At 34.5% G+C, this 60948-nt stretch overlaps 5 protein-coding genes across 6 annotated transcripts in view; 1 reads left to right on the forward strand and 4 right to left on the reverse strand.

Annotated features, from left to right (window-relative positions):
• Nucleotides 1–10232, forward strand: part of LOC129003857 (purine nucleoside phosphorylase-like) — a 14309-nt gene extending 4077 nt beyond the window's left edge. Inside the window, exons 3-7 of one of the 2 annotated variants that reach the window (XM_054432183.1) lie at nt 2835–2935; nt 4524–4720; nt 5715–5890; nt 8376–8566; nt 9102–10232. In XM_054432183.1, the coding sequence (XP_054288158.1) occupies nt 2835–2935; nt 4524–4720; nt 5715–5890; nt 8376–8566; nt 9102–9343 (907 nt within the window). In that variant the 3' untranslated portion in view covers nt 9344–10232. The remainder of the gene's footprint in view (nt 1–2834; nt 2936–4523; nt 4721–5714; nt 5891–8375; nt 8567–9101) is intronic. The other variant, XM_054432184.1, reaches the window with a different exon arrangement.
• LOC129003858 (uncharacterized) lies at nt 1268–13238 on the reverse strand. Its single transcript, XM_054432185.1, has 2 exons — nt 12800–13238; nt 1268–2208 (listed from the first exon to the last, which is right to left on the reverse strand). The coding sequence occupies exons 1-2, from the start codon at nt 12991–12993 to the stop codon at nt 1524–1526; spliced, it is 879 nt and encodes a 292-aa protein (XP_054288160.1). The 5' UTR covers nt 12994–13238; the 3' UTR covers nt 1268–1523.
• A 2799-nt stretch (nt 13239–16037) lies between these two features.
• Nucleotides 16038–27347, reverse strand: LOC129002915 (D-aspartate oxidase-like). Its single transcript, XM_054431035.1, has 4 exons — nt 26996–27347; nt 25336–25492; nt 23804–24073; nt 16038–21290 (listed from the first exon to the last, which is right to left on the reverse strand). Exons 1-4 carry the CDS (start codon nt 27007–27009, stop codon nt 21180–21182), a joined length of 552 nt encoding a protein of 183 aa, XP_054287010.1. The 5' UTR covers nt 27010–27347; the 3' UTR covers nt 16038–21179.
• A 2812-nt stretch (nt 27348–30159) lies between these two features.
• LOC129002061 (D-aspartate oxidase-like) lies at nt 30160–58208 on the reverse strand. Its single transcript, XM_054429571.1, has 7 exons — nt 58094–58208; nt 51046–51247; nt 50465–50576; nt 45312–45457; nt 39458–39614; nt 37926–38195; nt 30160–35412 (listed from the first exon to the last, which is right to left on the reverse strand). Exons 2-7 carry the CDS (start codon nt 51240–51242, stop codon nt 35302–35304), a joined length of 993 nt encoding a protein of 330 aa, XP_054285546.1. The 5' UTR covers nt 51243–51247; nt 58094–58208; the 3' UTR covers nt 30160–35301.
• Nucleotides 58209–58682: 474 nt separating this feature from the next.
• On the reverse strand, nt 58683–60639 carry LOC129002060 (SRSF protein kinase 3-like). The gene has a single exon (XM_054429570.1). It carries the CDS (start codon nt 60555–60557, stop codon nt 58683–58685), a length of 1875 nt encoding a protein of 624 aa, XP_054285545.1. The 5' UTR covers nt 60558–60639.
• Nucleotides 60640–60948: the final 309 nt, after the last annotated feature.

A 60948-nucleotide genomic window follows, 5' to 3' on the forward strand; every position in this document is an offset into this window, starting at 1 on the left:
TTCAAAACTGAAACTCCGATATATATATTACCCAATTGAATATAATTGGCTACACGTATAATTGACTACTCACATTATAAAGTGAGGAAATAGCTGCGTTTTGCCCTTTGACCTATTGTTCGTCCTGTCAATGGTCAATAGCAATTGCCTGCTCTCGGACGCTCATAGACTCAAGGTCACTTGGCTATCATCAGCCTCAACTATGTCGAATACAGCCGCGTACCTGATGACGGCATTAGATAACAGACGCCGAAAAGTTGTCAAACTACTGTAGTTTCCTTAGATCTGCCATGGTAAAACTCGCAATGGCAATGAGTTTGATGAACTATTTGTTTATATCCTGTTAAAAATACAAACTCTTGAGAATGGTCTACATGAACGACCTACCTTTTGTAAACGCCAATGAAGAGTAATTATTGCTTTGGGTTTGAAAATTTAGATCGATACGTCTTGACATTTACCTTGATAAAAGCGATGTTGCTCAAATATTACCAGTAATGTGCAAACTATTAAAAACCACGCGAATGTCTGTATTTCAATTATTCAAACATTTGCAGTCATTATGCAGACAAATTATAATACTAAAAATCCTATCGCATCTGTCAAATACTAATTATATTGCATATTAATAATGGCTGGCTTGCCATAAAATGGGCATTGCAGTTTTCGTAGCCTCTCTACTACCGTTAGTTGACAGGAATAACTTACATCAAACTTATAGTCTAGAAACAAACTGGGCTAACTTATGTGTGTGTTAACATCACTGTTTATGGTAACTCGTCTGACCCATATTAACTGAAGTACTTGTGAGCAATTAGCATAAATTGAGATAGTAAATTACTCAGGCACAATCGAGGCTAACTGCTGTATACCAATGAACCTAGGAAGAAATATATACCAACGTGAAAGTTGAAGAGTAGGCAGTACATTTTGCATCTAAGGAAAGGGGCATGGCCTAAGAAATAGGACAATATTTACAATATTAATAGCAGAACCGATAGCTAAGACTTTTTCTGCTAATTGTTTTGCCATTTAACTTAGGCCTAGATTTTTTTTATTTGCCTAACTTACTTTGATTTGTTGTTTTAATAAAACTTTTTGTAGGCTTAGTTAATGTAAAAAAATGTAAACTAATTCTAGATTTTGAGTTTTTTTTACATCAGGCCTGATTAGGAACCATAACCACAGAGGCTCATCCAATCGGGTATTTAAAAAATAGTAGGACTACAAAACTGGTACTTCAGAAATATTTATATTTTACGGAATTCTAAATTTACTACAAAAGGTTCAGCTTTTAAAACGACTAACAAAGCCTTTAAAAGATTGTAAAAAACATTGTCTAGATAGGCTAATATCACTTAGCTAGTTTATTGATACCTACATTTTATTCTCGATTTATGAAACTGCAGCCGAAGTTGAACCTAAAAAAACTAAGCTTAGGATGGCCTATGTTTTATAAAACGTCGCGTCATAGCGAAAGAGCTTCCTGCAGCTATTATGAAACGAACTTCAATAACTTAGGCCTATTCTTTCTTTATTGTCTTAGTTTTCTTTTGCTTTCTAAGTACCGATTGGTGGTTTGCTTCTTCGACCTCGAAATATGGACACAATCCTAAATTTACCATTCGTTTAGTCATCGATTTCTTCTTCTGCAACAATTTCTTAGTTACACTTACTTCCACAGACATTTTCAAATGACGATTCTTCACTTTTCGGTTATGCTTGACGGCGAGTTCTGTTCTTTTTGCGAGTGTTTGTTGGTTATCATGAGCTTCTTTAGCCCTTTGGAACAGTCGAGGTCTCTGCTCATTGTGTGGGATACACTTGGCTTTCAGTAACCGATTCATCATCAAATAGTTATTCATTGTGTCAGCTGCAATGCGAGCAATCTCTGGATGATAGTACTCAATAAATGCATATCCCTTGGCTCTCCCAGTTTTGCTTCTAGGGACATTTACACCAGTCACTTTCCCAAACTGGCTGAAGTAGGCTTTGATTTGTTCTTCGTAGAATCCATGTGGAACGTGGCAGATATATACAACACCTTTCGGGTATGTTTTGGGTTTCTTAGATCCTCTCTTTCCTCTATGTTTCACCTTTGGTTGCTTTTTCACTTCATCTTTGACGTTTCCGTTATTGTCAAGTGAACAACTTAGCTGATTTGATTTTGTTGACGAACGTTGTATCTTTAACATTGTAAATTGTAACCTGTAAAAGTAAGGATCGTTCAAATGAATTGACACATAAGACAATAACAAACAATTTAACAAAATGTAAACAATCGTGCCAAAACAATAATAAATAACGGTCAGGTCGACTTCCAGCTGATTAGTTTAAATACAGACAAATAGAAATAATTAGGCATCGAGTAAGATTGTACTTACTTGTTGAATATATAATGTACTAGGTGTGCAAATAAGTTGTCTGCTTGTAATATTGAGAACAAGCATATCAATCCAATACTTTTGAGAATTAACAACGGGCTTTTGCTTTCGATTGTCCCCCATGGGCTTTTGGGTTCACATAAATAGGTAGGATTTCTACTTGCGGAATACAAATTCAATGCTAAATCTGTTCGCGTAGGGAGATGGTACTTAATTATAGGAGGGTTAACATTAATGTTAGGTACAAGCAACATTAATGCTAATTTAACATTAATTAATATTAATGCACTGAGGAAGTACTTACACGACTTTGGGTAAAGCGTTTAAAATTCATAGGCTACTTTTGTTGTGGATGTGCCAGGAATCGAACCTGAGGGCTGATGATCATTTTGCACCAAAATCTGAGACCACTAGCAACACACACCTATAATATACGTTTGAATGTTCCAGATACACATATGAGCTGGTGGAGAGCATAGCAAAGTATTTGCTAGACAGAGTTCCTGAGTCAGTCAGGCCTACCATTGGAATCATTTGTGGCTCTGGAATGGGTAAGAGGATTTTTTTTCATGTGGGTATAACTGAATATCATTTGATTCATTTTCAGGCGAAGTTGTGAGCAGTGTTGCCACTTTTAGGGTAATTACCATTTTTTAGGGTAATTTACTGGTCTTAGGGTAAAGTTTAGGGTAATGGTAGATTTAGGGTAATTTTAGGGTAAAACTAAAAGTTAGCATAACAATGGAAATTTTACTAAAAAAATGAAAAAAACTTCAAAATTTGGCAAAAAACGTTCATAAAATACTATGGCCAAACCATCATATTCGATTCAAATCGGTTTAAATCGATTGCTATGATGATTTTTTTATAATAAGTTATCCTAATTTAGGTTATCCTAATTATAAAAAATTGAAATTCATTCTATTCGATTCTATAACACGTTATAGGCCTAATAAAACATGAAATATTATTCATTACTGGGTTTGATATTTAATTATGTGGCTGAATTGAATTAAACTGGATTATTTTACAAATTGTGTCAAGAAATTACTACAGTAAAGCTTTGGTGGTACCGTACTGTATTTTAAAGATATGATTGTCCAAAAACAGTAGTTATGGGTCGATACAGTAAAAAATACGATAGTTCTTGATTCGATATTTTTCGTTATACGATAGTCGATAGAGCTGATCAATATCAACATTTTTTTGTTCTTCTTTCGGGGCCCGATTTCATAATAAAGTACAAACTAATATTATTAGTAAATCAGCTGATCGCCCAATGCAAATCTAATGGAAATTACAAGTTACAAGTTGTAACTTGTAGTTTATTATGAAATGGGCCCCGGGTGGTTTTTTAGAATTGAGTATAATTTTACGTAAATTGATTGATATTGGAACTTCATTTAGTATAATTAACCACCTTATGTAGGATTTATATGATTTTAACAATGTTTTATAGCATTAAACGCAAATATTAACATTTAGGGTAATTTTTAGGGTAACTCAAAGTAGATTTAGGGTAATTTAGGGTAATTTTAGCCCGCCTTTAGGGTAAAATCGCAGCAACGCGGTGGCAACACTGGTTGTGAGTGATTCTCAAAATCGATGGTGAAATATCCCAAACACTCTTGTTGATCAGATGTGGCTCCAACCTGACTTATAAAAACTAGCCTTTAAAAAAAGTTTTTCCTTTAAAATATAATTGTCAGATAATTTTTTGTACCTTTTACAATCATAAAAATATACTTTGTGATAATAAACCATTCATTTATCTAGAATGTCATGCTGTCATTTTTATTTTGTTCTTGCAACTTCTAATTCTCCACTCTTGCAAGTAAAAAATATTCCTGCACCATTTAGTTGGTAGACTGGTATTTCATTCTGTTGGTGGCTTAATATCCTACTAGAACTGGTAACAGCTTTAACAAGTGAATAGGACACACTGTCTACTTATCTAGTTATTTCCAAGCTCCAAGTAATACTTTGGTTGATTTAACTATGTCCAATTTTAACTATGAAATAAAGGGGCTACAGCTTTAACATGGGATATTCATTTCTTTCCTATAATAGTCAAAGATATCACTTTGCGTAAGGCCAATCCTACCATCATCAAGGAAGGACACCAAATATTGTTAGTAGATCTCCTCGGTGTTTCAGGACCTCTGGCGGACATGTTGAGTGACAAAGTGGCGTTCCCGTATGAGACCATCCCGCATTTCCCTCAGAGCACCGTGCCGGGGCATGCTGGGAGGCTAGTGTTCGGCAAACTCAATGGTATACCCATCATGTGCATGCAGGGCCGCTTCCACTACTATGAGGGTTACCCTCTGTCCAAGGTAAATGATTACATTATATTTTGAAATCCATTCAGGTAGATTGTAAGATTTGCTAATTAAATCTTGTACTGTGTTGTTAGGAAGTTTCATTGGTGGTAGCATTGTCTGATAATAGTTGTACTGCACAGAATTATATGGAATCAGTAGCAGTGTGCGATTTAAGTGCACCAGATAGATAACTGCAGCTGATACATCCACAAGGATGATGAGTGTTAAGTTATTGTTCTTGTAAAGGGTAAAGTTGACTGGGTAGCCGAATAATTATTATAGTGTTCACCCTCAAATCCAAGGTTGATTTTGAGCAGGATCAATTCCTATGACCACATGGTCCATAATGGGCTCTACCAATTTGTAATATTTTCCATCAGAACAACAAAGTTTGATTTTAGATAGTAAACAAGAACGGGGGCTGGAACATCTAAAACCTTTCCTTTAAAAAAGGTAAAAAATGCATTTGGTGCACATTCCAGTCCCGTGTTTAAAAGGCTGTCCAGTTTTGAAAACAATTTTTTTTGTTGAATCAGCCAAGGTGCTGATGTAAATTACTGATTTATATCGATCATGCCAACTTTTTAACCAAGTAAAAAAGATAGGCGAAGTTATCATTTTTAAGCTATAGTATCTTTTAGATTGTTACTATTAGCATAGACAAACTATATGCTATTAGTATTTTGGTTTACAATCTGTATAATGAATATCGAGGTAGTTTTAACTTAATTCAGCCACATTCAAAATGAACAATCAGTTTAACAAGTCCCCTACCACGTGACTCACTCATACAAGGCTCAAGCCATGTCACAAAAAGAACAACGAATGATGGATGTGCAGCAAAAACCTCTTCTTGCTCCATATTTTTTTATGGAATTGAAACAGCCGTCTACTCTAGTGGCATCAAGTTGTAATTTAAAACATTTCATTTCTACCATTTAGTAATTATTAAAATGGTGAGATTTTGCCCTGCTTGCTCTAAGCTAAACAATTGTGTAATGTGTAGTGCTCGATGCCAGTTCGAGTGATGAAGCTTGTGGGCGTAACTCACCTGGTGGTGACCAACGCGGCCGGAGGTCTCAACCCAGAGTACGAAGCTGGGGACATCATGATCATGAAGGATCACGTCAACTTCATGGGGTTTGCCGGCAACAATCCTCTGCAGGGCATCAATGATGAGAGGTAGGAAAAGCTAACATAGACATACAAATTCTAAAATAGACTTGATAATTAAAATAACTAGAAAATACTTTTTTTATTTGTGTGATTTGGGGGATTCTTTTTTTTTGGAGATCAAAAACTTAAAGGAGTCAATTGAAAATGATACTGGTTAGAGAGATGTCTTTATCAATAAACAGAACTAGACATTTCACTCCCATATAATTGTTAAAAAGATCCTGCTAAAGATTAATTCTGGAGTTTATGCTCTATCAAAAATGTCTTTTTATTGCCATATAAACACTTTAAAGAATATATATTTTGCTCATGTACATTCCCATATCCAATTTGGCATAGCATTATACGGTTCAACAAAACAAAGAAATATGGACTCTATTTTAAAACAGCAAAAAAAGCTATCAGGATAATGCTCAAGCTAAAGGGGGATGATTCAGCCAAACAACACTTTACACATCTAAAAATTTTTACGGTTTATGGACAATATATATATGAAGTTATTCTTATTGCTAGAAAACAAGATTTGAGTGAAAAACCGATGACAAGTCACAACTATTAATCTTAGGGAAAAAAGTGGGGTTGTTGAACCTCATAGGCTCAAGTTTTATGAAAAAAGCCGTCCAATGCAGGCCAAAGATTTTTAAAATTTATCCCAAAAAATATAAAAAAGAAACAGATTTTAATAAGTTTACAAAATTACTCAAAGATTATATATTAAATTTAGCTATTTATTCTATGGAAGAGTTCTCCACCTCCCTGGCATAGGTAGCATTAAGTTATTTTAATTTTGTATTTCATTCTTAACTAACTAATGACTTATTATTTTACTTGTTAATATTTACTAATATCATTGTAATTGTGTTTCTTGTTATTGACGCTATTCATTGTACCACCTTTGTACAACAAATATGAATAAAGAATACATATATTAAATATATGAATACATATATATAATAAATGAATACATATATTAAAGTTGTAGCGAGTTTAAGAATCAAAATAAATATAGTTAAATTGTGAAGCAAATTTCCTTTCGGCGAAACTCGGATAGTAACTTAGGAAATTACGCCACCTTACGAAGTCCCAGGAATCGTACGAGTCGGGTTGGGGGGATTTTCCCAGGAGTTGATAGTGATTAGGATGGCCTCAAATTTGATAGCCTCGGCAACAAAAAATCGCCTCGGCGGTACAACTATGCAACTCTAAGTGGGCAATTTATTATAACATAGCGATTTTTATATCATATATCAACTATCACTGATATACAAATTAACGGAGTAAATAGAATTTTTAATTGTAGTGCGAGTGCCTCATTCAACTATGCCCTTTTTGAATACAAAAATTGGTTATATTGTCCATATGGATGAAGAGTCTAATGTACTTACTACTTATATGTATATTCAAAGTCAAAAAATGCATCTAGCTCTCGTGGAGCAACCAGTGGCTTTTTATTAACATTTCATTAAGCCAACCATACAAGGTAGAGATACATTAATTTTAATACTCTGTATTCAAATATACTTTAAAATGGCAGGATACAATCTTTCAATGATAATTTTTAATAGTAGGCATAATTTCACTAAGACTGTGATTTTCAAATTGACCCCCTCAGAGACACTGCACAGATTAGTTCCTACACTGTGCCATGTTTAGTTCAGTGTAGTTATAAATCATTTAGTCTTATAGATGATCGTTTAACAAAATACAACATTTACTTGTAATTTCTTCTAATAACCTGCTCACTTGATTGATAAAATAAGGAGAACTAGAAACATTTTAAACTGAAAAACTATAGCATTGAAAAGATGTAAGGTTCTGTCCTTTTTATAATTTTAGTACAGTTAAACCTCGTTAGTACAAACCTCGGTAAAACGAATTCAATGACAAATTTGTTAAAATCTTCTTGAAACTTTCATAAAGGTCAATGCTAAAAACACCTCTATACAACTTAGTTATTAGGTTGAAAACCTCCATATAAGACGAATTTGTTTGTGACATGGGCTACGACTGATTAACCTCTATACTTAACGAATATTCTTAGCACAAAACCTCTATGACAAATGAGAAACTCTATAAAACAAATTTCTCATGGTCTTAACCTCCATAGTACGTAGGTAGTTTTAAAAACAAACAGAAGCTTGTCTCAACATGAAACCCCTACCCTCTCCTTCCTCAGTCATTATCTCAGAGCCATAAGAAATTTCTATAAGACGAATAATGGCAGAATTAAACCTCGATAAACGAACCTCCTTTATTAAAAAATACCTCGATAGTAGATATCTTTCCCCTACCCCTTGAAATTCGTCTTATAGAGGTTCGACTGTAGCCATTTTTTGACACCTGAACCAACAGCCAATAAGCCTACTTAATAATTGAATCAAAGATTAAATCAAAATATCTTGTTTGTGGGGGAATTAGCTAATCAACACTGATTTTGATTTGGAACAATCACTTTAAAGGGGAGATTTTTATTTGATGACCACTTTTTCAGGTTTGGGCCTCGTTTTCCAGCCATGAACCGAGCGTATAATGCCAAGTTGTTATCTGTGGCTAAGGAGGTGGCTAAAGAGCTTAACATGGAGAAGATAACAAAGGAAGGAGTTTACGCTCAACTAGGAGGTCCTAACTTTGAGACAATCGCAGAGCTGCGTATGTTACGTACGTGTGGTGTGGATGCCGTTGGTGAGTATTTAAAAAAAACATTTATTGTCATTATATTAGCTATTTGTAAATTAAAGGGACACAGTAGAACCTTGATTAACTTTCACCCTTTTAACCGGCACTCTATTATCCGTCAGCGCTTCAGTAATGAGATTATTTATAAATGTGATTTTATTTCACTGTACCAATATTGAACAAGTATAACACAAACAATATAATAGTTATGTATTACTCTTGTATGTACACCGTAAGTGATTTTGTCACTGGGCTCAAAAGGTTGACGTTTGATAGTAACAAGACCAGGGTTTGGACAATTTTTTTATAAAAAATTTAAAAGTGCCAAAGACTTGAATACACATAGTAAAAAATATACCTACACCAGAAACAGAAGTGACAGCAAAAAACATTTTTGGTGCTCAATACATTCGTTTATTACAATACTGGTCACAACAGTCAAAAGTTTAGTAACCAATCAATGATAGAATGTACGCAGTACTCCGTTGAACGATATAATGTCTTACAATCCCACATTACTGGATAACTAATTGTTTAACAGGTATGAGCACGGTGGCTGAGGTGTTGACTGCTCATCACTGTGGCATGTACATCTTCGCCTTCAGTCTCATCACCAACATGTGTATCATGGACTACGACAGTCTGGAGGAGGCCAACCACACGGAGGTCATACAGATCGGAAAACTACGAGAACCTCTGCTCAAGAAGTTTGTAGCTCGGATGGTATCCAGGCTTCCAGAAATCCAGAAAACTCAGCAAATCGCGAATGCTCAGGAGGCGTGATTCTCACACATAACGCCACAAGCCTGAAAAGTATAAGGTTCCAATCTATCTTAAGGATTGTGTCCACAAGTGTATAGGCAATTACTTTGCTGATCAAGTTTGTGTTGCGGAACACTTGAACAAATTTTCCACCACATTTTCCATCTAGTATTGTAGTTTTAAGAACATCATTCTCAGAGTGCTCAAGCTGATATCTACTCAGTAGCAAGAGAACAGATATCCATTTTTATATGTTCCTGAGCGCCTTTTCCATAGCTCAGTTGCAGAATTACCGCTTGACTGTTATAGTTATGTAAATAGAGTGTTTCTAATCTGCTTTATTGTGATGAATCCTGAAAGTTATAGGGATAGTGATTAGGTTGAGACGATCAAAGACTCAAGATATAAGATCTGGTTTCAACTTATGTATTAAACTACTAAAATTGTGTTTTATAACTATCTCCAATCATATATGAGCATTTTAAGTGTAATTAAAAAATGTTTACACTTTCATAAAGTAACCACTTTTTAACAAATCCAACAAAAACTGGTAAATTTCTATATTAGAAATGCAACTAGTTAAGAACACTATTATGTAGCCTAAAGATAAGATTAGCGTATATGATTGTTAATGAGTGTAGTCTAGTGATTTTAGATTATTATAGCTGTGCTATTTATACATAATTTACCTTTGTATTAATCAATTTACTAAGAGATATTAAGTATAGTGACAGTATAATATTTTTACTCTGTCTGTTTTACACACTTTTATATATTTTGTAGAATGTTTCCGTAAGTAAATCTTAGTTTAATTGTTGAAAAAATCAACTTTTTGTTCATGTACATTTAAAAGCTTTATAAATGTAAGTATTTCTAATTTCTTGAATAAAATAAAGTTTTGTTTTGTAAATTGTGTAATATAATATTGCAATCCTAAAATTATTCATTCATAAGTATAGGCTAAAATTGTACAGTTTGATCTATGGTAACTGGTTTGGTTTAGGTTTTATTTCTGATATAAATAGATGCTGCATTGCTTCGCTCCAGGGTTAATTACTTCTGTACGTCTTACCTTAATTAATATTAATGTAGAATCCCAATTATTAATAGACCTATCGAACTGTGGCATGGTCGGGTAAGCTTAAAGATCGTATAACTTAAGACATTTTTTTATTAGAAAAAGAAACCATTGTAAACATGTGGATATGGTCATTAAATTTATGTAGTTTCTCCAATCACAAAAATTTCAAAGCATTAAGTGTGTATATTATTGAAACTGCTACATTTAAGCGAATTCCCCACAAACTAAATAGTGACCTAGGGTATTAGCATAGACAAAAAAGAATTAAATATAGGCCGTCAGCTGTGCTGCGGTTGCCATAGGTACTGGCGCACACCGCTTGGAGCGCCATGTAGTTACGGCGTACGCGCTACGTAAACTACAGCGGTGTGCGCCGGAACCTATGGTAACCGCAGCACGGCTGACAGTCTATATTTAATTCTTTTTTTCAATGGTATTAGCCAATTTTCCATATAAGTAATTAGCTATTTCTTAGATTTAAAATATATAAAAAGCAATGTTTGTAGGTCTTATGGCAAGACCTAGGCCCGTGACCAATTTAATTTTTTGTTTTATGTCTCCAGAGTTAAAACACCATACGGTCAAATTCATACATACATACATACATACATACATACAAGTATATATATTTCCAGCCAATCTATTTAACATATTTTTATGATTGAGGTGTAATTTTAAAGTTCATAACTTAACGGAGAAACATATGGTAACCAAAAAGAAAAAATGTAATTTCTTTAGGGGCTTCATCTCCCTTGCATCTGATTTATTTCTAGAGTTCGCTTTCAAAGATTCGGTGATGCTGACCAACTTCCTTTATAAAGGTTTAATTAAATGGAAATTTTAATTTAACAGGTGATCATTCTGTGTTGATTTCAATCATGTTTCAATTATCCAAAAAAAATATTTTTCCTACAGTTACCTAACAATAATGTACATGTTTCCTCTCACTGATTTGAGAAAGCAAAGTGGCCAATTCGCTCATCAGTGAGACAATGTTAACATTGTCTCACTCTAATTACTTTGTCTCACTCACTCCAGATTTGCAACGTGAAGGCACGAAATAGTGAGCGCGTAACATGCAGACAAGGTCGTATGCGCGCAAAATATGTTGGCAGCACTGGCTGTAAATCAGCTGATCAGCTGTTGTACTGTTGTATCATTAAATGTCATATTACAAGTTCACTCCTGTGTAAAAATATGTCACGTTTTTTTACCAATTTATTTGTTTTATGGTAACTGTAGGAAAAATATAATGTGCAACTCGAGTGCAAAGTACAATTGCCTCACTCGAGAAACCATTCCTCACTCACCTACGGCTCGCGAGTAAGTATTTCTCTCGAGTGAGTCAATTATTGCTCCCTTTGCTGACTAGTTGCACAAATAACTCATTTTGACTCTTACTTACATTCTGACATTGGTTAAACATTCAACTGAAGGATCAGCTGTTAAATTACAATTCACATTTTAAAGAAAGTTGGTCAGCATCACTGGATCTACAAAATAATTCGTCACTTCGCTGAATAATAAGCTTAAAAATGACACATCAGTCGTAAAACTCGGTAGTATGATGGCTGAAAAAGGGATGCTACAGATAAAACCCTTTGTATTGATCAGTATATGAGTGATAATGGGAATGTGGTTAAAACGCAGGTTTGCTGTGGAGGTTTTTTTTTTTTTTTTTTTTTTTTTTTTTTAAGCCATAATCATAAATAACATACAATCCCTATACAAAATACCCAACAAAGTAAATACAACACTGATATAACAGTAAAATTAAAGCTGAAGCAATACACAATCTCAGCCACAATATCTATTCGTACTGCATCTAAAACGTCAGGGGTAGCAGAGTGGTACAGGTAGAAGTTTACAAACTGTGTAGTATCATAGACAAACAGAATAAATATAGACCGTCAGCTGTGTTGCGGTTAGCATAAGTTCTGGCGTCCACCGCTAGGTTTGCCGTGTAGTTACGGCGCACACCGCTGCAGCGTCTGCTGGTCAAATACGGCTCCTGCACTCCTGCAGCGGTGTGCGCCGTAACTACACGGTACTCCTAGCGGTGGGCGCCGGAACCTTCCTTTGACAGTCTATATTTGTTCTATTTGTCTATGGTAGTATACAGCTTAAGTTTATTGTTGATATTCCTATTTTGAATTACACTCTTAAGCAAAGTTTCAAACTCATTGACATGCATAGAACTTAGGAAGACAAACTTGGTCATTCTAATAAATAAGGCTTTAATTTAAAAAGGATAAACAAGAACTAGAAAGTTTAAAATTCAGGAATCTATTGTTTAACCTACACTTGTTAATAGGAATGTTTTTTTTATTACTTAATGTTGATAAAGCCAAAGTTATTAAGTAATTATAAAATATTAAAGATGTCAATTTACTTACATCACCACAGTATGTTTTGAAACAGTTTGACTCAATATTAAAACTAAAAGTGAACTTATTTTCTTTCTACTCACTGGGTCCACTCCATACATAATCATGTAATTATTTAGTGTCACGTTATCACGATTTGCAATTTTAAAATGCCAACTTGAAACTAAAAGGTGATAAAGAATTCTTCTTACACATCTCGACATTACAACTTGTAAAAACAGGAGCCATTGGGGGTTGAATTTGGGTCACAAAACACATCTTGAAGTTTTTGACTTTTTAAACAGTACAGTGACACACTCCATAAAGTGACCACCAACAAAGCTGCACTTTCAAAAAAGTTCAACACCAGCAAGTTATACACTTCAGATAACATGCTCATTTTAGAAGTTATTTTATATGTTGGATGGGTACTGGTTACCTAGATTGCATGAAATACGTTTAGCTACACTTTGACTTCACACACTTGGTTGGTTTTAATTGAACCCAATTAAAAAACAGAACTGATGATGGTGATTAAGTTGTGTCAATTTGATTTTTAATGATTTTGGTTTTCACATTGCTGGGATGGTTTAGTAAAAGATTCAATAAAAACGTAAACGTATCATATCATATTAGGTACATGCTAGAATTTTCGTCTATTTCTTGGAATATTATTTATTTTATGGATTGAAATTGACTCCAACAATAATTTGGAGTTCAATTTTATATGTCACTCGTGACTGTTATGGTAATGGTTTGAACATTTTTATTGGTCTCCCAAATAGTTTTAGAATTACTGAAGAGGAAAACAACTAAGACGGTCGAGGTTGGAGCTCTGCTGAAAACTAACTATTTATTATAGTTATAGTTATAGTTAACTAAGTATTTAGAAAAACACAGAGTACATTAACATTTTCTTTGCTTTACTCTGCGTATTGCTATGAAAATAAAAAACAAATAAATGCACTTTTAGCTCATTTACAAAAATCTTTCAAACATTCTAATAATGTAAAAAATGTGTTTCTTGAGTTTCAAAAATCATCTCTTTAAAAGTTTATACACACGTTAAATCTTTATACAATTTTATTGCAACATAGACATATACATCATCATTTATTTGTACGTTTTAAGAATGTTTACCTAACCCAAAAAGTGTAAGTCACTAATTAGGTAAATTACCTTTTTTAAAAACCAGTAAAAAAAATAAAACTGGTATTTAAGGTAAATTTTTTAGTCATTGTAATATTCATAATGCTAGATCATATTGTTACGGAATTGAGTTATATCAAGCAACAATGAATCTGAATGTTATAGATGTGGTGAAGAAAGCTATGCGTGAAACAGAAAATTCACTTCAACGGTTTAGAAAAAGCACAGGAGTATAAATACCCGTGGATAGCATTTTTTGTATGTACCCATTATTATATTTAAATGAGTAAGCAATCCCATTGGAATGGTAAAACAAAATAAAACCAAATCTGAACCATCCAACCAAGAAATAAGAAAAGTAGCACCACTAACAATTTTATTTAATCATCCGACAGTACATCATAAGCAGCTGCTATCTAAACATCTGTTCAAACACAATATGAGAGCATTAGTTTATGGAGCCACAGACACATGATCAGTCACTATATACATCTCTTCAAAATGTTTTTATTGTGTGTACTAGTATTATTTTTAGGTAACGCCGAAAGTATCTGTGATGATGAACAGATTTTACAAGTCAGAACACTTTGGGGATCCGGTGAGCCTACAGGGTTGTTGGACCAACTGGTAGGTACAATGACGTACCTTTACATACCTCCAATGTTAGGCACTACACCAGGGTTGAAGTGCATAAAGACAGTGTTGGATGAAAGCAAGGTAGCGGAAGACTACCACATGTACGAAGAGGACGCCAGAATCATCGGGAAATATCGGATGAAGGAGACCGAGTATAATATAACAAGGTCGTTTGTTATTGATGGTGACAGTGACTCGTCTGACGATTTCGTTCTTCCGGTTTATTTTAACAACGGTGTGTTTGGTTTCTGGCAGTGCCGTCACGATTATGATCCATTTATCAACATCGGAGTTCTGCATTACACAATGAGGAAGGAAGAGGAAGAGGTAAAGAGAGCTATTCAAGAAGCAGAAAGTTGGCTTGAGCAGTTGAGAATGGACTTTCCACCGAGAATAAGCGGAGAGTGTTAGCAGCAAGGTTCAACTCATTGACAGGTGTTTTGGCAGGTTTGGCAAGTCCCATTATCATTCATCTGAGAATCTGACTTGAATAGCAAAATAAATGTTATTATCTTGAGTTACTGACAATAGTACAAGTGAACTAACTTGTAACACATAGGAATTGTAATTTAAAATACAGATGCTTGTTTTCTATCAATAAACAAAACAAAAAATGTAATTTAAATTTGTTAAGGAAATTCAAAAATATGTGACCCTGTCTTCTTCAATAACCTCTTTTATTATTCTTAAAAGTTTTACATAATCTTTTGTGAGGAAGGGATTAAAACCCCTGACAGTTGAAATAAACTGGAAATTATTCTTCTAATTTTGAGCTTAAGAAAGTGTTTGTTGCTAAGATTAGAGGTTAGCGTCTCAAACTTATATGCCAGAGATTTTTAGGTTTGCATCGCTTGTGGATGTGTGATTCACATATGTGAAAATAAAATAACACACCTTTTATGATAACCATTTCACATATTTTTCTGCGATCCATACACAGGATGAAGCTCGTTGGTCCTGCAGTAATGAGATAAATATTTCTCCCACTAAACCAACCCCAAAGAATAACTTTAATACCCCTGCCACAGCAAACCTAATACCTGTCTAAGCATGTTTGTCTGATTGGATTTTTACTAAAATCTAACCATAAAGAAGTCATATTTATTCCCTTTATAACAAAATTATTTTTAACCTCCCATGTTATTCTTATGGAGAAAAAGAAAACTCTTGTAGTTTGATTTTTATGGATAGGTTTTGATTGAATTTTGCAAATTTCTTTATTTCATACTAAGCTACAAACATTTCAATTAAAAAACATACCTTATTAATAAATTATTATTAAGTACTCATGCAAATTAATGTTATTTATATAGGAAACAAATGGGACAATTTTAAAGAAATATTTCAGTGGAAATCCAACCAGACAAATGGAAATTCGCGTAGTCTGCAGGTTTGCTGCGGCGGGGGTATTTTAAGAACTGCTCCATCACCAGATACAGCCATCACAGTAATCAAATCATAGGTAAGCCAAATTGAGAGCCAATAACTTTCAAACTGTTTATTATTTAATCAGCCTAACAATATACAAATCAGTGGGTGGCCAGGTGACAGTATTGCTGTGGAAGAACCAAATGTACGATAAACTAGTCGACTATTTACAGTGGTCCCTCTACTCTACGCTGGTAGGGCATACACAAACATTTGGTGTTACTAACAATATCAAGCTACAAGGTGCTTAAGTAAACGAGCTACAGTCATGGGCACACTGGGGTCAACTACACTTTTTTAAGTATATAAACAAAAACTGGACAGATAAACCCTAACATAACTAACTGTAAAAAGCAAGTTCCCCATGTAGCAAAACAAAGTTTATGAAAAAAATTAATAACTCTGGTATACTTATAGTAGGATACGACACATTGGAAAATACATACTAATACATTTATTTACATACTTCAAGTTTTTCAAACTATTAAAAACCGTGTTTTGTTGAAATATTTTTAAAAATTTCATAAAAAAAGAGTAAAACAAAAATTAAAATGAATACACAAACTAATTTAGGTAAAAGAAAATATGACAAAACAGTAAAATATCAACAAATTGTATAGAAGTTCAGATTTTGTTTACAATTTTGTACAGCTGAGTTTACAGACATTTACGGTATAATTAAGGCAGTATCGCCTGATTCAAGTTTTCAGCATAGATCACAATATTTAGGGGGTTTGAGGGGAACTCCCACACTACTTTTTAGCGAATTTTCCATATAGGGAATAAGCTATTACTTTAGTATTCATGGTAAGACCTGGACCCGGGACCGATTTACTTTTTCGTTTTGAAGTCCCTAGAGGCCAAAAACACTGTTCAAATTCATGTATGTATATATATGTGTGTGTCCGTTAGCACGATAACTCAAGCAAAAATGATCTGATTTTGATTAAATTTGGTATAAACGAGTTCGCGAATCAGCATGATCGGATATTATGGCAACGGGGGTTTATGGGACAAAAATTGGGTTTTCCCCTTTTTGACCCTAAAAACATAAGATTTCGCAATTTATTTCCAAACTATTTTGTAGAGCTTAAAAAACCAAACAATTCAATTTGCTGAAGCGTTATTATGTGCCTAATAGTTACAGAAAAATTTGTAAATTAAAAATTCCCATGTTATTCTTATGGAGAATAAGTAAACGGTTGTAATTTGCTTATTTATGAATATATTTTGATCAATTTTAGAAAATGTATTTATTGCATACTAAACTATTAACATTTTACACAAAAAATCACTTTTTTACCCTCCCTGTTGCAGCAAACCTAAGTACACGTTAAAACCATGCTATCTAAATAGGGAATAAATTTGATTTTTTTAAGGAGATATTTTTGAGTAAATCCGATCAGTCAAATGTAAATTAGCTTAGTCTGCAGGTTTGCTGCGGCGGGGGTATTTTGTATTTAATGTATATTGCTTAGTTACATATAAATCAGTAATCAGCCATTGAGCTATTATTTTAAAGGTAAGGGTCAAGTGGAGGGGATAGATTTCTTACCCTAAAACCGTCTAAACATTGTGAACGATGTATAACAGACTGCGCATCCAAGTAACTTAATGGATTATGTAGATTCGCCTGTTCAAACAATTAATGTCCGACTATATGGTTAGCATGTTTAATTTGTATTAATAATAGTGTTTAAGATGTTACTCTTAATACTGTACTAGGCCTGGTGGAATAAATCCACCGGGATCAGTTTATCTCATTGATGAATTTTACGAGAAGTTGTTTTCACTGAGAATGCCCAAATAACTTGAGTAACTAAAACCTAACTTTTCCACTGATTAACTAACCTAACCAATCTTCTTGGTACAAATACTATTATCCACCATATTTGCAATGTATGAAAACAACAGCCTAAATATTAAGGGTGCTCAACCTCATTTTTTATCTGGGTTAATTAAATTTTTGGATGAACTTTAGACAAGTGAAAAGAATGGAAAATTGTGGTTTAAATAATTTATTATTCATATCTCAATATATTGAAATGCATGCAGAATAAAAATTATTACAAAACATTATTCGATTTATACTGGTCTAATGAATTTCTAAATTAGTTTTGAAAATTGTTTAAAAAAAGATAACATAGTTACATAAATTCTTTCGCTGAATACCTTTAACAAGGGGAAATGTCTTGTTAGCTCTTATGGGAGTGTAGGTGCTCCTCCAAGACTTATTGATACACGAATAATTTGAGAAAATATATGTTTAGCAGTTTTCTTGCATCTTTTAGGAATACTTGATATCATTTTCCATGTTTTCATTGCTTAAATAATGGGTAATTTATTACAAATGTTAGCCCATTGGAAAAGGTCATTAACACTAGCAGTATTCGCTGGCTTATGTTCTCACCTATGTATGCTTGAAAAGAGATACATTGATTACTAGCAAGACTTCTATTCTTGACAACTGGGAAGGAAAGTTAACTTAGTTTAATTTAACATAGACTAATACCAATGAATGCAAAACTTATAAGAAGCTCAATGCCTTTGTAAAAAGTTCAGTCTGGGAATATTTTAATTTTGGATAGTTCCCGCGGCGGCCGCTAGGTAGACTTTCGCGAGCGCGCGGCCAAGTCTATTGCTGAGCGAGACTGAGCGAGTAGCATCCGTGCAAAGCTCATTCTGGCAAAATTCCAGTCTGACTATTCTCCGTAAGCATTTTGCTTCTTAAAGGGTTTGTATTCATTGCTAATACATACATTTTTTCTTAACACCACAGAACAATTAACTGTACAACAAAAAATATTCAGCTATCAACATCACAACTATTTGTCTAAAAAAAAAATGGTGTTCAACCAAATCAAAATTTATAAATAACAACTGTAAAACTCTATCTACAGATTTCACTGATGATTTATTTGCATCTATTGATGAGGAACTGTATTACTTTGTTAAAAAACCAAGTAGAAAAAATAGGTGACAAAAAAGATTGTCTGAGCTTCTAAATAAATTACCAACTCACACAACATATTCAACAAAAACATGTTCTCAGCAACTATTTTAAATATTACTATACAGATAAGAAAACTTCAAAAGAATATCAAGTCATTAAAAATATACAAGAAGTACTCCAAAGTCCCGGGTATAGAATTATAATCTACAACAAGGCTTTCTTTAAAATACAACATAATGCAATACAACATAATGAGCAATAGATTTCAAACTTAAAAAATATTTTGGTTAAAGCATTGCCTTAGTGTACAGCAGGGGTCTCCAAACTACGGCCATAGTTTGGAGGCTTTTGTATGCATTGGCATAGTGATATGATCGTAGCCGTAGCTGAACCAAGATGACACCCATTCTCCCTGTGCCAGGTGGCCAATATAAACTGTCTCTATCTTTAACAATATTTTATTGCTTATTGTTTGAAAAATTAAAATGCTTGATGCTAGTTGTTGTGGTAGCAATTTCATTTGGTAAAATCAATTATTTTTTTGTAGTGGTTGTTTTGCACATTTTATATTAGTGATGACGGATATCTCACTACAGATAATAACTTTTAAGAATAATCTGTTATATATTTTTAGAATTATTTTACTAAGCTTTCAGATTTGTTTATAAACCAATAGGAAAATAACAAGTCAAAATTAAACCAACCCGAAAAGGAAGTTTTGCACTTAAACCCCCTTTTCAGATTGCAAGAGATTAAACTTTTTCTTTGTCAAAGTGCTCAAAATGTTGATTTTGCAAGTATAATTTTGCAAACTTTGGAGCACACTTCTTGTATATTTTTAATGACTTGATATTCTTTTGGAGATTTTGATCTGTTTGGTAAAATATGAAAATAGTTGCTGAGAACATGTTGTGTAAGAGGGCCCAACTTCCCCCTTGGGGGTTAAGGAAACCCCACAGTCATCGTGGCCCGGCTGGCCTCCAAGATATTAAAATCTGGCCCTTATGTGAACAAGTTTGGAGACCTCTAGTGTACTGAATCAATGGTTGAAACTAACAATAAATTGAACGGTGAGTTTAATTAGTATCTAATTAATTTTATAGGCCTATATAAACAAAATCTCACACAATTAATTAATCTTTGTGTAAACTGAAGTTACATTCTGGTTGACGGAAGCTAAGAAAACACTCCCACTATTTTATTCCAAATGGGATACATTGTTTACATCAATCTGTAAATTTGTTGTAACAAGAAAAGGACTGAAACAGACCTGTGGGCATCAACAAAGGGAAAGACAGACAGAATTTGAGGTAAAGATAGTTTTTGATTCCAAGGCGGCAAAAGTATATTTTTTATTATAAAGAGGAGTTAATATGACATAAAATCAAGATGCACAACCATCGCATGCAGATGTTATAATAACAGTTAAATAATCACACAACTTACTTCCATGTGTAACTGTAGACTAAGCAAAAAGGGCAAAAAAATGTTAATGAATTTAAAACAGTGCTTAAAGAAAAAAAAACAACAATTAAACAACACCATTCTGTTTTACAAACTAGACTATATTAAAAATAAAATTAAAAAATCCAAGTTTATTTGACCAATTATTGTAAAATAAAACAGCAATATAGAATGATGTTTACAGACCTGAAATTGACCAAACTTATGAACAAAACTGTTTTTATTAAGCTTGCAACAAAGTAAAAGAATAAAATTGTAACTAAATATAAATTATAAGACATTTCATCATAGTTGTACACCAAAAAACTCATGGTAGTTGCATAGATTAGTGTATTCTTGCCCACTTTATTTTTTATCGCAACATTAAACAATTAATTTTTTAAGAATGATATTTTTTAATTGGAGGTATCAAAATAGTTAATCCTGTTACGACCCACTGTAATGCCAGCAATGTTAGTGTAACGTTTGTTGGTTATACCAGAGTATAATCGAACAACCAAAACACGGTATGTTAGTTACATCCAACCCAAATAAATGTTTATAAATATAATAATATACTCAAAAGCTTCCATCTCACTACCGTGGGTTGAACAGGTAGTAGCAAAATTGTAACCTACAAGAAACCTTTCTTTACTGTTTTCACCAGAATTTAAAAAAATCAAAATTTCAAATTGACAAAACAGCTAGGTTAGTGTTGAACCATGAACATTATGAAAAGGCAAGTTCTGACTAACATACAACTACCCGACCGATTGGTACACTGGCAGCTGACACAGGGATTCAGAGTTTGCAGTTTCCCATGAGAGTGTGTTGCAGCAAGTGCACAGCATACTTGGCAGTACCAGGCGCTGCTGTGACACCATAGCCTCCGTGACCGTAGTTGTGGATCACCTGAACAGTAAGTTGGTGTAGAGTGTGTCCTTTCTATAAGTATACTCTGGTAAGAGTTAGTATGACACATTCATATACAGTAGTACTTAGTTCACCCGACCGCCAGTTCTTAACAACCATATTTCTACAGTCTCTGCTCGGCAGGTGTGTAAAAGTCAATGTTTTTAGAAAAAACCAATATTGAGAAAACATTTATCAGGTTTAGTTTGGACTTAATAGTGTACTATTTAAATACATTTTTAATGAATAAACGTCCATCGATAAAAAAATCATATTGTGATAATTTAAAGCCAAGGAATAATCTATCCAAAAGAGAATAGACTAACCATATTATGTCAGTTTTAAGGAAAGGCTCAAGCGAGGATTGTGTTTTTAGAATGAAGGGATTGCAGCTGGCTAAATTAGAGGCTAGGCCATACTACACCAAGAAAACACAGGCCCGCTTTTATAAACGGGCAGAATGGGCACACGCCCAGGGGCGCCGGTGGTTGAGGGGCGCCTGGTGGGTGCCATACAACTACTGCCCGCCCGCTCTAAGAAAAAAGGGGGCCGCTGATTTTGAGTTTGCCCAGGGCTCCACTGACCCTTAACGCGGCCCAGAGAAAACAAGCCATATTTCGTCTAATGGGGACTGTGCCAAGTGTGGAAACAACTGTTTGCTGCCTTGGCTGTTACCACCGATGAAGTGTTGCCACCTTTCACTAGTTTATTTACAAGATAAACCAAACACATAAAGCTAATAAAGATCACAAGCTATAGACAGAAACAATAAGCCGCATACGTATCACGGTCTTCATAATAATAATAATAATAAACTAAGTTCGCACAAGGTTGTTAGTGAGTGATGTTTAAGTCGCTCCTCTGTTCCTTGGATTAGTGAGGAGATCATTGGTTTAATGGCTCGGCGGGACTCAGTCCACCATAGAGCCAAAAGAACTAGGGATCAGGGGCTCATGGCCCACAATCGCCAGCTTAGAAATAAAGTAAAACAACATTTACGTAATGCTCGATTCCTTATTTTTATAGATTGTTTTCTGAAGGATCCTCTGCTGTTTGCTGGCATAATCTAAAACGTTTTGGATTTGGAAAGTAGGTTAACATTGTTTCCATCTCAATTCTGTTGAACAATTTGAATAATTATTTTTTCATCAGTTTCATCACAGGCAAACGGTACAATAGTTCAGAACCATTTAACTGTTAAAATAACGTCACTTGCAAAATTCCATCACTCAATTCATCTTCAAGCCAATATTGCAAATAGATGTTTTGAAAGCTATAAGGCTGTTAACGTCTGACGCCACTGGTTCTGACAGAATCCCAATTTCTTTAGTTAAACGTATCTTTTTTGCTTTAATCCCAACATTAACTTTCATAATTAATACTTCACTGAGATCAGCTATTTTCCAAGAGAAGTGGACGTCTGCGCTTGTTCCTCGAATAAAATTAAAATCTCATCCCACAAGGGATTAAGCATCTTCCACAAGACAGACCAATTAACATTCTTCCCGCTCTTTCTAAAGCATTAGAAAAAGTAAATCACTCCCATGTTTCTCACTTCTTTGCACAAAATATCATATCCAGCTTTCAATCAGGTGTTCGTCAATCTTATAGCAGTGAAGCAGAAATACTTCATGTAACTGATGACATATGATTTGCTATGCATCGTAGCCAATGTACTATCATAACATTATTTGACTTCAGTATAGCCTTCGATACTTAGCTATAGCCTTATTGCAATTATTATATAATAACTTAGAAAGGCTATACAATTCCTGTGAATGTTCATTTCATCAGACTACGAAATTAGAATGAGAATAGAATCAGAAGAAAAAAAGTTTCAGTGATTATAAAACCATTAGTAATATTTTAAAAATCAAAATTATTTAGCCAATATCATGTGTTTTGTTAGAAAAAATATTAAAAATCAACAGTACCTAATTAAAGCTGAGGATGATTTTAGAATAGGTTGGTTTTTAATGGATTAGAAATTAGTACCCTGGAAAGTTTAGAATTGTAATGTCAAACTCTTATGCACAAAACCATTTATTCTATGAATAAGCAGGAGCAAAGTTGGTTTCTTAATTCTCTTTGTCAAGAGTAGACTCGGTATTCAGTTGTCTTTCAATATTCTGACATAATAAGTAGTTTGATGCACCGCAGGCGGAAACTAAACTAGTCTGCAGTGACATTAATCCCTTCCCTCTGTCTGGGGCTTAAGTTACTACTTCCTAGGTAATTTTTGTTAACTTCATTGTGTTTTGTACCATTCCAAATGCTTGGTAATAGAGAATAAATTCGAAAATAATAGCCTTATTTTATCTTGATCAAATGTATTAGAAAAAACCTAACATTTTCAGTATACCCAACTCCCTTCAGGCCCCATACCTGTCGAGTCAACGATAGAATACTGTATACTGGAATGCCAGTTCCATCTTATAACATGCATGAAAGGGTTACAAATTATTGTTATTGTCATTTTGTTAATCCAAGTAAGTTTCTGTACTCGTACGTACCGTCAAGTTGCCCACCCTCTCTGCCTGGACCCGCACTGTGTCCCGGTGCGGTCGCAGGCCAGTCCAGGTGCCAAGGGTGGTCGCGGTGGCCAGACTGGGCACCAAGGCCAGGCAGCGCTCCCGTATGGCTGCCGCGTCGTGGCCACACGCCTCAGTGTGGTGACTGTCGTAGTGACGGGATCCTCCCAATGTTACTACACCTCCACTCCCCGGGATGATGTACGTGTCATAGTCAGCGTAGTAGAAGTGTTTGACCCATGGAGCGCGAACCTGTAAAAATGAGAAAAGTGTTACAGGTTGTTTACTAACTTTGTTAATTACCTGTTTTGTATGTTAGGTAATAAACAATTTTAAAGGTTTAAAACCTATTTTTGTCTAAATGATTTCACAATATGCAATTTTATTGTATAAAAAGTATATGTTATGTCTCTTAAGAGGAACAATGCCAAAGAAATTAAATATATGCATGACTAATAAATATATTCACTGTGTGTTGTGGTGTCACAAAAACTTGCGTGATCGGGCTATATTACTGAAGAGGGTGGTTAACAGGTACGGTGAATCAATACGCTATATGTTTGTTTATGTTGCAAAAATTCCTCATCCCAGAAGTATGGAGAAAACGCATAATCCTAAGAAGGATGAGATTCAACAGGATAGCGCAACTGTTTGCACCGCCAATGTTGTGGTGGGATTTTTGCAACGCAAGTTTTGGAGCTGAGTAATCTCACATTTCAGGGATGTTGGGTGGCCTGATCTAAGAGTATCTATCTATATATTAATAGGCAAGCATGTTTCTTTAAAACCTTTTTTCTCAGCTCGTGTGCATCGTAGGGAAAATCTACGCATACCGTTGGAAAGCTATTTTCCTGTAGGTGTGCAGAATCCCTTTATAAATTTAAATAGGCTCAAAGATAAGCACAAAAAATAAGTTTAAAAGTTGTAAAAAATTAACATGGATCTTATGCGTTGCTATGCTGGTTACGAAATAACAACGAAATATAAACAGAAAATCAAAACAAATGGAGGAAACTCCAATCACATGTTTTATTTACAGTGTGGGGTGAAAATAGTTAAGTGAGTACATTACATATTTTTGGTCGAGTTTCGACCACTGGACGACCTCTCGTGTGATTTATTTTGTGGGGCTTATTAAAGTCACGAGTGTACACAAACAAGCCTCACACATTGAATGAACTAAAAGAGGCCATGACTCAAGAGGTGCCATCCTGACTCCTGAAATGTTAAGTGAGGTGTTTGACAGTTTTTGTGCAAGACTGGAAGAGTGCTTAATCATTGAGGAACACCATTTGAAGGTTTGTTGCTCATATGTAAGTTTTCGTTAATGGCAATCAATACAAGTTTGTCATAACCAATGAAATATATTGCATCACCGTTAATCTTTGAGTTAGTCGTAATTTAAATTAGATCCGTTTTATTTGCCACACCCTGTATTAGTGCATAGGTAATATAATTTGAGATAATGATAAAAGATTAAGATTCCAACCAAGGCAAGAGCTGGTCACATTTACCTTGATAACTTGGCCTCTGATGGGTACAAGCTTATGGTCTCCAAGCAACAGTTTGGATCCAAGACCAGAGCAGTTCAACACGACATCATATTGGCTCTGTAACTGGTCCAGACTGTCTACATGTTGTCTCACAACAGACACACCACGACTCTGAGCCCTGCAACATCAGTATACACTTGCTAAAAAATAGCAATAAAATAATATATAAAATAATAATAAATAATAATAAATAATAGTAAAATAATAAAAAATAACATGCAGACAAGGTCGTATGCGCGCAAAATATGTTGGCAGCACTGGCTGTAAATCAGCTGATCAGCTGTTGTACTGTTGTATCATTAAATGTCATATTACAAGTTCACTCCTGTGTAAAAATATGTCACGTTTTTTTACCAATTTATTTGTTTTATGGTAACTGTAGGAAAAATATAATGTGCAACTCGAGTGCAAAGTACAATTGCCTCACTCGAGAAACCATTCCTCACTCACCTACGGCTCGCGAGTAAGTATTTCTCTCGAGTGAGTCAATTATTGCTCCCTTTGCTGACTAGTTGCACAAATAACTCATTTTGACTCTTACTTACATTCTGACATTGGTTAAACATTCAACTGAAGGATCAGCTGTTAAATTACAATTCACATTTTAAAGAAAGTTGGTCAGCATCACTGGATCTACAAAATAATTCGTCACTTCGCTGAATAATAAGCTTAAAAATGACACATCAGTCGTAAAACTCGGTAGTATGATGGCTGAAAAAGGGATGCTACAGATAAAACCCTTTGTATTGATCAGTATATGAGTGATAATGGGAATGTGGTTAAAACGCAGGTTTGCTGTGGAGGTTTTTTTTTTTTTTTTTTTTTTTTTTTTTTTTTTTTTTTTTAAGCCATAATCATAAATAACATACAATCCCTATACAAAATACCCAACAAAGTAAATACAACACTGATATAACAGTAAAATTAAAGCTGAAGCAATACACAATCTCAGCCACAATATCTATTCGTACTGCATCTAAAACGTCAGGGGTAGCAGAGTGGTACAGGTAGAAGTTTACAAACTGTGTAGTATCATAGACAAACAGAATAAATATAGACCGTCAGCTGTGTTGCGGTTAGCATAAGTTCTGGCGTCCACCGCTAGGTTTGCCGTGTAGTTACGGCGCACACCGCTGCAGCGTCTGCTGGTCAAATACGGCTCCTGCACTCCTGCAGCGGTGTGCGCCGTAACTACACGGTACTCCTAGCGGTGGGCGCCGGAACCTTCCTTTGACAGTCTATATTTGTTCTATTTGTCTATGGTAGTATACAGCTTAAGTTTATTGTTGATATTCCTATTTTGAATTACACTCTTAAGCAAAGTTTCAAACTCATTGACATGCATAGAACTTAGGAAGACAAACTTGGTCATTCTAATAAATAAGGCTTTAATTTAAAAAGGATAAACAAGAACTAGAAAGTTTAAAATTCAGGAATCTATTGTTTAACCTACACTTGTTAATAGGAATGTTTTTTTTATTACTTAATGTTGATAAAGCCAAAGTTATTAAGTAATTATAAAATATTAAAGATGTCAATTTACTTACATCACCACAGTATGTTTTGAAACAGTTTGACTCAATATTAAAACTAAAAGTGAACTTATTTTCTTTCTACTCACTGGGTCCACTCCATACATAATCATGTAATTATTTAGTGTCACGTTATCACGATTTGCAATTTTAAAATGCCAACTTGAAACTAAAAGGTGATAAAGAATTCTTCTTACACATCTCGACATTACAACTTGTAAAAACAGGAGCCATTGGGGGTTGAATTTGGGTCACAAAACACATCTTGAAGTTTTTGACTTTTTAAACAGTACAGTGACACACTCCATAAAGTGACCACCAACAAAGCTGCACTTTCAAAAAAGTTCAACACCAGCAAGTTATACACTTCAGATAACATGCTCATTTTAGAAGTTATTTTATATGTTGGATGGGTACTGGTTACCTAGATTGCATGAAATACGTTTAGCTACACTTTGACTTCACACACTTGGTTGGTTTTAATTGAACCCAATTAAAAAACAGAACTGATGATGGTGATTAAGTTGTGTCAATTTGATTTTTAATGATTTTGGTTTTCACATTGCTGGGATGGTTTAGTAAAAGATTCAATAAAAACGTAAACGTATCATATCATATTAGGTACATGCTAGAATTTTCGTCTATTTCTTGGAATATTATTTATTTTATGGATTGAAATTGACTCCAACAATAATTTGGAGTTCAATTTTATATGTCACTCGTGACTGTTATGGTAATGGTTTGAACATTTTTATTGGTCTCCCAAATAGTTTTAGAATTACTGAAGAGGAAAACAACTAAGACGGTCGAGGTTGGAGCTCTGCTGAAAACTAACTATTTATTATAGTTATAGTTATAGTTAACTAAGTATTTAGAAAAACACAGAGTACATTAACATTTTCTTTGCTTTACTCTGCGTATTGCTATGAAAATAAAAAACAAATAAATGCACTTTTAGCTCATTTACAAAAATCTTTCAAACATTCTAATAATGTAAAAAATGTGTTTCTTGAGTTTCAAAAATCATCTCTTTAAAAGTTTATACACACGTTAAATCTTTATACAATTTTATTGCAACATAGACATATACATCATCATTTATTTGTACGTTTTAAGAATGTTTACCTAACCCAAAAAGTGTAAGTCACTAATTAGGTAAATTACCTTTTTTAAAAACCAGTAAAAAAAATAAAACTGGTATTTAAGGTAAATTTTTTAGTCATTGTAATATTCATAATGCTAGATCATATTGTTACGGAATTGAGTTATATCAAGCAACAATGAATCTGAATGTTATAGATGTGGTGAAGAAAGCTATGCGTGAAACAGAAAATTCACTTCAACGGTTTAGAAAAAGCACAGGAGTATAAATACCCGTGGATAGCATTTTTTGTATGTACCCATTATTATATTTAAATGAGTAAGCAATCCCATTGGAATGGTAAAACAAAATAAAACCAAATCTGAACCATCCAACCAAGAAATAAGAAAAGTAGCACCACTAACAATTTTATTTAATCATCCGACAGTACATCATAAGCAGCTGCTATCTAAACATCTGTTCAAACACAATATGAGAGCATTAGTTTATGGAGCCACAGACACATGATCAGTCACTATATACATCTCTTCAAAATGTTTTTATTGTGTGTACTAGTATTATTTTTAGGTAACGCCGAAAGTATCTGTGATGATGAACAGATTTTACAAGTCAGAACACTTTGGGGATCCGGTGAGCCTACAGGGTTGTTGGACCAACTGGTAGGTACAATGACGTACCTTTACATACCTCCAATGTTAGGCACTACACCAGGGTTGAAGTGCATAAAGACAGTGTTGGATGAAAGCAAGGTAGCGGAAGACTACCACATGTACGAAGAGGACGCCAGAATCATCGGGAAATATCGGATGAAGGAGACTGAGTATAATATAACAAGGTCGTTTGTTATTGATGGTGACAGTGACTCGTCTGACGATTTCGTTCTTCCGGTTTATTTTAACAACGGTGTGTTTGGTTTCTGGCAGTGCCGTCACGATTATGATCCATTTATCAACATCGGAGTTCTGCATTACACAATGAGGAAGGAAGAGGAAGAGGTAAAGAGAGCTATTCAAGAAGCAGAAAGTTGGCTTGAGCAGTTGAGAATGGACTTTCCACCGAGAATAAGCGGAGAGTGTTAGCAGCAAGGTTCAACTCATTGACAGGTGTTTTGGCAGGTTTGGCAAGTCCCATTATCATTCATCTGAGAATCTGACTTGAATAGCAAAATAAATGTTATTATCTTGAGTTACTGACAATAGTACAAGTGAACTAACTTGTAACACATAGGAATTGTAATTTAAAATACAGATGCTTGTTTTCTATCAATAAACAAAACAAAAAATGTAATTTAAATTTGTTAAGGAAATTCAAAAATATGTGACCCTGTCTTCTTCAATAACCTCTTTTATTATTCTTAAAAGTTTTACATAATCTTTTGTGAGGAAGGGATTAAAACCCCTGACAGTTGAAATAAACTGGAAATTATTCTTCTAATTTTGAGCTTAAGAAAGTGTTTGTTGCTAAGATTAGAGGTTAGCGTCTCAAACTTATATGCCAGAGATTTTTAGGTTTGCATCGCTTGTGGATGTGTGATTCACATATGTGAAAATAAAATAACACACCTTTTATGATAACCATTTCACATATTTTTCTGCGATCCATACACAGGATGAAGCTCGTTGGTCCTGCAGTAATGAGATAAATATTTCTCCCACTAAACCAACCCCAAAGAATAACTTTAATACCCCTGCCACAGCAAACCTAATACCTGTCTAAGCATGTTTGTCTGATTGGATTTTTACTAAAATCTAACCATAAAGAAGTCATATTTATTCCCTTTATAACAAAATTATTTTTAACCTCCCATGTTATTCTTATGGAGAAAAAGAAAACTCTTGTAGTTTGATTTTTATGGATAGGTTTTGATTGAATTTTGCAAATTTCTTTATTTCATACTAAGCTACAAACATTTCAATTAAAAAACATACCTTATTAATAAATTATTATTAAGTACTCATGCAAATTAATGTTATTTATATAGGAAACAAATGGGACAATTTTAAAGAAATATTTCAGTGGAAATCCAACCAGACAAATGGAAATTCGCGTAGTCTGCAGGTTTGCTGCGGCGGGGGTATTTTAAGAACTGCTCCATCACCAGATACAGCCATCACAGTAATCAAATCATAGGTAAGCCAAATTGAGAGCCAATAACTTTCAAACTGTTTATTATTTAATCAGCCTAACAATATACAAATCAGTGGGTGGCCAGGTGACAGTATTGCTGTGGAAGAACCAAATGTACGATAAACTAGTCGACTATTTACAGTGGTCCCTCTACTCTACGCTGGTAGGGCATACACAAACATTTGGTGTTACTAACAATATCAAGCTACAAGGTGCTTAAGTAAACGAGCTACAGTCATGGGCACACTGGGGTCAACTACACTTTTTTAAGTATATAAACAAAAACTGGACAGATAAACCCTAACATAACTAACTGTAAAAAGCAAGTTCCCCATGTAGCAAAACAAAGTTTATGAAAAAAATTAATAACTCTGGTATACTTATAGTAGGATACGACACATTGGAAAATACATACTAATACATTTATTTACATACTTCAAGTTTTTCAAACTATTAAAAACCGTGTTTTGTTGAAATATTTTTAAAAATTTCATAAAAAAAGAGTAAAACAAAAATTAAAATGAATACACAAACTAATTTAGGTAAAAGAAAATATGACAAAACAGTAAAATATCAACAAATTGTATAGAAGTTCAGATTTTGTTTACAATTTTGTACAGCTGAGTTTACAGACATTTACGGTATAATTAAGGCAGTATCGCCTGATTCAAGTTTTCAGCATAGATCACAATATTTAGGGGGTTTGAGGGGAACTCCCACACTACTTTTTAGCGAATTTTCCATATAGGGAATAAGCTATTACTTTAGTATTCATGGTAAGACCTGGACCCGGGACCGATTTACTTTTTCGTTTTGAAGTCCCTAGAGGCCAAAAACACTGTTCAAATTCATGTATGTATATATATGTGTGTGTCCGTTAGCACGATAACTCAAGCAAAAATGATCTGATTTTGATTAAATTTGGTATAAACGAGTTCGCGAATCAGCATGATCGGATATTATGGCAACGGGGGTTTATGGGACAAAAATTGGGTTTTCCCCTTTTTGACCCTAAAAACATAAGATTTCGCAATTTATTTCCAAACTATTTTGTAGAGCTTAAAAAACCAAACAATTCAATTTGCTGAAGCGTTATTATGTGCCTAATAGTTACAGAAAAATTTGTAAATTAAAAATTCCCATGTTATTCTTATGGAGAATAAGTAAACGGTTGTAATTTGCTTATTTATGAATATATTTTGATCAATTTTAGAAAATGTATTTATTGCATACTAAACTATTAACATTTTACACAAAAAATCACTTTTTTACCCTCCCTGTTGCAGCAAACCTAAGTACACGTTAAAACCATGCTATCTAAATAGGGAATAAATTTGATTTTTTTAAGGAGATATTTTTGAGTAAATCCGATCAGTCAAATGTAAATTAGCTTAGTCTGCAGGTTTGCTGCGGCGGGGGTATTTTGTATTTAATGTATATTGCTTAGTTACATATAAATCAGTAATCAGCCATTGAGCTATTATTTTAAAGGTAAGGGTCAAGTGGAGGGGATAGATTTCTTACCCTAAAACCGTCTAAACATTGTGAACGATGTATAACAGACTGCGCATCCAAGTAACTTAATGGATTATGTAGATTCGCCTGTTCAAACAATTAATGTCCGACTATATGGTTAGCATGTTTAATTTGTATTAATAATAGTGTTTAAGATGTTACTCTTAATACTGTACTAGGCCTGGTGGAATAAATCCACCGGGATCAGTTTATCTCATTGATGAATTTTACGAGAAGTTGTTTTCACTGAGAATGCCCAAATAACTTGAGTAACTAAAACCTAACTTTTCCACTGATTAACTAACCTAACCAATCTTCTTGGTACAAATACTATTATCCACCATATTTGCAATGTATGAAAACAACAGCCTAAATATTAAGGGTGCTCAACCTCATTTTTTATCTGGGTTAATTAAATTTTTGGATGAACTTTAGACAAGTGAAAAGAATGGAAAATTGTGGTTTAAATAATTTATTATTCATATCTCAATATATTGAAATGCATGCAGAATAAAAATTATTACAAAACATTATTCGATTTATACTGGTCTAATGAATTTCTAAATTAGTTTTGAAAATTGTTTAAAAAAAGATAACATAGTTACATAAATTCTTTCGCTGAATACCTTTAACAAGGGGAAATGTCTTGTTAGCTCTTATGGGAGTGTAGGTGCTCCTCCAAGACTTATTGATACACGAATAATTTGAGAAAATATATGTTTAGCAGTTTTCTTGCATCTTTTAGGAATACTTGATATCATTTTCCATGTTTTCATTGCTTAAATAATGGGTAATTTATTACAAATGTTAGCCCATTGGAAAAGGTCATTAACACTAGCAGTATTCGCTGGCTTATGTTCTCACCTATGTATGCTTGAAAAGAGATACATTGATTACTAGCAAGACTTCTATTCTTGACAACTGGGAAGGAAAGTTAACTTAGTTTAATTTAACATAGACTAATACCAATGAATGCAAAACTTATAAGAAGCTCAATGCCTTTGTAAAAAGTTCAGTCTGGGAATATTTTAATTTTGGATAGTTCCCGCGGCGGCCGCTAGGTAGACTTTCGCGAGCGCGCGGCCAAGTCTATTGCTGAGCGAGACTGAGCGAGTAGCATCCGTGCAAAGCTCATTCTGGCAAAATTCCAGTCTGACTATTCTCCGTAAGCATTTTGCTTCTTAAAGGGTTTGTATTCATTGCTAATACATACATTTTTTCTTAACACCACAGAACAATTAACTGTACAACAAAAAATATTCAGCTATCAACATCACAACTATTTGTCTAAAAAAAAAATGGTGTTCAACCAAATCAAAATTTATAAATAACAACTGTAAAACTCTATCTACAGATTTCACTGATGATTTATTTGCATCTATTGATGAGGAACTGTATTACTTTGTTAAAAAACCAAGTAGAAAAAATAGGTGACAAAAAAGATTGTCTGAGCTTCTAAATAAATTACCAACTCACACAACATATTCAACAAAAACATGTTCTCAGCAACTATTTTAAATATTACTATACAGATAAGAAAACTTCAAAAGAATATCAAGTCATTAAAAATATACAAGAAGTACTCCAAAGTCCCGGGTATAGAATTATAATCTACAACAAGGCTTTCTTTAAAATACAACATAATGCAATACAACATAATGAGCAATAGATTTCAAACTTAAAAAATATTTTGGTTAAAGCATTGCCTTAGTGTACAGCAGGGGTCTCCAAACTACGGCCATAGTTTGGAGGCTTTTGTATGCATTGGCATAGTGATATGATCGTAGCCGTAGCTGAACCAAGATGACACCCATTCTCCCTGTGCCAGGTGGCCAATATAAACTGTCTCTATCTTTAACAATATTTTATTGCTTATTGTTTGAAAAATTAAAATGCTTGATGCTAGTTGTTGTGGTAGCAATTTCATTTGGTAAAATCAATTATTTTTTTGTAGTGGTTGTTTTGCACATTTTATATTAGTGATGACGGATATCTCACTACAGATAATAACTTTTAAGAATAATCTGTTATATATTTTTAGAATTATTTTACTAAGCTTTCAGATTTGTTTATAAACCAATAGGAAAATAACAAGTCAAAATTAAACCAACCCGAAAAGGAAGTTTTGCACTTAAACCCCCTTTTCAGATTGCAAGAGATTAAACTTTTTCTTTGTCAAAGTGCTCAAAATGTTGATTTTGCAAGTATAATTTTGCAAACTTTGGAGCACACTTCTTGTATATTTTTAATGACTTGATATTCTTTTGGAGATTTTGATCTGTTTGGTAAAATATGAAAATAGTTGCTGAGAACATGTTGTGTAAGAGGGCCCAACTTCCCCCTTGGGGGTTAAGGAAACCCCACAGTCATCGTGGCCCGGCTGGCCTCCAAGATATTAAAATCTGGCCCTTATGTGAACAAGTTTGGAGACCTCTAGTGTACTGAATCAATGGTTGAAACTAACAATAAATTGAACGGTGAGTTTAATTAGTATCTAATTAATTTTATAGGCCTATATAAACAAAATCTCACACAATTAATTAATCTTTGTGTAAACTGAAGTTACATTCTGGTTGACGGAAGCTAAGAAAACACTCCCACTATTTTATTCCAAATGGGATACATTGTTTACATCAATCTGTAAATTTGTTGTAACAAGAAAAGGACTCAAACAGACCTGTGGGCATCAACAAAGGGAAAGACAGACAGAATTTGAGGTAAAGATAGTTTTTGATTCCAAGGCGGCAAAAGTATATTTTTTATTATAAAGAGGAGTTAATATGACATAAAATCAAGATGCACAACCATCGCATGCAGATGTTATAATAACAGTTAAATAATCACACAACTTACTTCCATGTGTAACTGTAGACTAAGCAAAAAGGGCAAAAAAATGTTAATGAATTTAAAACAGTGCTTAAAGAAAAAAAAACAACAATTAAACAACACCATTCTGTTTTACAAACTAGACTATATTAAAAATAAAATTAAAAAATCCAAGTTTATTTGACCAATTATTGTAAAATAAAACAGCAATATAGAATGATGTTTACAGACCTGAAATTGACCAAACTTATGAACAAAACTGTTTTTATTAAGCTTGCAACAAAGTAAAAGAATAAAATTGTAACTAAATATAAATTATAAGACATTTCATCATAGTTGTACACCAAAAAACTCATGGTAGTTGCATAGATTAGTGTATTCTTGCCCACTTTATTTTTTATCGCAACATTAAACAATTAATTTTTTAAGAATGATATTTTTTAATTGGAGGTATCAAAATAGTTAATCCTGTTACGACCCACTGTAATGCCAGCAATGTTAGTGTAACGTTTGTTGGTTATACCAGAGTATAATCGAACAACCAAAACACGGTATGTTAGTTACATCCAACCCAAATAAATGTTTATAAATATAATAATATACTCAAAAGCTTCCATCTCACTACCGTGGGTTGAACAGGTAGTAGCAAAATTGTAACCTACAAGAAACCTTTCTTTACTGTTTTCACCAGAATTTAAAAAAATCAAAATTTCAAATTGACAAAACAGCTAGGTTAGTGTTGAACCATGAACATTATGAAAAGGCAAGTTCTGACTAACATACAACTACCCGACCGATTGGTACACTGGCAGCTGACACAGGGATTCAGAGTTTGCAGTTTCCCATGAGAGTGTGTTGCAGCAAGTGCACAGCATACTTGGCAGTACCAGGCGCTGCTGTGACACCATAGCCTCCGTGACCGTAGTTGTGGATCACCTGAACAGTAAGTTGGTGTAGAGTGTGTCCTTTCTATAAGTATACTCTGGTAAGAGTTAGTATGACACATTCATATACAGTAGTACTTAGTTCACCCGACCGCCAGTTCTTAACAACCATATTTCTACAGTCTCTGCTCGGCAGGTGTGTAAAAGTCAATGTTTTTAGAAAAAACCAATATTGAGAAAACATTTATCAGGTTTAGTTTGGACTTAATAGTGTACTATTTAAATACATTTTTAATGAATAAACGTCCATCGATAAAAAAATCATATTGTGATAATTTAAAGCCAAGGAATAATCTATCCAAAAGAGAATAGACTAACCATATTATGTCAGTTTTAAGGAAAGGCTCAAGCGAGGATTGTGTTTTTAGAATGAAGGGATTGCAGCTGGCTAAATTAGAGGCTAGGCCATACTACACCAAGAAAACACAGGCCCGCTTTTATAAACGGGCAGAATGGGCACACGCCCAGGGGCGCCGGTGGTTGAGGGGCGCCTGGTGGGTGCCATACAACTACTGCCCGCCCGCTCTAAGAAAAAAGGGGGCCGCTGATTTTGAGTTTGCCCAGGGCTCCACTGACCCTTAACGCGGCCCAGAGAAAACAAGCCATATTTCGTCTAATGGGGACTGTGCCAAGTGTGGAAACAACTGTTTGCTGCCTTGGCTGTTACCACCGATGAAGTGTTGCCACCTTTCACTAGTTTATTTACAAGATAAACCAAACACATAAAGCTAATAAAGATCACAAGCTATAGACAGAAACAATAAGCCGCATACGTATCACGGTCTTCATAATAATAATAATAATAAACTAAGTTCGCACAAGGTTGTTAGTGAGTGATGTTTAAGTCGCTCCTCTGTTCCTTGGATTAGTGAGGAGATCATTGGTTTAATGGCTCGGCGGGACTCAGTCCACCATAGAGCCAAAAGAACTAGGGATCAGGGGCTCATGGCCCACAATCGCCAGCTTAGAAATAAAGTAAAACAACATTTACGTAATGCTCGATTCCTTATTTTTATAGATTGTTTTCTGAAGGATCCTCTGCTGTTTGCTGGCATAATCTAAAACGTTTTGGATTTGGAAAGTAGGTTAACATTGTTCCCATCTCAATTCTGTTGAACAATTTGAATAATTATTTTTTCATCAGTTTCATCACAGGCAAACGGTACAATAGTTCAGAACCATTTAACTGTTAAAATAACGTCACTTGCAAAATTCCATCACTCAATTCATCTTCAAGCCAATATTGCAAATAGATGTTTTGAAAGCTATAAGGCTGTTAACGTCTGACGCCACTGGTTCTGACAGAATCCCAATTTCTTTAGTTAAACGTATCTTTTTTGCTTTAATCCCAACATTAACTTTCATAATTAATACTTCACTGAGATCAGCTATTTTCCAAGAGAAGTGGACGTCTGCGCTTGTTCCTCGAATAAAATTAAAATCTCATCCCACAAGGGATTAAGCATCTTCCACAAGACAGACCAATTAACATTCTTCCCGCTCTTTCTAAAGCATTAGAAAAAGTAAATCACTCCCATGTTTCTCACTTCTTTGCACAAAATATCATATCCAGCTTTCAATCAGGTGTTCGTCAATCTTATAGCAGTGAAGCAGAAATACTTCATGTAACTGATGACATATGATTTGCTATGCATCGTAGCCAATGTACTATCATAACATTATTTGACTTCAGTATAGCCTTCGATACTTAGCTATAGCCTTATTGCAATTATTATATAATAACTTAGAAAGGCTATACAATTCCTGTGAATGTTCATTTCATCAGACTACGAAATTAGAATGAGAATAGAATCAGAAGAAAAAAAGTTTCAGTGATTATAAAACCATTAGTAATATTTTAAAAATCAAAATTATTTAGCCAATATCATGTGTTTTGTTAGAAAAAATATTAAAAATCAACAGTACCTAATTAAAGCTGAGGATGATTTTAGAATAGGTTGGTTTTTAATGGATTAGAAATTAGTACCCTGGAAAGTTTAGAATTGTAATGTCAAACTCTTATGCACAAAACCATTTATTCTATGAATAAGCAGGAGCAAAGTTGGTTTCTTAATTCTCTTTGTCAAGAGTAGACTCGGTATTCAGTTGTCTTTCAATATTCTGACATAATAAGTAGTTTGATGCACCGCAGGCGGAAACTAAACTAGTCTGCAGTGACATTAATCCCTTCCCTCTGTCTGGGGCTTAAGTTACTACTTCCTAGGTAATTTTTGTTAACTTCATTGTGTTTTGTACCATTCCAAATGCTTGGTAATAGAGAATAAATTCGAAAATAATAGCCTTATTTTATCTTGATCAAATGTATTAGAAAAAACCTAACATTTTCAGTATACCCAACTCCCTTCAGGCCCCATACCTGTCGAGTCAACGATAGAATACTGTATACTGGAATGCCAGTTCCATCTTATAACATGCATGAAAGGGTTACAAATTATTGTTATTGTCATTTTGTTAATCCAAGTAAGTTTCTGTACTCGTACGTACCGTCAAGTTGCCCACCCTCTCTGCCTGGACCCGCACTGTGTCCCGGTGCGGTCGCAGGCCAGTCCAGGTGCCAAGGGTGGTCGCGGTGGCCAGACTGGGCACCAAGGCCAGGCAGCGCTCCCGTATGGCTGCCGCGTCGTGGCCACACGCCTCAGTGTGGTGACTGTCGTAGTGACGGGATCCTCCCAATGTTACTACACCTCCACTCCCCGGGATGATGTACGTGTCATAGTCAGCGTAGTAGAAGTGTTTGACCCATGGAGCGCGAACCTGTAAAAATGAGAAAAGTGTTACAGGTTGTTTACTAACTTTGTTAATTACCTGTTTTGTATGTTAGGTAATAAACAATTTTAAAGGTTTAAAACCTATTTTTGTCTAAATGATTTCACAATATGCAATTTTATTGTATAAAAAGTATATGTTATGTCTCTTAAGAGGAACAATGCCAAAGAAATTAAATATATGCATGACTAATAAATATATTCACTGTGTGTTGTGGTGTCACAAAAACTTGCGTGATCGGGCTATATTACTGAAGAGGGTGGTTAACAGGTACGGTGAATCAATACGCTATATGTTTGTTTATGTTGCAAAAATTCCTCATCCCAGAAGTATGGAGAAAACGCATAATCCTAAGAAGGATGAGATTCAACAGGATAGCGCAACTGTTTGCACCGCCAATGTTGTGGTGGGATTTTTGCAACGCAAGTTTTGGAGCTGAGTAATCTCACATTTCAGGGATGTTGGGTGGCCTGATCTAAGAGTATCTATCTATATATTAATAGGCAAGCATGTTTCTTTAAAACCTTTTTTCTCAGCTCGTGTGCATCGTAGGGAAAATCTACGCATACCGTTGGAAAGCTATTTTCCTGTAGGTGTGCAGAATCCCTTTATAAATTTAAATAGGCTCAAAGATAAGCACAAAAAATAAGTTTAAAAGTTGTAAAAAATTAACATGGATCTTATGCGTTGCTATGCTGGTTACGAAATAACAACGAAATATAAACAGAAAATCAAAACAAATGGAGGAAACTCCAATCACATGTTTTATTTACAGTGTGGGGTGAAAATAGTTAAGTGAGTACATTACATATTTTTGGTCGAGTTTCGACCACTGGACGACCTCTCGTGTGATTTATTTTGTGGGGCTTATTAAAGTCACGAGTGTACACAAACAAGCCTCACACATTGAATGAACTAAAAGAGGCCATGACTCAAGAGGTGCCATCCTGACTCCTGAAATGTTAAGTGAGGTGTTTGACAGTTTTTGTGCAAGACTGGAAGAGTGCTTAATCATTGAGGAACACCATTTGAAGGTTTGTTGCTCATATGTAAGTTTTCGTTAATGGCAATCAATACAAGTTTGTCATAACCAATGAAATATATTGCATCACCGTTAATCTTTGAGTTAGTCGTAATTTAAATTAGATCCGTTTTATTTGCCACACCCTGTATTAGTGCATAGGTAATATAATTTGAGATAATGATAAAAGATTAAGATTCCAACCAAGGCAAGAGCTGGTCACATTTACCTTGATAACTTGGCCTCTGATGGGTACAAGCTTATGGTCTCCAAGCAACAGTTTGGATCCAAGACCAGAGCAGTTCAACACGACATCATATTGGCTCTGTAACTGGTCCAGACTGTCTACATGTTGTCTCACAACAGACACACCACGACTCTGAGCCCTGCAACATCAGTATACACTTGCTAAAAAATAGCAATAAAATAATATATAAAATAATAATAAATAATAATAAATAATAGTAAAATAATAAAAAATAAACAAAAATAAATAATGATAATAAAATACAAACATATACTGATTTTCCAAAAAATCTTCTAAAGAATAGAATGCCTTCTTTGCTTCTTTAATAGCCACGATTTTAAATGGGTTTTGAATTTGTTTTATTCTCAGCAGCAGTTATACATTTTTGACCCCATGTACTGGTGTGACAAATGGAACAAGTTTAGCATATGTTGTGCAGGTTTGAGAGAGTTTTTAAATCTTGTATTATAATTGTGGTCAGATTGTTTTATCATGAATGTGTCAAAGTTTTCTTGAACCATTTACACGTTTGCTACTGAGCGTCGCATATATGCGATGCTGCACTCATTGCCACGGACCGAGGTATAGAATTTAATCTTACACATAGATTGGCTGTCACTTGGTTAACAGTACACGCAGACCACGAACGAAAACCTGTTAAACAATGATAATTTACTTTTCACCACACTATGATGTTTTTGGCTGTATTACATACGTTAATTGGTGGCTGAAAGTTACGTTTTGCTGGCGATGCCAGCTGTCATCGTAATTTGGGGACCGAGCAGGTTTTTACATCCCGGGGCCGCAAAATCTGCTGTCCGCTTGCATATTAATTACACAAACAGTATCCATAGCATTGAAATAGAACTGTTTTATTTTCACCGTAGCCTAGCAACTGTTTTGCTGATTCCTTAAGTTACTTCTTCACATAACTTTAAAGTTGCGTTGACTATCAGTTTTCATTATTATTATTGTGAATAGTAGTAGTGTGGTGAAAAATAGTGTTCGTACCACGGACCGAAAATGGTTTTGCAGCTCTCGATCGATTTAAGTTCTCGACTTTGTCTCGAACTTAAAAACTATCTCGAGCCAGCAAAACCCTGTTTTCGGCACTAGGTACGAAATATACTATTGTAATACTCTGCAATCTTGTTTATAAATAATATATTCTTGATTTTTTTAAATATGTGATAACCTTTTGTAATGTTTCATTTTTGCAAACCCGGCTATAGTGAAGACAATATTGAAAATTATTATGTTTTTCTTGAATTAGTCCAAACACCGCATATATATGCGACAGTTCATTTTTGTTTATGTTTTTAGGTGAAAGTAAGTAAAAAAAACATTTCATTTTGTTTTAATAGGTATTTAACCCTTTGGGCCCCAAAAAAATTTTTGCGATTTTTTTGGAGGTGACATGCCTATACTGCATGGTCAGTACTGGGAATGACAGGCCAAAATAGGCGGTTTTTACAGCATTGTATTAATTTGTTTATAACTTTATTTAATATTGAGATAGAAAAATTATTTTGGCATTATTTTTTAGCTTACTGCTATGGCAACAATTTGGCATAAAAATAAAAATAAAAAATAAAAATGTTAGTTGACAAAAATAAAAAAATAAAATAAAAAAATAAAAACTTTTTTTAATTTTTTATTTTGAGATGTATAAAAAATAAGTGAATAAGTGAGGAGGCACATCCTATTGCATTTTTATTAGTCACTATACATTTCTAAATAATACCTAAAGATTTGGTGCAAAAATATTTATAAATGACCAACTTATGGTATATTATGATAAATACTTCAACATCCGTTATCGGCCTAGTTACCGCAACAAACATGTTTTATTATAGTATACAAGTATCAATGTAGGAGATGCATATCAAATTGAAAGAAACTAATGGAACAGACCTAAGACTAAGAATCTTAACAATATATCTGATACAAATATTTTGTTTTACTCACCAAAAAGTTTTTTTCACCATGTTCCGTAACACCAAAAGTTTTAGTTTGTAAATGGAAATAACACCGATAACTCACATAATGTCTTAAAAATTGTTATGTGCTGTATCAGAGAAAGACCTCAGAAAAGAAGAAAATAGTATTCAACTAACACTAGTTTATAAAATTATTAAAAAAGGCTATTTACAGTATTTACAAATCCAAATGTTAACGTTTAGTTGCATTTGTGGCGATTGTAGCACTCCGCATGCAGTCCTGCTTTACAAAAGCAACACATAGTGCGCGCTCTTCTCCTTTTTCCATCTGGGTTTTTTTTTCCAATGCATACAGAACAGTTCTTTTCCTTGTTATCAGGAACTTTTTCCAACCCAAACCCTTTTCCAACTGTTGCGTCACCCCCACCTCTACCGGCAACTCCGTATTTCTTTTCGAACCAAGAATTTGCTAGTTCATCCACCACAGCTGTGATAAAAGAGGCACGGCTCATTGGTTTTTCGGTGTTAAGTTTGTACAAAACATATGCATTTAGCATCATGCGGCCAAATATGTTAAAAATCACTTTCTTCCAAGGTTTCATCGAACGTCGCTCATCAAGGTAAGTGTACAACATTTGATCAGTACCATCTATGCCCCCCATGCCATTGTTGTACTGATGGACTATTCTAGGCTTAGTCTTTACAATTACTTTCCTACTTCTCATTTTTGTATATCTTACATTTTCTGCCTTGCTATCGGTTGATAACAGAATAAACTGAGATTTGTTGGTCGGTTTCTCGCGGTAGGCCATGTACAAGGCGGGTCCTTTTCGAATGTATTTTTTTTGTCCAACAGCATATTTCCCCCGTAGCACAGTGCGCACACCTACTCTGTCAACTCTAACAGTTCCTGTAAGCCAAGTTAATTTAGAATATAAGTATCTAGCCAGGCGAAGAGTAGTGAAAAAATTATCCAAAAATAGATGAAAGCCTTTGTTCAAACAGTTGGCGATGTTCATTAGTTTGTTGACTACAGAGAATGCCAGGCCATGCTCAGTGGTTTCTTCATCATTTTCTCTGTATTTGGCACCTTTGTAGCAAAAAAGTGCCATGCAGTAATGGGTTAGCGCGTCACAAAGTACCCACAGCTTCACTCCCCACCTGTGATGTTTTTTTTTTGGGAGGTATTGGGTCAAGCCAATCCGCTTTTTTGTCCCCACTAACGACTCATCGACAGATAGTTTCTGGTAGGGTACATAGTAAAACTTGGCTAACCGGTTCAGATGGTCGATGAGTGGTTGAAATCTTCCGCATGGGTCATAGCCCGGTTTGCCATGTTTCACAAGTTTGCTGCCATCAATCAAATGAAAAAATTTTAAGATAAGTTCAAACCGTGTTCGAGAAAACATTTTTGCAAACCAAGGAGTGGACAGGGACGATGGCTGGCTCCAATAGCTTCTGATTGAAGGCTTCCGGATTATGCCCATGTTTATAATAACAGCAAGGAAGCCTTTGAACTCCTCAGAGGTTAAATTTACCCAAGATCTCAATGTACTCTGAGGTGACAAGCCATGTTCAGCAGATCGCAAGAAATTTGTAGCGTATCTGTTTGTCTCTACTACAAATTTTGCTATCAATTCAGTAGTAAAAAACAGAGAGAAATAGGTAATTGGCGAGGAGTTTCTGGGTGGGCAATGCTTAGGACCTGGGACTTCATTGAAAGTGAAGTTGTGCTGGTAACCCGGATCATTATCCTCCTCGAGTTCATCCCAGTCACTGGACTCAGGTTCAACAGGTCTTCGCCTACTACGATTTGCTTGAGTCTGACTTCTTCCTCTCCCTCTGTGTGAACCCCTGCCTCTAGGCCTAGGCCTAGCACAATCCCTAGCAGTCTGAGTACCGGTATCTGTTGGCAAATCTGCTATAGCATCAGTAGGTCTAGCTTCTTCTGTAGGCATAGGCCTATCTAGGCCAAACCTAGTGTCACTGCTAGTTGATGGTTGGCCTAAATTAAAATCAATTACTTCTTGAGGCAAATCTGCCAGAGGAAGGACATCATCAATGTCTTCTTCATCAGAGGAAAACATATGAGGTGATCTGATCGGTCTTTGCAAAAAACCTAGTCTAGGCCTACCACTATTTTCCGGGCTATATGTCGGGTCTTCATCCGTGTCGTCAACTAGTTCTGAGGAGGATGAATCAGCATCAGAACTTGCAATATTGTCACGGAAGTCAGAGTCATCACTGTTCTTGTCGGCAGAATATACATTCAAACCTGCTTCTTGAATGTTACACAACAGAGTGTTTTCACTAACAGGAGATTCTGCCCTAGTTCTTTTTTTACTCATATTTGAGACAAATAAAAACAGTCAACATGGAAGAAATAAAAGATAAAGAACTTATAGAAAGGAACTAGGCCTAAGTTAGTTAGTTAGTTATGAAAATAGGTTTCCATGTCCATGCAAGGGCTATAGCATGCACCCAAATAATTATGCAGTTACAGACGTAAGTTCATAGTTGATTACCATTATGATGTTTTGATAAACTCACTAAAAGAATAATAAAACTTTTGAAATTAACTTCAAACAACACAAATCTGTAGTAAAAATTACGGTATCCACGTAACAAAACAATAACAAACACCGGCAGTTACTCAAATAACAAACAACAACAAACAACAGAGTTGCTGACTCATGAGACAGCTGAGCGATACAGACGACACAGCCTGCCGATATCGTTTTAGAAACAATAACAAATACTATATAAAATAAAAATTGACAAAATATTATTTGTAATATATTTTATTTATGCTTTGGCTACGCAATGACGTTTTCTGATACACAAAATACGTTAAAATAGCGCTGTACTATATAAAATAGTAGATGGCCGATATATCGGCATATTGTCTTTCTGCTCATGACCTTGGGGTGCCGATTTATCGGCACTGTGTCATTTTCAGCACAATATTGACATGCCGATATATCGGCACTTGGGGCTCAAAGGGTTAAACAAAAATTCTGATTTTAAGACTATATTATTTTTAGGAACTTGATGAACTCCTTCAGGTTGATTGTAAGAGCCATCGCATCTCAGTTAAATACTAAAGACAATTAAGCCGGGTTTACACGATGCCAGTAGGCAAGACAATTATCTTGACAACAAGTCTTAGCCAATTGTTATCACGTGGTAGCGGAATCATCGTAGGCCTGGCAAGTTGAACGAGAACCTGTTCACACGTGGCCAACACTTGCCCAGGCATTTTACAGTGAACCAGGGTACTACTGCCAAAAGACAAGACAGTGCTATTGGCCTCTACACCGTTTAGACAGCACCAATTGTCACGACAACTGGGTTTTCGAGGGGTGGGGGCCTCACTGGGCCCAGCTCGTTGTCCTCAGCCTCTTCTCGGAGACAACTGAATTTCGGGGCATCTGGCGGGCTAATTGGCATAGCCAATTGGCCTGAAGTGTTTACACGAAGCCATTAATTTCAAGCTAGTCAGTTGTCTTTTGACAATTGTCTTGCCAACTGGCATTGTGTAAACCTGGCTTTAATTGGTGACATTTGGACTTTAGTTTCCAGGATTGATGAAATATTTCTATTCCAAATACTCGATAAAAAAATGCACCCTTATAATAGTTATCTACAGCTATACAAGAAAGTTAAATTATAATTAGTTACCATAGAAATTAGATTAATTATTCAGGATTCAAATCAAGATTCAAGTCCATATTCTGCTTCAAACAAAGCTGCTTTAAAATACATTCAATCCTGTGTATCTCAGATCATGTGACAGCCGGTAGTGAATGTGTTATCATGTAAAGCATAATGTTCAGACTAGTTACGACGAGTTAATCATTGGCAAGCAGCTTTATAAAGTACCAATGATCACTAACCTGTGCAAAGCCCAAGGTAGGAAAGCGCGGCATTCAATTAGCAAAGTCTCAAAGTATGACCCGTACTTCCACCCTCCCGGACACAGGCTCAACTCATCACTACGAGCAGGTCTGTACACTGGAACTAGTCCTTCTAGCAGATGGTTCTGTAAACAATATCATAATGATGAAGTAATGATTCCATGCATCAGTTGGCACCAACAACTCAGGACCACCTGTACAGAAACTGTTACCATAAATCCGTAGTGACGACAGCTGATGTTGTCTTAGCAACAAATTTTAATCTATATTTATTTTTATTTTATAAGCTGTCTTCAAGTAGCTGAATAACACTTGTGTACACTGTGTGTACTTGTGGTATCCCACCTATTTTTGTCCAGCAGTGGAAGTGGATATATGTGTGCGTAGTGGTAAAACTAAAACGTTCCTAAAAGGGCTTTGCATGAATACAGATAATAATATAAACAATTGCCTTTTAAATAAGGAACAAACAATTACCTCAGCACAACATACACTGCAGATTGAGGAGGTTCTTACAAACAACATTGAGGTCCTTAAACCATAATTATTAGAACTTGAGGCAAAATATTTTTTCATAATAATAAGTTGGCCAATCTGAAACTTGCACGTAGATGTAATTATTGTATAAGTGTGACATCATGTAGATGTGGATAATTACAAACTATTAATCACATGGTCAGTGATGATCTCGGCTGGCTACATCCTGGGTGATGGACCAGTCAGTTATGTCTTTCTACATGGATGTCATTCTTTTAAATTTACTGACTCAGGTGCAATGTGTACAGGTACAGTGCAATAGGTACAAGATTGATAATACTCCCGCCACAGCAAACCTCCAGACTAAACAGATTTAAATTCATCAGATTGGATTTTACTAAAATGCCATTAACAAGACATATCTATTCCCCATTTAAATAACATTCGATTTAACGAGTGCCTAGGTTTGCTGTTACCCAACCGGGAAGGTAAAATGTGGTTTTTGACCAAGCACTATTAGTATAGGAAGAAATATAAATATATATTTAATTCTATCAATATATCCATAAACAAGTAAACTACTACAGTTTTCTTTTTCTATACAAGAATAACACAGGAATTAAAATGTAGTTTATTTTTTATTTTTCCCATTGCCTTTAACTGAACAACACTTCAATATACAAAATTATTTGTCTTTAAGCTTTACATAATGGTTTCAATGACAATTAGGCATGTCCATGTTTTAAGGGGAAAAATTGAAAAAAACTAATTTTTGAAATTTCAAAACCCCACAATACCTTGTTTCATGACCCGATCTTGCTGGTTTGCGAACTCATTTAAGTTTATCCCACCCTACAGCAAATTTCATCAAAACCCAATAAAAATTACTCAAGTTATCACGTTCACAGACACATTTATCTATATCTATGTTATATATAAATCTACATAGATAAAAATTTTAACGAATAGTGTTTTTGCCTCTGGTGACATAAAAATGAAAAAGTATATCGGTCTCAGATCTTACAGTGCCACCTACAGTTACTTCTATATAAGGAAATTCGCTAAAAAATATAATCTTGTTCTTTATTGGCTGGTTGCAACAGCAATATAACATATAGTAGGACGGTTTTGAACAAATGTTTGTCTAGATATGAGTGTATTTTTGTGGAGTATTTTCCAGAAAACTGCATCCAAAGAGGTTACATGAAGGTCAATGTTTTTAATATTTCCAATTATCCATTTACCAGTAAAAATAACTATGGTGAAATCAAACAAATTTTTGTAAATGTCTCAAAAGCCTCATCTGTTAATTTTGATGAATTCTAAAGAAATAACTCCTGCAGCAACTAAACCTTTATGGTGATTACATTTTAAAATTGATTTTGCGATTTATTTCAATACTAGTGAACAGTTGAGATGCGTTAGAGGCAATTGTTATTGGGTCCGGAAGTTATTTAAAGCTCAGTTTCACTGGAGCATGTTTACTAACAGCTAGTCACGTGTCACGGAGATATTATTGGCCCGTTTTCTCTAGGTTGTGCTATTTCAATACCTTACTTCCCACCGTCCACATTTCTGTAAAGCAACTGCTCTTAGTTGATAGACAGCTACAGTACTACATTTATAATAATTCATTGACGATTAAAACATTTACTATTTATTTACTTTTACATTCCCTAAGCAATTTCAATTTGATTTAGTTACACAAATTTGATTAATTACCTTTATGGTAGACGCTCAGGGGTAATAAATCAAATGAAATTAAATTAAATATCAAAACATAATGAGAAATACTTTATACTTATACTTTATACTTTCTTATGAAATGGCGACCATACTATGTAGGTATTTTAAGCCAAGTATGAATGGAGATGAGTGTAGGATGAGTGGCGCGATCTTGTAGTCTTGTTAGTGACTAATGCCGACATTCCTTAGACACAGCTGTTAATTAATAGCCCAATTAGCTAATGGCAACTAAGGGACCTACAGTTTATAGTGGAATCCGAACCACATTTTTTCCTTGGTATATACGAATTGGTCTAATTATCAGGATAGTACTGCGGATAGTAGTAGTACTCACTAGTGCGGACGTTAATCCACACCAGGGAGTATCCCATCCACAGTGCATGCCTATAAATATCCACAATCCGTGACCTCCAAGTAGCTGGATTACAGGACGACGCCACCCGTCCCAGTCAATAAAACAGAGAATGAAATAATAACTATAACAAAATTAATAGGTAAAATCTGCTATGCTTATAGAGGATAGGCCTACATGGGCAGGTGCCTGTGCGTAGGCTGGTTGTAATCGGTCTAAATTAAAAGCAAAAGGGCACAAAACTGAATGTGGGAAAGATTTTTTAACCCTTAATTATTTGAACCAAATCTTTTTTACTCTGGATGAGAGAATGTCGGCGACGATAACCAAAGTCAGAAGACATTTTGAGGGCGAGGGGGGTGGAAGGATCAAGGATTATTTAGGCAGAGTCAAGTATGGTTAGGTCTGATCAAAGTCTCGGCATCTTCTTTGGTAATTGCGGGCAGTAAGACAAGCATTTGACTTTTTGTTTTTAATTTCTATATTGAGGGTAAACTAAACATGTGTCGAATATTATATTTTTGAATTAAATTTTGATAGATAATCTGAACAACATAAAAACAGTTTCTATTCAGAACTGATTTAGTCAGCTGAGGCACAGATATTCCAACATTGTGTGAATATCTTGTGTACAGTAGTGTTGATGTGTGAGTGACTGCTGTAAGAATCATATTCAAGTTTTCCAATGTGTGATTAAGAAGTAACTGAACGAAAAGATGTCTGGCCTGCAATATTCCTTTTTCACGGAATACAGTGTCAGTGGAGTACCATTTATTTTTTCTAAAGCCAACTTTTAAAATTGATCTTTGGATTACATTCAAGGGTTCCAGGGTGATGTGATAACATGCCCCCCAGCAAATGAAATCAAGGATTGCAAATAAACTAAATAAGCTCGCTTTACGTCATCCTCGTCTAAAATATCATTCAATTGATTAAAAGCATAGATGTATTTACAAATCTCTTTCTTTAAGAAATCTACATGCTCTGTCCACTTCATTGGGTAATTAAAATAAACACCTAAATTAGACTTTTATATGATGAATAATAGTCGCCATGTGAAATTCTATTCTTTTGCACGAGAAGTAGAATTTGATGGATAAAATATGTATTAAAATTGGCCATTGTAAAAAGAAATGATTAAAAATTACAAAATTCACTTAAACAAGATTAAAATTTAATTTGATATCATAGACTGTCAATGGTTCAAGTAGAGTGCCCATCCTATAACAAAATCTGTAGCCTGTTTTTATGTGTGTTTCATGTAGGTGTCAACTAAATGTTTTACCGTACATTTTTTATTTTAGGGTAGATTACACGATTTGTGCTTTACTGTTACTGGAACAATAAAATAAGCAGTTGCTAGATAACAACACAACTCCCTCAATATGAACGGGATGGAACTAAGTTTAGAACTGTTTTCAGCTGATCCGTGACAATAAGGATGAAATCTATTAGAGATTATAATCAAGAATATCGTAATATGTTTATATATTCTATGATGGTGATAATGATTACATATACGTTTCAATCATCAATGATGGTGCTTGCTGTCTTCCACTACAATAGCTTTAAAGGGCCTTTGTGACTCTGGGGCCTATTCTGTATTACACACAGTTTATCATAAGTTTTCTGCACTAAGTGATACTTAATCCAAGACCCAGGCATTTAACACATGACAACAAACGCTGTGTGAACAACACCGATGAAATTCCACAAATCTGGAAATTTAAAATCAACAATGAATGTTTCAAATATACTTTGGGATATAATGTGGGAAAATGCCATATGCCTGCAGTTGACAAGGTCAAACGTTGGATAAATAACCACAAAGACAGCAGAGATGGCGAAACGCCAACAACTGAAGCCAGCCGTCTCCGGGACTCCAATTTTATAAATAACAGTCTGCAAGAGATTATAAAAACACGAGTTTTACAGGAGTTTTGCTTTGAAATCAGCCATTTAGTAACATGGTCAATATTTTACATAATGCATATAATGTATATAATAAAGGTCAAACTTTAACACAGAAACTATTTCTTGTTTAAAAGAAAAATAAACTTTAGCGATAAAAAAACTAATTTATAAAAAGAACTACTTATATCAATAAATAGGCTAAAAATTTTATTTAGAAAAGCTCAAAGTAAAATATACATAAACATTATTTTACACGTTATTTGTTTTTCAAAAATCTTTTATGTAGTTATAATTAGATTTTGGTGAAATACTATTGTTTTTTTTTATCATATTTAAGTTTGTTATGTTTGAAAAGCAAGTTGATTAAAAGTGACTTATTAAAATAAATCCTTGTAAGAAGGCTGATACAAAAATGTCTTAAGGACTGTTGGCTTGTAATCTGAAGTGGTATTACAATACAGAATATGGTATTATGAAGTGATATTATTAGTTTCAGGCTTTGTAAAACACAACCGGAAAATCTACAAATATCTGTGGGCTGTGGATCATTTTCCTAACATATTAAAAGCAATGGGTTTTCATAAAAAAAAGGCCACGGAAGAAGAAACTAAAAATAACTATTTATTTCAGATAGATAACTTACTTTGACAAGTTGTAGACTGGTGGAAGAGAATATGTAGCCAGAAACAGGACTTACACCACAGTTGTCATTCAGCAACTCACTGTACCAATCATAAGAGTCTACCAGCCACTGTCTGCAACGACACACAACATGATTGACAGACTGTGCTACTTTCCATCCTTAGTCAGGGACCCAGCAAATGGACCCAGGGGCGCTAAATATTTTAGGTCAGGAAGTTTGGGGAAGCAAGGAAGAGAAAAAAATTGTTGCATTGAGGGGGGAGGGGGAGGGGGCGCAATTATCTCTCGGAATCATAGTGGGTTTCATCAAGCCGCGGGCCTGTCCTTAGTTTAAGCGAATTTCCTACAGTATTTTTCCTTATAGTAAGAATTAGACCCGGGCTGAAAACAATTTACTTTTATGTTTTTATGTCCTCATAGGCCAAAAACTAGCTACAACAAACCTACAAATGAAATCCACTACCCTCTACACTCATTCTTCACTAATATTTTGGTTGGAAATGGAAATGCACCCAATCTCATCCTCAATACAATATTGATAATGTAATGATAATACCGTACAAACAGTAAGTACCTTCTTACCGAGTAATTTCTGGAGAAGGTCCGGAAAAGCTTGTGCCAGGTCTAAATATACCAGCAGCTCCATCACTGGTTGTGTCTTGATTGAATTTATCTGCGATGATTGTTATATTACAATTTGGGAACTTGTCCAGCAGTTGCAATGTAGATGTTAGACCAACCACTCCGGCTCCCAACACCCCTATGTTCAGTATGCCCATGACTCCTGCAAAGACATACAAACACTATTAGATTGTGATAACAGAAATCCAAACACATGTTATGTTCCTTGAGTGCAGGTTTTTCAACAATTGCTAATCCAAAATGATTATTCTTTATACCTTGCCCATGAATACCTAAGCAAAATGTGTTTTATGTACGGTAACATATGAAGGTCATTGCTATATTTCATTTTCATTATTTAGCAGTGTGCCATTTTACAAGCACCCTCATAGTTCATCCTATAGTGTAATGACTTTGAAAAAAATCATTTTAATGCCATGGGTGTTTAAAGAATAGAAGAGGGTGTGTGGTATGCAAACAAAATCATCTAGTCACTAAAATACCTAAATGAAATGTATATGCTAGCAATATTGAAAATATGAATGTGCTTAGTTTAAAAAATACAATATTTGATTTATTTAATATATGGGGAATGTTGCTGTTTGCATCCGTTGCAAAAAATCTCTGAGCTACCTACAAATATAGCTGTATAGAGTTTTACCTCTGTTTTGCCTTGATCATAAAACTTGAACTCAGGTCGAGAACAGTCTTTTTACGCCATTGGTGGTTATGAAATATAGTATAGATATAGAATAGATAGGTTTTTTATTTACATTTGTTAGAAAATACATATATCAGCTATTTTTCAACTTGTTCCCTATTTAAATGGCAAACTATAAGCAGGACCAAAAATTTATAAATTCTGTTGGCCAAACAGAAAAAAAATAAATGTTGTTCTTGTGCCCTGAAAAAGTTTGAAAACATTGGCTCAACAATAAAAAAATAATCAGGCTAATAAATAAAGATGATTTATAACAACAGATTGACATAAAATGGTGAAACAGGACAGGGTTTATAGACCGTTCCTTAGAAACATTAGGAAAAATACCTACTGGTTATTTTTTTCAAACAAGTTTCATAGTCCTATACGCTTAGACCTACTTCAAACTTGAATTTAAAAATATATGTAGCCTAACTTATAGGCCTACTATGAGAACAAATGTGTTTAATAGGCCTATTAGCCAATGTAAAGAACAACAAACAAAAGTAGTCAGTTTGAAGTAGAAAGACTATGACCATAACTATGACCTTGATGAGCCCGATTGGTCTCAAAAGTGGGCAGAACACTGTCATTGCGTTCGAGTTCCGCCTTCCATTATGTTCCTGCTATTTGCATGTGTTTGGCTTCAACTCAACTCAATCGACAGTTAAATCAGCTGGCAAGACTTATCATGCGGTTGATTCTATTAAGTAGTGATGTGATTGGAGCATCGGTTAATTTATTTTGAAACATCAAAGAAAATACTAAAATGAAACTAGGCCTATAAATTAAAGACACAAGAGACAATTCACCATTTGGAGACTTTCATCAAATTGTATTACCCCACCCTTACTTTGTTTTATTTACTAGCAAGTTTAGGAGTTCAGGATTAGTTTTAAGAACGTTAAAAAGTTAAAATAAATTGACCTACATGGAAATAAAATAAATAGGCCCCACTTCCCTTAATTTAAGCATCATGGGTTGAGTAAGCCATAATAAATTCAATTAACATTCTCATAAATATTATAAGTAAATTGTAGCCTACAAACAAATATACTGAACAGTTAAATGTCATATCTAATTCCAAAGACTGCTAAGCTGTCAACACAGTGTTAAAAATAACCAATCCTGCACAGCATTCATTTCTTCATTTATTTATTTTATTAATTTATAAGCATTGGCCTAACCGTTTCTTATAGTATCTAATAATTAATACAACTACCTTAGTTAAAAAAATGAATCTTTATAGGAAGTAATACATTTTAATAGTAAAATGGAAATCTTATCTGCAAAATAGTGGAATGATTGACCTTGAAACCAGGTCTAGGCTGACTGTAAATCAAGGTCAAGTGATAACAGGCAATTGTAAATCTTTGATAGCTGGGATAAATTTGGTCTTATGACAATAAAGGTGAAATAGCCTATTATTCTAAAAGTTCTTCTACCATTGCAATTCAACAGAGCCAAGTTATTTAAATGAGTTAGCAAAACATAGGTTGTAGTATTTAGCCTTCAAAACACATATCATAATCATAAGATATTTTGGTATGTTTTTAATACAGGATTAACACTCATCCGTAAATAAACGTTTTTGTTTACCTAAACATGCAGAAGAACTGTTTTAAAAGTAATTACAAATTTAATAGAAACTAAGCCTATAGGAAGTAAAACCCAAATGCTTCCTTATTACATAGAGGTAACTTATTGTAGACTCTAAGAGAATCTTACACCTAAAATCTACAAAAATATTTTAAGGCTGTTAGGTTAGAATTTAGAAGTGTCAAGTATAATTTATTGTAAAATGGCAACTTAACTTACTGGTGCAGAATAACTAAATGAATGAGATAAATATCTTAATCTAGTGTTTTCAATCACATGTCATGTGATCAACACTGTTAATGGACTACCGGGTACCCGTATGTTGAATGTTCTTAACTTCCAAATAACACAAAATGTACACATTTTTTGACGTGTTAATAGTTTCCATTATTTTACTGTTGTACTTTTAGGTAAATAAATAGAGTTAGATTATGGGACAAATTTTTAAACAGTATAGCAGCCAACACTATCATTTTAAGTTTGTTTCAGAGTAATTTGGTGAAACTACAAGTTGTTTACAAAAATATTGATTGTCAAAATTACAGTAAAAAATTAAAACTTCAAATAAGTTAGGTACAGTACCTATATTTATTTATGATAATACAACAGCTAGGCCTCGCCAAGTTTACAAAACTTGTCGGCGAGGTCCAATTGATGCACGAAAAGTAATGTAAAAACTTTAAATCTTTTTCTTTTTTTAGTACCGTACAGAAATGCATCTAAAACTCAGCACACGTATTTTAACTCACATATTTTTTTTAATTTTACTAAAAGTAGGCTAATGTCACTTATTTTTTTCCTACCGTAGGATTTGTGTTGTCAGGAAATGTGTAAACTTAATATTGAGCATCCTACACACTAGCATAGGCCTATATGATAGGTTGTCGTAAATCTGATATGTATGAAAATTAGTTTGTGCTATGGACGATGGATATGTTAACTTAGGCCTAACTTATTTGAGGTTAACTTGGCCTATAAGTGGTTTATATGTGTTAGACCTAATAGTTCCTTTTATTAATGTTCCTGTCTGACGGCATAACAAAATATTAGTTAACTTAGTATGACAATTTCCACCACGAATACTTGAACAGACCCAGTATATATCATAAACATAAACAAATGACGTTTTTGGCCTGAAAGTTAACAAACCCATATGCTAATTAATGCCATATGTTTACGTAAAAATTAAAGTTACAAAACATTGTGTTTAGGTAGCCATTTGCCATTTATTTGAAGAAGTACTATATTATTCAGAATTGTGTTTGTACTACACTATTGATTGTGATTGTTACTGTTACAACATCGAGCAATCAAATTATTTTTTTAATTTCAATTAAATGTTTTCATTTTTTAAACATTTTGCACATTCCTTTAGTTTAGTCACAAGTATTTTCAATTAAACTAATAAAAATAAATGGTCGGCTAGTAAGTTCTAATGTGTTTGACATTCAAGTACATTTAATTTTGAACATAAATTACAATAAATATTCATTAGTAAAGGCAAATTTAATACCACAATAATCACCCTGAAAACCCATGACCCTAGAGTAGTCATTTAGTTTTGACATTGTTTCTACAGCCATTAGATTTTGTAAAACTTCTTTATGTTCGTGTATTGCCGTGTCTAAATAAATAAATAAATAGAGTTAATGAATGGCAGGGGATTAGTTTAGGTATCAGGCCAAAAACGTCATTTGTTTATGTTTAAGATCCATGCCGTTTCTGTTCAAGTATTTATGGTAGCAACCAATTTATACTATGTAGCCTACAATAAAACTATCCCAGTAGTAGTGGTAGTAGTAGTAAGTTAATGTCTAATTTCAGAATTTGGTAGGTAACTGAGGAATCTAAAAAAACCCTTATTCTTTGTTTGAGAATAGAATGCTAGGGAAATTATAAGGACTTAGTACAAGCATAGACAAAAAGAATTAAATATAGACCGTTAAATGTCAGCCGTGCTGCGGTTACCATGGTTACCATAGGTTCTGGCGCACACCGCTGTAGTTTACGTGGCGTGTGTACGCCGTAACTACATGGCGCTCCAAACGGTGTGCGCCAGAACCTATGATAACTGCAGCACAGCTGACGGTCTATAGGTCTTTAATTCTTTTTGTCTATGGTACAAGGTGCCAAAATCTGGCCGATACAAAAGAACAAAAAGCTAGGATAAATAAATAACTTTAACACCTGACAAAATGGCGCTGACCAAAAAATTAACTGCAGGCCATAAAGGAGAGAAGATAAGGTACTTTCCTGTTAAAGGGGACATTCATTATTACCGGTATATCAATGATTTCTTTTCGATATGTTGATATTTTAATTGTTGATGATACCATATTATATCGATATTGACAAATTGAAACATAAGCTGACAACTGTGATGAATAAATATTGTTCAGTATCAACAAACATTAAAAAAGTATATTGGAATGAAACTGTTCTAAACTAACCTAACCAAACAAACTTGCTGTAAAATTTTAAAAATTCCGTTTGATAACATTTTCCATTTCCTACATGCCTTTTATGTTTTCAAATTGAATCTTGAAACGGTAACTTAGCCTACAGCAAGTCTGGTTAGTTATGTTAGGTTAGTTTAGAATAGTTTCATTTCTTAATCCATATAGGCAGGATTAAACTGTTAACAGTTTATTTCGAGGAGTGTTACATGGTAGATGACCAATTTAATAACTGGGTGGCTCAGTGATCACCTATATATAGTGCTCTAATCAAAAGGTTAGCCTACTCGCCGGTTCGAACCTGACTAAAGTGTGTAGTTTTTTGATGGTTCAAAACTGGACCCAGCTGTCCTTGATAATTGGGCTTTTGAATTAATGTTGGTCCTGGCTAATGAAACAGCTGGTCTTGGTCAGTAAAGTATTAAGACATGCATGCACTGTCGATGCGAAACTCCATGTTGTGGATTAATGTCCGCACTTAGTGAGTACCTACTAAGACTATCCGCAGTAAACTATCCTGATAATTAGACCAGTTCGTTAATTTCAAGGCAAAAATGTGGTACGGATTCCACTATAAACTGTAGGTCCCTTAGTTGCCATTGGCTGTATGGGCTATGATATATATTAACAGCTGTGTCTAAGGAACATGTCGGCCTAGTCACTAACAAGGCTACAAGATCACGCCACTCATCTTACACTCATCTCTCAAAGGAAAAGCTGGGTAAAAAATGGCAGCCGTTCAAAAATTCAAAATGGCAGATTAAAGAAATATTTGAACGGCTGCCATTTTTGACTTGGTTGTCCGTCTGAGTTCGGGTTTACGGTATTGTGTTTTATTTTAAACATCTTTGCCACCAAGACTGATATTCGAATCTATAATAGGTTACGTAGGCTACTTTGGTCCGTCTTCAGTCTTATTTTAGTCTATGGATGACTAGTTTCGGGTACAAAGACCCATTATCAAATCCTTTTAAAACATCGTGTAGAAGCTGGTCTCCTCCTGAAGCTGGTGTAGAAGCTCCTGCTTACACGGCGGACACAACGTCGTGACGTGTCGTGTCCGCCGTGTAACCTGCGTCGGTTTGTCCCGTGTTAAATGTGGCCAGCCTATCGTCTTATAAGTTATGTTTCGTAATTTGTGTTTTTTTAAATAATAAACTTTATGTGTTATCTGTATTTAATGATGAAGACTTCCGTCGGATTTTTGACCAGCTTCTACACGATGTTTTAAAAGTAACTTATTTGATAATGGGTCTTTGTACCCGAAACTAGTCATCCATAGACTAAAATAAGACTGAAGATGGACCAAGGTACGTAACCTATTATATATTGTGTTTTATTAAATGAGACCTTTAATTTGATACCAAACTTGACCTATGCTGCTATTTGAAAATTTTGTCTTACTCCTCGTGGGCCATCCATAAGAGGTAAAAATGTAATTAATAGGAAAGAGTAGCATTATGGTTATTTTAGGTATAGGCTACCAAGTTTTATTACTTTTTAACCTATCTATAAGGGTAAAAAATATATTACACCGCTCCGAGACTTTTCAATCACACTGTATAATCAGATGAGAAATAGGTGTTCACGTGACATTTGTTTACAAGTTCTTTATCCAGGTTATCTGGGGGATTATGTTTTTGACTACTCTTGAGAAATTCTAGCTTATTAGCCTATGCTAACTTATATAAATCAGAGCTGAATGAAATTTAAAAGAAATTTGATATAGGCTAAATCAATCATTTTTTTACGTAAAAAACAAAATTAGTTTTTTCCTGAGTTGGTATACTTGATCCACCTTGGATGGCCCCCAGTAAAGCCTAGTTTTTTTAACTTTTCGTAGTAGCCTACCGGTAAATTAGATGGCTTCCACTATGTGTTGTCACCAAATGATAGTAACGTCAAATGTTTACGACAGTCCACTCTTTGATCGGTTGCCAAAATTTCTTATACCTAGTAAATATGCAAAATTCGTTTTACTGAGGTGTTTACTGAAAAACTTAGGCCTATTGACAATATCAAAATATTGTCAAAAAAATAGGGTTGTGGCTATCTTAGCGTTCTTTTGATCTTGTGAACACTGGTTTGAACCATGTCTTTTACACTCATATAGGCCTACAAATAAGGATTTAGTAAGAAACAACTTCATTATGATCCCCATAAAAGAATTTGATTCAAAAACTGAATTGCCTCTAACAAAAAAAACTCAACAAAATAAACATGCAAAGAAATTAATTTTACGGTACTTCCTTACCTTATAAATTTACTCCACTATTAATTGTATCTGAAGATGGTAGGCTATTGGCAAACTTGTCTTGCAACGATTCGTTTCTTTGAAATATCAATTCACATGTAACACTAAGTTAACTAAAATATCTTCCACAAGTCCATACTGGTTGATTTGCACAAAGTAAGCAAAAAATTTGAATTTATCAGAAAAATTATTAGGCTACCGTAAATAGTCCAAATTCTTAAAAATATTACTGTACAAATGAAAATTTCATCTGGTAGGCCTATATTTTAACAATTTTTAATTATTATGTAGCCTAGATAAGTTGCAATATTATAGGCCTAGGCTATAAATACAATGCACCAAGCATAAAAAATGTTCTCATTTAGAAAAAGCTGTACAAATAAGAAACATAAATACGGACCATTTTGAAAAATGTTATGATAAAAAATTAAGTATTTTCTCTGGCCTCACAAAATACAGACATTATGAAGTAAGTCTTTGTCTATAATGCAGTATATTATGGATATAAATATGAGTTATCACAATAAGTTCAAAATGTTAATTAATACACATTTCACTAAAATTTTGTTTATATAACATGAAGGGTGGTTTAGTACTTAAGCCATTCATGATCGAGACATTGAGCAGCTGTTGCTCGTCTATTTGGATCAAAATCAAGCATAGGACGTAAAAATGCAGCAAATGCCTTGGCTTCTTCTGGATCCCAGTGATACTTCTCGGTTAGTACATCATAAAGATCCCAAGGTTTAAGACCTGTTATATGTTTCAGTTCACCTTTTGAATTGAAAAACTGTTGGGACTGCTTGCCAGATTTGATAATTCTTCTGGGTATTTCACCTAAAAGCTCTATAATATGTGCCAGATGATCTTCATCCCTGGAATATTCTTCACCGGAATGTGGTTCAAATAAGTAATCACCCGTAGCTAACTCAAAGGCCATACAAGCTGTGCTCCAAATATCAGCTGATGTGTTGTAACCAGCACCAATTAACACCTCAAGAGATCGATATTGTCTTGTCTGAATATCTTCAGTAAAATGTCTATCTACCCAACAGGCATTCCCCAAATCTGCAATTTTTACATCCATTTCGCATTCCCAGCGAGACGGGTCAATTTCTGATCCTCTGTACTTTTTCTCGGAAGTGGGTGGGGATGATACAGGACTGCCTTCTCCAGTGCTTATCCTCTCTGTTACCATTTCCTCTCCTGCGCCTCGTTCAGATGGTTTCTCATCATCAGATTTACATGTGGCTGGACTTTCTTGAGTATTCATTGCTTCTTCTTCATCTTCATTTTCGTTGTCACATGTAAGAACCACATTTTCAATGGAAGCTTCTATGTTAGTACACCCATTCTGATACACCGTATCAATAGCTTCTTTCACAATTTCTACAGGTGATACCTCAGGTAACATGTTTTCATTATCCACTTCTCCTACTTGTTCAGTGACTATGCCATCCTCAATAGAAACACTCATATTTTTTTCAGAGTGTTCCTCTTCTTCTTTTGGAGGTGGAACTTTCTGTAACTCTTCTAACTGCTGCATCTGTTTTTTCAACAGTTCAGAGTGCCGCTTAGCTTTCTTTTTAAGCTTCTTTTTCTTGTTTCTGGACATCTTCGCATTCAGCTGGGGTTCTTGAAATTCTTTTGGCGCAGTACTAATCAATGAAGTGGGAAGCTTGATTCCCATTGAGTGTAACTCTGTTGCTTCGCAGGCCAGCTTTCTAATGTAGTTTTCACTCACACATAGCAAAACATTTTCAGGCTTTATATCGGTATGAATAATTTTGCACTTAGTATGTAAGTAGTCTAGTCCTTCAAGCACTTGCCTAATAATACATTTAACATTTCTTATGGGAATGCCTCGATAACTACTTTTGATGATTAACTTTAATAAATTGTGTCCAAGCACTTCAAATACCATACATACATGAGAACCATTTACACCAGTAATCCTAAAATCATTGAGTAACTGAACAACTTTGTTCCTCTTCTCATCATTGACATCACTGTCCCGCACAACTTTCAACAGTTTTATTTCATCTAGGGCTGTTTCTGTGAAATGGCTTGCACTTTTTACTACTTTCAAGGCAACAAACCTTTTATCTATTAAGTCCCAACAAAGCCAAACTGTTGAAAAATGGCCCCAACCTAACTTCCTTGTGACATGATACCTTCCTTGAAAGAGATCACCAATCTTGACAGGATGATAGCCTCCTTTACAATAATCACTTGAATCCTCTTGCTCTTCTTCGTCTGATGTGTAAGGCTCATCTTCTTCGTCTTCGATCGTTTCATTAGATGAAGAATTACTCGGGCAGGATTTGCTTGTGTAGGACTTCTCTTTAGGTGTGGTAGAACTATGTTCTTCATTCTTTTGAGGTTTTCTCTTTCCAGCTTTATGACGTTTTTTCTTTGCCTGAATGGCTAGTACACGACGGTTTGCATCTTTGTGAGCATACATAATTACTAAAACGAAACGAAACCACACGAACTAAATACAATTTACAAATCTAACCTAGTGTTTTCAACCAGTCGTTTCTCTTTTCAGCATGGCGGACTAACAATAAACATAATTTATTGTTACGACAGCTGTTCGTGTTTGGAAATCATATTTTGAAGTCCAAAGGGGAAGTTTTTACGGGAAATTTACGGGAGTATGCTGAATGTAGCATTGATTATATTCTTCCCTTGGGATATATCAATGTATGATATTTGGGATCTCAATTATTGTAGTTTATGTAGCAATGACTAACTTAGTTGATATTTTATGTGACGTTTAAAACACAATAATACTTAATTTTCTTTTTGTGTAAGGTATAAAAAATAATTGTGTAGGGTATATTGTCCTGAGG

The sequence above is a fragment of the Macrosteles quadrilineatus genome, unplaced genomic scaffold (assembly GCF_028750875.1).
Source record: "Macrosteles quadrilineatus isolate MER2022 unplaced genomic scaffold, UCM_ALF_1.0 Scaffold_9__3_contigs__length_116548681, whole genome shotgun sequence".
Taxonomy (NCBI): domain Eukaryota; kingdom Metazoa; phylum Arthropoda; class Insecta; order Hemiptera; family Cicadellidae; genus Macrosteles; species Macrosteles quadrilineatus.

Coding starts and splice junctions, on each gene's coding strand:
- LOC129002061 (XM_054429571.1), bottom strand. CDS start 51,242: ATGGGCATACTGAACATAGGGGTGTTGGGAGCCGGAGTGGTTGGTCTA. Junction 45,458..50,464: donor CCAGTCTACAACTTGTCAAA/GTAAGTTATCTA, acceptor TATTGTTTACAG/AACCATCTGCTAGAAGGACT. Junction 39,615..45,311: donor CTACCTTGGGCTTTGCACAG/GTTAGTGATCAT, acceptor CTGATGTTGCAG/GGCTCAGAGTCGTGGTGTGT.
- LOC129002915 (XM_054431035.1), bottom strand. Junction 24,074..25,335: donor TCAGAGGCCAAGTTATCAAG/GTAAATGTGACC, acceptor TCATTTTTACAG/GTTCGCGCTCCATGGGTCAA. Junction 21,291..23,803: donor AGAGGGTGGGCAACTTGACG/GTACGTACGAGT, acceptor CTTACTGTTCAG/GTGATCCACAACTACGGTCA.
- LOC129002060 (XM_054429570.1), bottom strand. CDS start 60,557: ATGTATGCTCACAAAGATGCAAACCGTCGTGTACTAGCCATTCAGGCA.
- LOC129003858 (XM_054432185.1), bottom strand. CDS start 12,993: ATGTCGAGATGTGTAAGAAGAATTCTTTATCACCTTTTAGTTTCAAGT. Junction 2,209..12,799: donor TCAAAACATACTGTGGTGAT/GTAAGTAAATTG, acceptor TTACTTTTACAG/GTTACAATTTACAATGTTAA.